General features: G+C 33.6%; 3 protein-coding genes across 5 annotated transcripts; 2 read left to right on the top strand and 1 right to left on the bottom strand.

Moving 5' to 3' along the window:
- Positions 1-14,758: 14,758 nt before the first annotated feature.
- On the top strand, positions 14,759-19,534 carry LOC108484721 (homeobox protein knotted-1-like 3). Of its 2 annotated transcripts, none has more exons than XM_017788622.2 (6): positions 14,759-15,736; positions 17,002-17,122; positions 17,369-17,562; positions 17,640-17,771; positions 18,834-18,970; positions 19,039-19,534. In XM_017788622.2, the coding sequence occupies exons 1-6, from the start codon at positions 15,032-15,034 to the stop codon at positions 19,055-19,057; spliced, it is 1,308 nt and encodes a 435-aa protein (XP_017644111.1). In that variant the 5' UTR covers positions 14,759-15,031; the 3' UTR covers positions 19,058-19,534. The 2 variants fall into 2 exon arrangements, with proteins under 2 accessions (XP_017644111.1, XP_017644112.1); XM_017788623.2 differs by having other exon boundaries at positions 14,768-15,736; positions 19,047-19,534.
- A 2,028-nt stretch (positions 19,535-21,562) lies between these two features.
- LOC108485600 (uncharacterized) lies at positions 21,563-22,543 on the bottom strand. Its single transcript, XM_017789458.2, has one exon. It carries the CDS (start codon positions 22,229-22,231, stop codon positions 21,782-21,784), a length of 450 nt encoding a protein of 149 aa, XP_017644947.1. The 5' UTR covers positions 22,232-22,543; the 3' UTR covers positions 21,563-21,781.
- A 12,521-nt stretch (positions 22,544-35,064) lies between these two features.
- Positions 35,065-41,056, top strand: LOC108484005 (uncharacterized). Of its 2 annotated transcripts, none has more exons than XM_017787601.2 (19): positions 35,065-35,315; positions 35,413-35,566; positions 35,672-35,888; positions 35,990-36,152; positions 36,470-36,606; positions 36,848-36,951; positions 37,051-37,146; positions 37,255-37,348; positions 37,448-37,568; positions 37,657-37,856; positions 37,981-38,072; positions 38,137-38,192; positions 38,339-38,428; positions 38,544-38,643; positions 39,261-39,362; positions 39,436-39,508; positions 39,788-39,951; positions 40,045-40,099; positions 40,223-41,056. In XM_017787601.2, the coding sequence occupies exons 2-19, from the start codon at positions 35,564-35,566 to the stop codon at positions 40,276-40,278; spliced, it is 1,923 nt and encodes a 640-aa protein (XP_017643090.1). In that variant the 5' UTR covers positions 35,065-35,315; positions 35,413-35,563; the 3' UTR covers positions 40,279-41,056. The 2 variants fall into 2 exon arrangements, with proteins under 2 accessions (XP_017643090.1, XP_017643089.1); XM_017787600.2 differs by having other exon boundaries at positions 35,071-35,315; positions 36,467-36,606.
- The last annotated feature ends 31,033 nt before the right edge of the window (positions 41,057-72,089 follow it).

Raw genomic sequence — 72,089 nt, forward strand, 5'->3', positions numbered from 1 at the left:
GCAAGGGCATACCTTTTATTCTTTACTGTGAATGCAATAAGTCCATAATCCACCTTTCATATCACCTCTTCCTTATTCATTAAGAATTCCATTCCATCAAACCACGTCATAAAAATCATTTATTTCTTTCAGGGTCTGCCATAAAGGCATTTCTTACAAAAGATTGCCATACGGGTCATTCTTTAAAATACACTATAAGGAGTTCCATTTCTTTTAGATCGTCACAAAAGTTTCTATTTTTTTCTGGCGCTTATGACAAAGATTCACTTAGACTCACACTAGGTGAGGTTTGCCCCTCATCTTTCTAGGTCGCACAAAAAACCCCGTTAGGTAATAACCTTCCTTCAGTTCTTTCCATATGATGTCATAACCCACCAAATATGATCTTACATGATATGGTGCCATGGTCATGGATTCTTCCTTTCAGAGATCGTATTTACAGTCCCAACGAACCCCTTTAGACGACTCTACAGAGACAAATACAGACTTACTTGACAAATTTTCATGTATTGATACCACTTTAGTACTTAGATCTTTGACCCGTTCTTATATACCAGACAGACAAACACATAACCCTTCTCATATATTTCAATCATATTTGTATAATCTTACTCTGATGTAAAGGTACTTGTTAATTATGGTATAACCAATCATACAAACCTCGCAACCATACATACCATAGAATACTTTATACATCGTATTTTTTAAGGTCAGCTTCATAGTCCATACGATATTACACGGAAGCATATAGAATATATTGTATACACACAAGAGTCAACTTTGGGGACTCACTTGATTTTCATCTTTTGCAACATCAAACTCTAAATCCAGACTTCCCTCGACCAATCAGCAGTACTTACTTCTACAAAATATAAAAATTCATCAAGAATTATTCATGTACCCTTTTTTCTGTCATCTCTAGCATCAAAATCCCCGAATAAGATCATATATCATCCATCTTACCAAGTTAAACGGATTTACTTTTTCACAATCATAGCATGTAGAGTCATAAATCTTACCTTGACATGGAGCACTCTCCGGTAGAGATCCAGATCTACAACTTATCTTAAATGGAAGAAGGGATTGCCCTAGGTTCTTTTAGATCTAAAAAGAAATACTTTTTGAATAATGAAGAAGAAAAACTCCCTTTTTTTCCTAACTTGATTATCTAGATATGAAACCTTTATCCCTATGGAATCTTGACCCGCGTCATAATCATATTCAATCTGTCATAGAAGTGGTTTACAGCTGCAGAGATATGTGTACGAAAATTCAACATTTTTATATAATAATATTTTTGGGTTCATTCTACCATTCGTTCCTAACCACCTGGTTAGAACGTAACCAATACCGTGACTAACCAAACTTGGTGTACAATACTTTACAGTGACAACCCAATTACCTGAAATTCCTTAATTCATTACCAAGATCCTTTTCTTAACAATTCATCCCTTCTAAGGTCAATCCCTCGCAATAATCCAATGCTTGCTACGCGCCTACTTTTATATGCCAAGAACACTAATTTGGAGGATAGTACTACGCCACTCAGAGTATTACTTAGTTTATCCACCAATTTTAGAACTTGGCACATTCGAGTGTTATAGAATGAAAACGGCTATAGTTATTAATGAGTTCTTTAATCACAACAATTGAGTCTACCTCGATTTACATTTTAGCTTTTCTTCAACGTTACAGTCACTCATCCCTTAAAAGTCTCATTGTCCCTAACTCTGTCATAGGTTATAGTAACAGGAAGGTCAAGAATATTACCTTTGTTGAAGATGGAGAAAAAGAAAAAGTTGATTATATTGGAAAGCTCATTTATTTTTCCTTATGATTATGGTCTCATGCTTATGTATGAGGTTTATAAAGCATCATCATCATGTGGCATTGTTCTTGAACTTATGACCGCATAACCACAGTCAACTTGGGCCAGAGTTATACTTGAACCCATGACTGCATAGCCACTATCAATTTGGAGCTGTAGTTATACTGCAACACATAACTGTATAACCACTGTAGACTTAGAGCCCAAGTTGCAATGCGATAGGCTTCTAAGGTGATAGTTTGATCTCCATAAAGTAGATGAAATGTGTGGCTCTTTGAGCGCTACCACTTCATCGTAAACTCAAATACGCCTTAAAACTATCAAAATGTCTCCATCAAACACAAATAAAAATAAATTTTTCCCTCCAAAATTTCAACACTCAAACAAAAAATAATAATTTAAAAGAGAATTTTTTATCTTTTAAAGGACAGTGGGCGAAGAGTTAATGAAGTAGGGGGAGAAAACCCCTTTTATATAGGCAACCGAGGGGAAAATAAAAAAAATAATATGGAATCCCATGATCGTCCGAGATTCTCAGGATGGAATATCTGAAAATTATCCCAGGATTCTTGGTTTTTGAGATTTTTTCACTGGTTTGGGTCAGTGTTGAAAATGTGAGGTAAGGTAGTAGGCGTTTTCAATTAAGAAGGCAACAAGGACAGTGAAAGCCTGCCCTATAGAATACGTTTTCATCTAAGGTAGTTGTCAGACAAGCTGTAAGCGTATCCTACAGGGCATGCTTTTGGTGTCCTTACTATCATCTCAATTGAAAATGCGTCATTCAAGATGCGTTTTCTTTCCTTAAATTTTTAACCCGAAGCCGTGAAAAAAATTCATAACCCTAACCCTAACCCTAGACCAAAGATTCTTGAGCTAGAGAATCCCCAATAACATTTAGACATCACATTCCATTTTTTAAAAAAAATACGCTTCTAACAAGAAGTGTCTGTTAAAAACTATTCAAACTTTTCAAAAAAATAATTCTTGTTAGAAGCATTTTCTATACTTATCATTTCTAATATTTTCTACCATTTTGAAGTTATGTTTGATATTTAAGGGTAGTACTTCCTATAAAATGAATACATTCTATGTATAGGTTTCATATTGAAATTTGCATAGGGAAAAGATTATTTATGTTAAAAATCTAAATTTCAAAAATCGAGCAAACAAAGTAAATTAGTTTGTGTCATTTTAATTTGGATAATGAGTACTCATTTTTCTATATAATATTTTGGTTTTAAACATGTAAAATAGGCTATTTGGTTGAAGATAATTAGACGAATTAGAGTTGTTACTTATTACGATGGTTAAATTTGTGACACCAAAATTAAGGTCATTTTTGCATCAATCCAATCTTCAGAATTGGCTTTCAAACAGAGCATAAAATTGCATGAGATTCGGTCAAAAATTAGGAGGAAAGTGGCAAGTTCAAGCTAGAGAATAATTTCGAGCTTGAAATATAGATATCTAATGTCACTAAACCCCGTTAGATATGATATATTTGAGCTCACAAGCAACATGGAGGTCGAGACGATGCTCGATTCGCATTACTCTAGTGGAAATGCTATACTAGAGTTATATGTCGACATCGATGAAGGTGTTTCGAGTTCAAAAATAAGCAGAAAATCCAACCACACAGTTGTGCGATGGGTTCACAGCATTGTTACAAAACTCCTATTCGAAAATATCGAAATCATGAATGGAAAGACATTCATCGGTTTCAGCCCTCATTTTTATAAAGAAATTTGCATAAGGAAAAGTTTGGTTATGTTAAAAATCTAAATTTCAAAAATCAACCTAAAAAAGTAAATAGTTAAAGTGTCGTTTTAATTTGGATAATGCGTAATCATTTTTTTAAATAATGTTTTGGTTTTAAATATGTGAAATAGGTTATTTGGATGAAACAGGTTAATTGGTTAATCGAACTTCGACCCCTCAGCACGACATTCTTTGAGTGATTTTGATTTCAACTTCTGAATGCCAATGTTCTATGTTGGAAACACTTATACAGGTATGCTATCAAGTTACACTGGTGGGCAATTCGCAAATGATTTTGGTTTTAACATAAGGTTTACAATAATGGATGATGTACTCCCTACAACCTGTACCAGCTAAAGGACATCCAACTCTGGACATACCACTAGGGTTAATAATAAACAATAAGCTGAGAACGAAAAGAATCTAATTCCTATAATGATCAAATCTGGGAGTCTAAGTCGAAGGGTTCGTAAATTGCATTATTTTTTGAACTAGATCTCGTTCCTACTGAATTAGAAGAGAGTGGTTTTAACGATGAAGATCTGGACAATGTTGAAGGAACTCAACCTGATTTTACACCATATACTTAACGTCGACCTCCATGTTGAAGGTTGGTTAGAATTTCCAAAACTTTCTTCTAGAAGATCAGGCCATGCAAGTTCTTCATTAAATATTGGTGATTTACAAGTTGGAATGGATTTTTCCTCAAAAAATGCTTTTATTGTTGCGGTTAAGAGATATCGCATAAAGTATGGGGTCAACATTCATTTTAAATCCCGATCAAAAAATTTGAGGCCAAATGTGCAATAGGTGACAACAGATGTCCATGCAAATTCATGGCATCTATGAGAAAAAAAGAGGGGTTCTAAAAATTAAGAAATATAATGTTCCACATGCTTGTGTTGTTATAGGTTACATCATATGATTATCTAAGATTGGATTCTGCCTTCTCTCTAACATTGTCTTACTCATTCTGAAATACTTGTGTTGTTGCATGTATGTCATAAGATCATCCCAAATTGGATTTTAACATAATCTCTGACATTATCTTACATATGGTGAAAGAGAGCCCTAAGATTTTCATGTCAGTTTTGATTATTAATATTTGTAGTTAGTACGATTACACCATGTCATACTACAAGACATGGGTTGCAAAACAGAAGGCTATGAAAAAAAATACAAAATGAATGGGATAAATCATATAGTGATTTGTAGCAAGGGTGTTAGGTACTGAATTAGTACATCCTAGGTACCATAACTGATCTACAAATAGAACTTGCGTATTATGACAATTGATTATTGGATATTCAAGCAATGCATTGTAACATTTCAGTTTTGTAAGTGATTGGTCCAAATTGGTAGCACATTCATGTATGAGAGATATGAGCATCGGTTGTTGTTGGTTGTTGCATAGGATGGTAATTGAAAATTTTTGTTAATAGCTTTCATAATAAGAGAAGGAGAACTCGTTGATGCTTGGGACTTCTTTTTTATTAACTTAAGAAAGCATGTTGTGTTGTAACATGATATATGCATAATTTTTTATAAGGGGCCTGGAATACATATTCCAATTGATTGGCATGGAAGCCTCTGGTACTGTGCACATCATAAGTATTGTATACAACAAATAGGGTCTAACTACATAGGCCAATATCATAAGGATGTTAAACGGCAACATGTTATTAACACGGGTATGTAGTAGCCACTATTTTCTATATCATTTTTAACATATATATTGTTTGCATTCATGGATATACTCTTTATTTTCTTTGACAGGGTACAAGCTCGTCTGACATCATTTTCATGAAATGTTGGAGAACTTATGGGCTATAAACAAAGACGATGCCCAGATAGAATACCCAATGAGCAATGGACTTAATCATATGATGGAGGTCTATGATATAAGCACTTGATAACAAACCTAGTATTCCATATTAAAGGGGACGTGTCATATGCCGATAACCACAGTGGTCAAATTAAATATGTTGGACAAATAAAGGGCGATCACGTTTGGTGCGAGGAGGTGATAAAAGAAATTAGAGAAAATGCAGAAAGAGAAACTCTATGTCTGCAGTGTATCACTTACATCCAAATTAAATATTTTGGGCTACAGATTTCCATAAACCCAATGAAGGTATTATCGAGGGACCGTACAGTGTATACCTAGGACGAAGGATTTACTACTGTGGAAGATTTCAAACACTTCATTTTCCATGCGCACATACAATTGTTACATGTGCCTCAGCACGACTAGATTGCATGAGATATGTTGACGAAGTGTACAAACTAAAACACATATATAAAGTATGGAAATTTGAATTCCCACTAGTCCAAAAAAAAAAGTATGTGTTTACTTATCTCGAGCGCTTCATTCGAGTTGGTATCGGATTTTACGTTGTGTCGCAAGCCAAAAGGTCGGTCGAATTCTACTCAGATACACGACAATATGGATATTAGGGAGATGATAGACCAACCTAGGCAGTTATTGTAGGAACCCAGGGCATAGTAAGCCAACATGTCCATTCTTAAGGGCAACATTAAGGAGAAGACCTAATTAAAACATTTATTCATTTCTTGATAGACATACTAAAAAAAAAACTAACAAATTATTTGTTCATTTTTTCATTTCTTCTAATTTTTAGTAAATTGTAAATATTGATATACTATTGATGTAAAATACAGAAAAATACAATATAAGAAATTTTTCTTATTTTTCATAGATTGTAAATAAGTATATATTATTTATATGAAATACATGAGAATACAATACAAATAATTTTAAATTTTTCTAGATTGTAAATAAATATATTATTGATGTAAAATACAATAAAATAAATTTTATGATATAATTAGAATAAGCACATTATGGATGGAAAATTTTAATACAATACAAATTAAAAGTTAACAAAGTAAATGATGATTTACATGACAAAAAAAATTTAAAATATTCATCGACATCATCAGCCTAAATGTGTGCCACAACCCAGTGAGCATTGGTTGCGAGGAGGATTTTTTCGTAGTTGGGGTTTCAGCTTCTCATCTTTTTTATCTTCATCTTCACTTCCACCTTCATCTTCATATTCATCTTCATTTCTTCCTTCATGCTAGAGTGTCGTGTCATCCTCGGTTCCTATTGGATATTGTCTATTGTAGTAACAGGTGGTTGCAAAGATGAGCCACCTCAGTAGAACAATAATGCTAAGGGTATTTGTGAAACTATCGATGGATAAGTGTATGGAATTGCATAACCGGATTACGGATAGAATGTTGAAATTATAAATGATGAATACATCAATGCTATTGTCCACATTAGCGTGTAATATGGTGATGGGGATTGAGGTGGTGCAAAAAATATACTTGGATAAGGTGTTGATGCATGGTATGATGGTGCATAATGTGGTGTTTGTGTAAAAAAAATAGGGATAGTGAAAACACCAAAATAATATGAACCTTACTGACCCGGAGGTAGTGTATACATCGGTGCCTCTTGTGGGGTTAAAGAAGATAATGACTCTATGTAGGCATGAACTCCCGATCACGGCCTCATGTAGGGTCATCTTGGCCTCCTACAACATCGTTGTCTACTCCTTTCCTCCTCCAATAATAACTTACTGTGATGTCTAGATCATGTCATGTAATCTAGAGAGGTCGCCAAATTCAGTGGGAGAATTGGTTCATGCATAGGTATGAAATTGTACTTATGTTACCAAATGTAGATATATTTGGTGTGAAATTTCAGCCAATCTTTAGCGGTTCTCCTCCGCAAGTCAATCTTGTGCAATTCTTTGAGCTCATTGGGTGACGATGGAATACTTTACCTAAACTCGAACTGACGCATCACTCGATTAGATCTGTGCTTCTTGATTGTCACAAAAACTAACAATGACACCTTAACGTGCCAGATATTGCAATTTGTTAAAAATTTGATCGGGGTGCATTCTTGAATTATTGAATCAGCATATGGCATCCATTCAAACTATAGTGTGAAATCATTAATTTTATTAAGTACCTAATATTAAATCTCAAATACTTATATAAATTGTGACAGCCTTAAAACGACCCTAGTCGGAATGTGGTTTCGGGACCACAAAACCGAGGCATAAAAATAATTTGATATTTATTTTGATGCCTATAATATGTGTTAACTCATGTGTGACATTTTGATGCTTTAATTTAGAGTTATAAATGTGAATTTCACTAGAAAGGACCTAGTAGAAAACTTTGAAAGTATGATGGGGAAATGTATGATGACTAATTAAAGCATGCATGCAAAACAATGGCCTTGCATGTCAAATACCCCCTTTTTACAAGTGATGGCCGGCCATGACAAGGGAGTATGGGCTAAACATGTCATGAAACATGTTTTGTTGGTGCATTAGGGGGAAACAATAAACAAATAAGCATGGGTAGTAAAGAAAAAAAAATGTGTGTGTGAGTGAAACCCCCATTGCCGTACATGGAAGAAAAGAAAAGAAAAAATTTTGCTCATCCATTTCATTCTCTCTTGACCGAAAATACTAGAGGGAAGGGAGGAATTTTGCTTCATGCTTGGGTTGGAAGAGGATTAGGAAGAGGTTTGGCTATATTTGCATCAAGATTAAGGTATGTTTGATGTTGTGCCATGAGATTCATGCATGTTTTGGTTGTTAACTTGATGTTCTTATTAGCCCATGGTTCAAATCTTTGTTATATCATGGGGATGGTAATTGGCCAAGGTGGATTTTGAGTTAATGCCATTGCATGTTAAATATGAAGCTTGATGATGATACATGTGATGGTGGATTGAGGACTCTTAGATTTTCTTTGAGCATTTTTGAATGATATACTAAGTTCTTTGTGTAATCATGACCAAAATTATGGTGTTGTGATGTATTCAGCCATGGTGCATCCCCAAGTGTGATTTATGCTCTTTGCATGGAGAGTAAGATTTGTGTTTCGAAATCATGTTCATGTTTAGTTACAATCAACTTGAGATTCGGCTCTAGCATACATATATGTATATATGTTTGAGCATGATGTATTGGTATGACGTATATACTATCTTAAGGTATATACTTACTTATGATGATGTTTTGGTTATGAAGGAAATGATAGATGTGTATTGAGTTACAATATGGAAAGGTATTAGTTAGTAAAATGTATGTTGTTTTGTGTGGTAATAAGTGCATAAATGGCCTCAACATGGACATGCATATTCGCCACATGAAGGGAAATTGGTGAGCATGTATTCGGTTAGAGGCAACCATATTGAAGCCTTATCTTGGCTTAGATTGTTGACTAAATGGGTAATAAGTGAGGATGGTTGCGAATATACAAACATACATATGCATGTGTAATTGAATTATGAATGTTTAGCGAGATGGTTAAACTAGTTGATTTATTGATTAAGCTCAAGGAGTTAAAGAAGGAGAATCAAGCAAGGGAAAGGCGAAGGTCATCGAGTAGCCGACTTGGACTATTTTACCCAACACAAGGTAAGTCATTAAGCATATATTTGATATTGCTTAAATGATTGTAATATCTATGCAATTGTGTTTAATGAGATGAAATATATACAAATGTATGTGTATGAAAAGATGATAATGTTGAGCGTAAAAGAGATAGTGAAATGTGTAGGAAGTTTGCTTGGCACTAAGTGTGCGAGAAATAGATGTGTACGGTGGCGAGATTGGCACTTGAGTGTGCGAGCTTGTAATGTACGGCACTAAGTGTGCGAGTTTGGACTATATGGCACTATGTGTGCGGGCTTGAATCATATGGCACTAAGTGTGCGTGATTGAGTATTAAGCACTATGTGTGCGAACTCTACACATATCTCCGATTGAACATTTATATGGAGGCGTGACTTTATCGAGATGAGTATGGACAGCGGAAAGAGTAAGTACCTTGAGTTTATGGCTAATAGATGCTATGTTCATGCTCGGGGTGGAGTTGGTAAGATTTAAATCTATGTGATGATTTCAATTGCATTCCCGTAAATAAGGTATCATGGAATAGATGAAAGTTCATTTGATTGCATGATTGTTGCGGAAACAAAATGATGTATGGAAATTGCTTCAAATATCCTATTGAACAGTATATGAAATGTAAATGTATGAGCTATTTTGTTTTGTTAAATTTTGGGTTGTAAACTTTAAGCCATGTGAAAATGGCCTATGTGGTCGTTTGAGTGGGATGCTAGAATCTATAGCCACGAGTCTTAGAAACCTTAATTTTGATAAGGTGGCCATAATTTGTGTCACGTATGATGGATGAGTAGTAAGGCTAAGGAAGGATTCATGAAATTGGCATACTCTACTGCAGTAACTGTTGCGGACAGCAGCAGTGATATGAGATCGAAAAATCACTAAAAATAGTAGAAGTGGAATTAATAGCTAAAAAAATTACGTACTCGAAGCTTGATGGGTCTATTTTCATATGGATGAAACAAAACGACCATATGAGCTGTATTTTAAGAGATATTAAAGTTCTTGTGAAACAGGGCCAGAACAGTTTCTGGATCCCCTGTTCCGACTTTGGAAAATCATTTTAAATTAACCAGAGATAATTAGGAGTCATGCCATATATGTGTAGATTCCTCTCTGAGTCTAGTTTCTATAGAAACAAACGGCATCAATATTGAAGCCCTGTACATGGAGATATCCAATTCGTAACGCACAAAGGTCAGTGTAGTCGATCCCTGCAACAGGAGAGACTTTAACTAATAAACTGTACTAATTGGCTTGACTAAAAATTCTAGAAAAAAATATGTAGATGGACATATGAGTCTAGTTTCAGGGAAAAATTACAAAACTGATTTTCGAGTTGTAAAACTCAAGATATGATTTTTGAAGCGACTAGTATACAGATTGGCAGCTTGTCTGGGAAATTCTCAATAAGTGGTTTGAAGTCTGTTAACACCTCGTGTTCGACTCCGGCGACGGTCTCGGGTTCGGGGTGTTACATAAATATTATATAATTGAAAAATTCAAAACTAACCTCGACTTTGGATCGTTGATCTAACAATAGCCGAATATCTTTGAGCTCCTCTGTTATACCCCAATGACTAGCCTGATTATTCCACCTATTCAAATAAATGTTATTTTAAATATATAATAATGAAAAAAATGTTATGATAATTATATTGTCAAAAGAATTTTTACCTCATTACGAGTGAAATTCATAAGGGGCGTTTACTCGGGGACGTAAAAATGGTAGTCGATACCATGCTCATAAATGAAGGAGTATGCAACCATCGATTTTAATTTTTTGTGGTTCTGTCACCTAACACATCTCTCGATACAATATCGTTATCACAATTGATCCCCAATTAAGTCGTCTCGTTTCTTTCAAGTCAATAAGTTGTAGTAGCCACCTTAAATGTACCAGATTTCAAGATTTATCTAGCATTAGAAACCCCCTAATTAACCTCATGATGAATGCTCGCAGGTATTGTTGTCTTTCAACGTCACTCGCCAAGTTGTCAATATAATTGAAATTGTCTTTTAACAATTTCATCTCTATTCGACTACCACGAAACTTGTCCGACACCTTGTCTAATAGTTGCTTGCAAATTGCGCTCCAATCGCCAACGCCCAATACCCTCATAACGACTGCCCCATCCACCAATAAGTCGAGTCGTAAAGTTATGTCCTCAAGTGTAATTGTACACTCACCCCAGAGAAGATGGAATGCATGTGTCTCGGGTCTCCATCCTTCCACCAAAGCATTGATAAGTGTTGGATCCAATTTAGTCCCTCCGAGTATACGAGACACGTGCAAGAATCCCTCATCTTGCAAATGTTGTTCAATAACACGCGGTGCCCTCACACTTAAATTGTGTATGTACATATGGAGAATTTGATTTTCGATCTGATTATATAAATATAAATAAATTATAAAATTAATAAAGTTAACAACTTAATAATTAAATTAAACAAAATTAAAAAAAATTCTTACCATTACAATTGGACGCCAGAAATGTGTTTGTCATCCAAAGGAATAAGTGGCATTGTCATTATAAAAATCACATAAAATCAAAGAAATTACGAAATATAAAAATAAAACAACAAGAATTTGAAAGAAATTGAATGAAAATTTGATAACTAAATAATTGAGAGAATAGATGAATTGAAAGAATAGGATTTGAATGCAAAAGAAAGAAAATGACTTGGATTTATATAGCAAATAAATTAGCCATTTGAAAAAAATTATCCATTAGATTTTTTTATCATTGGGAAAAGTTACCGTTGGACGAAAACACATCCAATCGATCTATTTCCCTAAATTTAGGAAAAATGGCCTACTTTGCTAAATGTTAAATCGGTAGTTTCTGTTATTTTCTGTTTTTCACTCCCTTTATATTTTCCCTTTTTTCAGTTTTAACAATAATGGTAAAAGTTGAAATCTCAAGACTTTGAGCATTCATATTTGAGTTTTATCATATGTAAATATTGTGTAAGAATTTTCTTTTAATTTATTTTGAGTTTAGGTCTCACCATGTGTGAATCCTTTTTATATTAATTTTGATCTATATTCGGATATATTTCGATTTTCATAGTTTATTGTACTTTGTGTTGAGTTTATTTTAGTTCTAATTGATCAAATATGTATTGTTTGTGGTTTGTATTGTACTTATGACTGTAGTTGTACTTGTAAACATTTCCAAGAAAAAAGTTCAAGAGATCAATTAAATATTAAGATAATTCATATATACACGGGCGGTAGAGTTTTTTTAACTCCACAAGTGAGATTAAGACGCAGACAAATGTCCTTAATTGATATTTAGAATAAGGAAATTCATTTGGTACACTACCAGTGCAACTTTTAGACTTCATAAGCGGGGTAAGCGAGTTGACAAGTGCCTTATAGTGGTATATTAAAATATTAAATATATATATATTAAGAAAAAAGCTACATAACAATTTTTAAGGTTGATTATGGAAAAAAAAAAGTATACTGTGGTGAAGTTTTTACACTCCAAGAAGTGTCTGGGAAATGTCTTACAATAGTATAGTATAATTTTTAAAAATAACTATTTTAAAAAAAGAAACACATGTCAATTTTTAGAGTTACTTGTGGAATAAAAAATACATTCTTGATGTATCAAATACTAATCCACATATAAATGGCACATGAGAGTTTTTAATCTCGTTTCTAAAACTAAAAAACTCCACAACCTATGTATCAAACAATATATTTTAAAACTATTCCAAATTTAATTTTAGTTCCTCTACAATGCTAAAATTTAGAATTTTGTATTTCTACTTTTATTCAATATAACTTGTATTTAATTATATTTATAATATTTAGGTAGTTCATATTGTTAACATTATCAATATTTTGTTGTACTGCTTATGTATAATGCTTAAAGGTATTTTTTAACGGTTAAAAATATGTTATTAGTCCTTGTAGTTCTACAAAATTTGTGATTTTTCCCTATACTTTTATAGTTAAAATTCAATCCTCCTACTTGTACAATTTGAGAATCCTAGTTCAATTATTATTATTGTTGATAGTTTCGTCAAAATTTGTTAATATGTTTATTTTTCGTCAATCATATATCACAACTTATTAGGGCAACGTAACTACTATGTCAAATTGACAAATTTTAACAAAGAATACTAACAAAATTAATGTTGGACTAACATATTTAAATTAGAAGAGTCAGACTTAATAACTTTTTAAATATAGGAATTAAATTTCAAATTTTATCAAAATATAGGAACTAATAACATATCTAAACGTATTTAAAAAATCAAAGTGAATAAACACAATCCAATAAAATTTACATAATAACAAAATGATTAAGGGTCTAATAATTTAAACAAGTATCAAAACATGTCAATTTGAATTACATTTTAAAAGTAGGAGGATCAAAACATCTAATTTGAATTATAGAAATTAAATTTTAAAATTTAAAACTTAATAAAAATATCAAAATCATGGTTTAATCTACCAGTTGAGCCTATGGTATAGTGACAAATGATTTGTTTTGAAATCAAACCTTAATTATCACCAAATCCTAGACACCCCTTCCCCTTCAATTATTAAAAAAAAAAAAACATTCAAAGTTACCTAAATGCTATAACTACTATGACATTTTTCTATGTGTTGGAGATTATAAAACATTTCCTAATAAAAGAAGAAATTTTGGCTTTCCAATTATTGACTCCAACCAATCTTTTATAAAAGGATAAAGTAACAAAATTTGATAACCTTTTTTTCTATATTCATCTTTAAATTTGGATTTTGCAAACTATAAAATTGAATGGCTTCATCACTAAATTTTTAAGTTGGTATTTTTTAGATTTTATATATTTTATTTAAAATTTCAATTGATGACATAGGACAATCTCAAAGTATCATATCGTCGTACTCTTAACTAAATTCAAGTTCATGGAACAAATTGAGAAAAGTTGTCTTCATGAAACAAATTGAGAAAAGTTGTCTAACTTTGAGACTAATGTAGTGCAAAATAAATTTTAAAACCAAGATGAAAAAAGATTACAAAATTTAGAGACTAAACATTACTTTATCCATTTTTTATAGTTATTTTGAATTATCCGTACATATATCCACTAACTTTAGAGACTAATTGTTGAACTTTTGGTTCAAAGTATTGTATATTGTGAATTTAATTTTTGTATTTTAATTTGATTAATTTTAGTTTTTGTAGGTTTTGAATTTATCAATTTTAGTCTTTATGTTTTTGAAATTTAAAATTTTAATCTTAATCCAAACGATAATAGTTAAATCTTAATGGTTAATTTCTGCCTTAATTTTGTGCAATGCGTAAGGTCGTATATTTAATCTATGTTCTTTAATTGAATTGATTTTAATCATCATATTTTTAAACTTTAAAATTTTCATTTTGACCCTTAAATTTATGAACTCATATATCTATCAGTAATATATGCAGAAAATAGAAAAATTTAATAAATTTAATTTGAAAATTACAAAGGTATGAAATTAAAGTAGAAGCTACACATATAACAAAATCTAACCTCAATATTACAACAACAGCAAAGAGTTTAATATTTAAATTAATGGGAACCCAACCTTAAAATTGTCACAAATCAACACAGGGACACTTTAGTTTTGGCCTTTAATGCATACAAAAAGTCTTGGTCCCTCTCACCTCCTTCCACCATTTTTCATAATATGAAATAAATAATAATAAATAAATAAATAAATAAAATAAGGAAAAAATGAAAAGAGTGGCCTTTCAGCTTTCACACCATTTTCATTATATGAGCAAGATTTCTTGACCTGAAAACAGCTTCTCCTTCAAAACTATACTTTTCCCATTCTCTCAAAACTCTCCCATCAAACACGTTTCTTACAGTAACTCAGTACTTGTAATAATTTCTTACCTTTTTCACTTATGCTTCAATAATACAAATTTCTCTATAAATACAACCATGAATTCATAATCATCCAGGCGCAGTCGATTTGGCTACATTCATGTCGTTTCACCACAACCACCTTTCCTCCCAAGACCTACCTCTCCATCCTCACTTCGCCGACCACCACCACCACCAACGACAACCGGCGCAATTTCCGGAAACCGGCGGTCCCAATTGGTTAAACACCGCCCTCCTCCGTTCGGAGCAGACTCAGCCACCACCGCAGCCCCACGGTGATCATTTTTCTGATCACCCGAGCTTCCTCAACCTTCATATTGCAGAAACTGTTTCAGACTCCAACGCCGCGGGTCACCAAGCTCCGAACCGGTGGCTATCGTGCTCGTCGTCTTCGCTTCTTCAACGCAACCACAGCGATGTCATCGAAGACGTGGCGGCCACCGCAGCAGCAGCAGCAGCAGCAGGAGGTGGTGGGGACTCCATGGTCGCCGTGGAATCTGGGGAATTGAAGAACAGCAACAGCGAGACCATGAACAAGAGCGAAGGCGTCGTGGTGCAAAGCGGAGGAGATGCGGCGGTGAATTGGCAAAATGCGAGGTGCAAGGCAGAGATATTAGCCCACCCTTTGTACGAGCAGCTACTGTCGGCCCACGTGTCGTGTCTTAGGATCGCCACGCCGGTGGACCAGCTCCCGAGGATCGACTCTCAGCTGGCTCAGTCGCAGCACGTGGTGGCCAAGTACTCCGCTCTCGGCGGCGCAGCCCAGGGCTTGGTTGCGGACGACAAAGAACTCGATCAGTTCATGGTAAGCTACTACTACACAAATTGCTAATTTATTCCCAGTGGCAAATGAAAAAAGAATTTAATTGCCTTTCTGGGTTATAAAAGTTATGAATTTTTTATTGCTCTTTTGGAAAACATTTGTTATTAATCACCCACTAGAATCAGGTTTTTTTTTTTTAAAATTGATGAGAATTTTAAGAGAAGATTTATTTTATCCTCTAATTTTATAAAATAAATTATTTTAGTTTTTTTCTCTTCTAATTCTTGAAATTACATTGCAATTAATTAATTTTTAAATTTTAAAATATATTTTATCATTATATTGAATTTTTAAAATTTTATATGGAATTAAATGGCGATATTTTAGACTTTTAATTTTTCTATTTATTTATTTTAGAATGATTTGATAAGTAATATAAATTTAAAATTTAAAATAAATAAAAGAATAAAATAAATTTATTATAAAATTATAAAATTAAATAAATCATTATACCTTTTAAAATTTTAAAAGTGAAATTAAGTTGCTTTTCACAACTTTCGGGGCCAGCCCTGAATGGAACATTTTTTAATTAATTGTTTTCTAATGTTGTCTTGAATTTTGTTGCTAAACTTGAGGATATTGGCGTTTTCATCACTCAATTTTGAGGATTAAAGTGAAGCGGCGTTTCCATTTATATTATTTTTTGGGTTAATTTCTCCAAACATCTAAAACTATAATTCAAATTTTAAATTAATTTCTAAATTTTAAAATGTTTTAATTGAATCCCTTAACTGTAAATGTCTTACCAATAAAATTTTTTTATCAATCTAACCATTAGTTTGGACGTCTAATGCTACCTCAAATATAATTTAGAATATAATCAGAACATATGGATTAAATTATAATTATGTATATAGGTTTAGGACGGAACACAAGAGCAGCCAAAAGGGGGCCCACAATTTGAGATTGTCATTCAACCCTTCAAATATTTTAAAAACTTTACTTAGACTTGTAAATTTTTTTAGTCCTACAAAAATTTTGAAAATTTTAATTAAATCCTTTAAAATTTTTGAAAATTGCCATTTTTTTTCAAATTTAAACTAGACCCCTCTTTATTTAATTTTTAAAAAATTCAGTAAACCCTAAAAATTTTGAAAAATTTTAATTAACCCCCGAAACTTAATGCAATATTCCACCACTATAGTATTTACAATCAGTTATAAATATGGGTGGCATTTAAGTCCAAAATGAAGTCATTAGAAAGGTTTGAAGAAAATAAAATTTGATGGTATTGCTTTCTAATGTAGACGCAATATGTTGTATTGCTATGTTCGTTTAAAGAACAATTGCAACAACATGTTCGGGTCCATGCAATGGAAGCAGTTATGGCATGCTGGGAAATTGAACAATCCTTACAGAGCTTAACAGGTATTTTTGTTTATAGCTGCCTTCAATTTCTTGCTTTATACTAATCCATTGGTATCCCATGCTTTCTCAAGGCGTAATCAAAGAGACATTGAAGCCCTTTTAAATTAAAGTTTTAGTTTTGGCCAACACCAATTTCTTTATTTCGCATGTATGTATATAAATACTCAATCCTCTAATATATAAACCTATAATCGGATCAATATCCGACACTTAGGAGTCGGAGTGACATAGTTGACACGTAAACAGGAGTTTCACCAGGGGAAGGTACGGGGGCAACAATGTCAGATGATGATGAAGACCAAGTGGAGAGTGATGCAAACTTGTTTGATGCAAGTTTCGACGGTCCTGATTCAATGGGATTTGGCCCTCTCATTCCGACGGAGACTGAAAGGTCTTTGATGGAGCGTGTGAGACGGGAACTCAAACACGAACTCAAACAGGTAATAAAATTTGATGATTTTTTTTTTTTTAAATGTCGCAATTCAATTGTGGCTTAATTTTTTTATACTTCTTACAGGGTTACAAAGAGAAGATTGTTGACATAAGGGAGGAAATTTTACGTAAGAGAAGGGCAGGAAAGCTTCCAGGGGATACGACGTCGGTTTTAAAAGCTTGGTGGCAGGCACATTCCAAGTGGCCATATCCTACTGTAAGTTCTACTTCTAGCTCAACCATCAACTGCATTCCAATACAATATCAAAGATTTTTTTAAAAAAAATTATCTAAAAAAGGTCTAGATTGATTACATAACAATTAAAAGGGATTAAAATTGTTATTAGTCCACTTAACTAAGAAAGGCCAAGGACCTTGTTGTCAACTAAGATGACAAAAAAATGATGATCAAATATCAAGTTTAAGATGATGGCATTTTAAAATATTGTTGTTATACAATTATAATAAAATATATCATAATTTAATTTGAAGTTCGACTCAGAATCTAACTAAAAAATTCTCTCTTATATATATTTTTAATGACCCTCTTTAGGGGGACAGCACTCCAAACACTCCATTTTATTATTTTCTTCCTCTTGTTTCTTCATCACTGACACCTTTCTCCTCTTTCTCCACATCTGTTGATACCGTATATCAACAACTCTAGTCTTAGAACCGATGTTACTATTCTAGAACGGTCATCCTTATAAAATTTGAAGATTTATTTCTTATATTTTAATTTGTGATGACATGGTCTCTACTATTATGTTTTAATTTAATTCACTAACATCCTCAATGGCTTATGTGGATTTTTAAATTAAAAAATTAAAATATTGAGGTTGAATTAGAATTATTTTTAAAATGATAAATTAGTTAAAATAACTATAGCGGTAATCATAATTTCACATAGGAATTTAAGATTTACTTATTTTTACTACATATCAAGCTATTAACAAGATTTTAAAGGTGTTGGTAGTTAGGATTAAAGCATAATTTAATAATAATAGAAGAATTAAATTATGTGAAGTTAAATCTCTAAATTGAATTTATTATTGAGATAAAACTGAATTTAACCACTTTATAATCGCCTTATAATTTCTATTAAAGATTAATATAATTCTGTTGGGTGTGGTGGTAAGATATACATTACACCTTCGAAAAGAAAACTCTAATTCCAACCTTAAAAATGACATTGTTGAGAGGATAATTTGAACCTTAAAAAAATAATTTTCATGCACAGTAATTAATATTAATCTAACAAAAAAAATAATAATTTCAGGAGGAAGATAAGGCAAGGTTGGTTCAAGAAACAGGGTTACAATTAAAACAGATAAACAATTGGTTCATCAATCAAAGGAAGCGAAACTGGCACACTAATCCATCTACTTCTACCGCCTTGAAGACCAAACGTAAAAGGTATATACACATATTATTCCATGTCTCTTTTTTTTAACATGTACCAAGTTTACCAACCTTAATTTCAGTATTGCAGGTGAAAACTGAAATTAAAAAAAGAAACACACAATATGGCGATCGTCTCCGACGGGATAGCAAATCACCGACACGACAAAACCAAACATACTACATAGAAAGCCAAACATACGAATGTGGTGGCCATGCAATAGTTTTAGGGATTATATTATTGCAACTTTACTGGGGAGAAAGGAAAGGGTTAATTTGTATTGTTAGATTATGAATTTTGGTTACTTTTATCTGGGTCCCTGTGAATAAGGGTAGTAAGTAGCGAGTGTACAGTGTAATAAAGTTGGCATAATTTATATTCCTTTTAACAGTCATGGTAGATCATTTCAGCATTTCTAATGTAGATGTTGAATTTGCCACAATGTTAACATATGAAGCACTCATATTTGATAGCATGTGTGTGAAAAGCCTTCTTTTAAGGCTTTTTTTTTTTCTTACCCTTTCAATGTTGTGCCTTCATAATAATAATGATAACAATAGAGTGCTTTTCTAATTAAATCTTAATGTTTTTTGTTTAAAAAATTGGACGTCAAATTTTTAGTTAACATTAATTAGGAAGTCCATCCCTAAACCTCTTTATCCCTTCCTCTTATTGAAAAAAAGAAAGTCATGCATCTTAAAAATAGGGGAAGACCTGCCTAAGTCTCAATGAGAATTACAGCGAAATCTAAGCTAGAATAATAGATAGCATTGTGGAGAGGGGTCATGGCCGGGCAGCCCATCCCATCCACTCTGGATCCGATTAAGATTTATATACAGCCTGGCTCCAATTCATAAAAATATATTTATATTCATATCTATATTTTTTTATAATTAAATTTAAATATAAAAATTATTTCTTTTGAAATAGGATATGCACTCTACAAGTCCTCCTGGGTTGGGTCGGATCCATACAATGAATCCATACTAGAATTTTAAGTTTGAGAATAACTCGGGTCGAAAAATAGGCTTACTTTTATTCAACCCGAGCCAATTTAAAAAAGATAAATCTAGGCTCAGCCCGGCCTAACCATATTTGAATTTTTAGATTATTTTTATTTAAAATTAATTTTTTTAAAAATATAATGCACTAAAATATATTGAAATAAAAGTTTTCTAACATATTAAAAATATTTATATTATAAAACACTACTATAAATATAATAAATATTTTATTGTATTAAATATAAATTTTGCTTAAGTTTTTTTTAAGTTTTAAATAATGAATTTAATTATTATTAGGTTAATTGTTTAATATAAATATAAATATAATTAATATAGTATTTTTATAACATAATATATTTAAGCTCGATAAAATTAAGCTCAGGCTAAATAAATCTTGCCCAAGATGCAACTAGTATAAAAAACATGTCTTAAATTTAATTCAATCCTTTTTTTAAGCTTAATAATTTGTTAAAACCTTTTTATTTTTTGAGTAAATCTTTGAGTGTTATCAGATAATCCGAGGTATGAAACTTCGCTGTCCCTAGAATAGGTGAAAAATCTTCAACGTTGCATTATTTTGTTGATTGGAGTAGGTGGGTGGGACTTTTGAAATATGGATGTCCACTCTAATTTGACCTTTTATGGAAGTTTGGACTTTGGAGATCCCCAAAATCTCCTTTGTCTGTTTTCAAAAAGCGTACCTAACTGTAATGGGCAATTGGAATAGAATTAAATCAGTCTAATTTTATTTTTAGTCCTTCTATTATAATTAAATTTAAGACTTAATCTCATTTTTAATTTGATGTAGTTTAGTTTTTCTAAAATTAAAATTTTGATTTTTAATTTGTTACTAAGGCTTTGTTCACCTTTTAGCTTTAGTAGTTTTAAATTTTTTAATTTATCTCCAATAAAAGAGTAGGAGTCACGTTGAATAAATTTATAAATATTAAGGGCTACATTTATTATTATACATTATATATGAACACCAAATTTTAATAGAGGGACTGTTTTGCTCACTTATCTAATGTAGAAGGGTTAATTTGCTAATTTTTTTAGTAGAAGGGATAATATGCAATTCAAGAATAGTACATGGAATTTTATGGTATTTTTATTAGTACTATATCGATAATTGTGTTAGTAGTTGATAAAAATTAAATTAAACCAAAAATTATATGTACACACAAAATAGAAGTTCATATATAATAATGCACGTTGAACCAAAATTCATTTAAAATTTTACATTTTACCCTTCTTTTATAAGAAAAAACTTATTGAACTCGTAAAATTTTAATGGCACATATAATAACCTACATGACAATTCACATATACTTAATAAAAATTTTATAAAAATTTTAAAAGAATTATCCACATCAACAATAAAATAAACATAAATTGTAACATGATATACACAAGATACCATCTCAACACCGTTTAAGTTTTTAATAGTCCAATAAGTTTTTTTTTTTTTAACAAAAAGTAATATAACTGACAATTGAAGATCGAGGAATAAAGTAATTTTAAAAGAGCAAAAAAAAAAAAAAAGGGGTTAAAAACCAATGTGATAAAAGAATAGGAGGTAAGATTGAAATTATGCCAAACAGGTAACTACACCAAAACAAACCGATTTTCATTAACATTTATCATTGGCCGTATATGAAGACACTGTAAACACATATGACGATTATGAACAATGTACAAAAAGAATGGTCTTACTCAACAATTCAGGGCAAATAAACTTATAAACCAATGTAATGGTAAAATTTCTTTTGGACCCCCTCAAAAAAATTATATTAAATTTAAGCCCCCAACCTCTCTCTCTCTCTACCCTTTGTTGATCCCACATGGAGCTGCAAATCTAGCAGAGAAATCAAGGAAAGCAGCATCAGCTTCTCTATGGATCCCTTCATCGAAATTGAGTTCATAGCTCTGAATATCATACTGCATCTTCATCGTCGACCTCCTTTTTTTGTTGGCTCCATAAACGCTGAACCTTCGTATGAAATTCTTCCACTTGGGCCCTGCCAATACCTCCGATACCTCTTTCAGTTCCTTGGCTTTCCTCTTCAACCAGCTTTCTTTTGCCTCTTCTTGTTGCAGCAAGTACCCCTGCCCTTCGAGCCGGAACCGCCACCGGAAAAGCCCCTGGAAACAACCGCAGCCGAAGGACGAATCCGGGTCTTCGAAATCTTGGGAGTAGTCTTCGTTTCCGTCGTTTCTTAATGGCCAGGTTTCTTTGGCGTGGATTGGTTTTTCTTGTGGTGCGGCGGCCATGGGAGGATGTAAAATGAAGAATGATTTTTGAGAGCAAGGAGGAATGCAGGTATTATAAAAGAAACATCCAAAGCCACAAAAACCGGCATTTGCCGTCCAATTTACAGCTCACTTGCTTTTAAGCCAATGTGGATCCAGCTGCTACTTGACCGTTAAAAGGGGCCAGAGCCTAATCTTTTTTCTAATTTGCCCATATGTCAATTAATTTCTTGTTGTTGGGATGCTCTAACTGCCATTTGCATATTAAATCAACTTTAAAAATTTTGTATTCTCTGTCATAACATCCTTTGCTTTTGGAATCAGACTATGGTGATGGATGGATATTTTAGATTGAAAATCGATTTATATAGAAAAAAAATTAATTTATAAGTGAATAGTTAAATCAATAGAAAAACAAAATATGAGATTACAACCAATTGAACCCGTTTATAATTTTTAATTTTTTATTATTATTTATTAAAAATAAAAATTGATAATCTGACTAGTTTGACTATTAATATAGTTTTTGAAACATTTATGCCAACCACTCACCTACTATTTTCCTTTTTTCGTATCTTAAAACTTGGCTTTTTTATAAAAATAATTTAAATAATTTAATTAATTATCAAAATGACTTACTTTTTTAATTAAGTACAAGAATGACCTGAAATCTACAGTAAATGTTGGTGGAACCAAACGTCGTGAGGAGCATAAAAAAATTAATTTTTTGATGGAGCCATATAGAATAGCGCCACCTGTATAAATACTAGGGAAATATTAAAATTTCTAAAAATATGGGAGACTTAAAAAAAATTAACCATTTTCTGGTGGAACCAATTAATATGGCACCACTAGATTCCCTACCTGCCGTGTCATTTTTTTTACTTTTTGACTTTTTTATGTTTATTTATTTATTATTATTAACTTTAAAAATTTAAAATATTTTATTAATATATATATTTTTCTAAATTTTAATTTTATATTTTTAAATTACTTTTAAAATTTTAAATATTATTTTTAAATATTAAATATATTTTTAATAATATAAAATATTTAAATATTTTAAACTTTCAAATTTGTTATTAATTTTATAATATTTTAAATATTATTTAATTTATTTTATAATATTTTATATTATGATTTTTAAATTATTTTAAAGATATAAAATGAAATATTAAAATTTCTGAAAATATGAAGGACTTAAAAGAAATTAACCATTTTATGGTGGAGCCAATTAAATTCGCACCACCAGATTCCCTACCTGCCATGTCAGTTTCTTTTTTTTTACTTTTTTACTTTTTGACTTTTTTCTTATGTTTTGTTTTTTATGTTTATTTTATTTATTTATTTATTTATTATTATTAACTTTAAAAATTTAGAATATTTTATTAATATATATTTTCTAAATTTTAAATATATTTTTGAAATTACTTTTTAAATTTTAAATATTATTTTTAAATATTAAATATATTTTTAATAATATAAAATATTTAGATATTTTAAACTTTCAAATTTGTTATTATTTTTATAATATTTTAAATATTATTTAATTTAATTTATAATATTTTAAATTATAATTTTAAATTATTTTTAAAGATATGAAGGACTTTTAAAAGAAATTAACCATTTTCTAGTCGAGCCAATTAAATTGGCTCCACCAGATTCCTTACTGCTGCTACTTTGTTTTTTTTTTTTTACTTTTTCACTTTCGTTTCATTTTTTTTATGTTTTGTCTTTTATCTTTATTTATTTTATTTTATTTTATTTATTTTTTATGATTAATTTTAAAAACTTGAAATATATTCAAACGTTTTTTTAAATTTTAAAGATAATTTAAAATCATAATTTAAAATATTATAAAACAAATTAAATAATATTTAAAATATTATAAAATTAATAATACATTTAAAAGGTCATATATTTAAAATATTTAAATATTTTATATTATTAAAATATATATTTAATATTTAAAAATAAAATTAAAAATATTAAAAATAATATTTCAAATTTATAAAAATAATTTCAAATATATATTTAAAATTTAAAAATATATATTATAAAATATTTCAAATATACATTTCAAGATTTTTAAAATTAATCATAAAAATAAATAAATAAATAAAGATAAAAGACAAAACATAAAAAAGAAAAAAGAAACATTTTTAAATTAAATTTTAAATATATTTTTATAAATTATTAATTTTAAAATTAATAAAGATATTCAAACGTTTTTTAAATTAAATTTAAAATTTTAAGAATTAATATTTAATATTTTATTTGGTGGAGCCATTCTTTATGGCTCCACCTCTTGGTTCTCTACTATATATAGAATAGTGAAATTGTTGTGTTTAGTAGGAGAGTTCAAAAAATCTATCCAATATGAATAATGAGGTGTTTTTGGTGTATGTTCTTTTTTATGGTGAAATTATAGAAGGTGTTGTTGGTTGTGAATTTCGAGGTCGGCAAAGAGTAAGTTTGCGATTCAAAAAAAATGTGAAGCTAGCAGAAATGAAAAGGAAGATTAGTACGAAAATAGCTATACGTTGTGGAAGGGCGATGTCCAAATTATTTTACAAGTTTCCAATCTCTACAGATTCGTTCAAATTTTGTGAAATGCAGCTATTAGATGATGATGACTTGGGCACTATGATGGAAATATGGTGGTAGACTGGGAGTGAGAACCCTCAACCAGTTGAATTATTTGTCGAGTTAGCAGACTTAGAGCCTGTTGAGAATGTTAGTCCAATAAGTCAACATTGCGAATTTGACTTTGATTTTAATGTTGGATGGACAGACCAATTAGAATGTGAAGGGACATCGCAAATACCCAAAAGTCCTAATTGTAACAGTCCCTAACCCCAAACCGTCACCAGAAGAAGGTTATGGAGCATTACCGGAGTTTACAGAATAATTACACACGATTCCATTATTTTCTTATGTTTATGTCAAAGCTGTCTTATTGAGCAGCAGTCACTAAAATATTTATAACTGGAGCTACAAAACTCCAAATTAAGTTCCATTAATTTTTCTTAAAACTAGACTCATATATCTTTCTACCATAAAATTTTCAGAATTTTTTATTTAGCCAATTAGTACAGTTTGTTCCTCAAAGTTACCCCTAGTCTGCTGTTTGACAGCTTCGACCTTTCTTTACTAAAATTTAATTATCTCATAGCATAGGACTCGGATGATGTTCCCGTTTATTTCTCTTGAAAATAGACTCATTAAATATTCTAAGCATATAAATTATAGCCCATAATTATTTTTATACAATTTTTAATTATTTTCCCAATTTAGAATAAGGAATTCCAAAATCAATCTGACATTGTCTCACAAAAATTTAAATTCATACCAAATTAGTCAAATCTTATCTTATACCATAACCAAACCTAAATTTATTTATTTCATCCTTACATTTACAATTTCAAAATGACACACACATAAGACATCCTAGGTACATGCCATTACCCATAATTAACACACTTTACCTCAATGAATTCGGGATCGGCCTGGGATGCTGATTCAACGTTCTATCTTTACTTAACCTGCGCACGGAAACAAATCATACGCTGAGTATGGTATACTCAGTGGTATTTCTATAATCCGAACACTTGATAATATAACAATTAAACTTAAAATCACAATAACAAATATAACTATTCATTTATTTATTTATAGATAAGTTTCATTTACTTACCATAAAAATTCTATACAAGCCATATAACAAACACAACAACATATTTGCTCAATTCTTTTCATTTGCTTACCGTATAAATTCTTTACAATATATTCACAATTCACTTGTATTCACACTTTACTTCTTAACAATATACCATTTTAATTCATTCTAACATCGATCATCATCCATTTGAACTTCACTTATTTCATGATCCTTTTGGTTCATGTTTTCAATCTCATATCTCAATTTCAATTCTCAATTCAATTTCTCATTTCATTCCAATAGCTCAATCAATCAAATTCACTCGATTTATCTTTTCACTTATTTACCCCTATTAACAAGACTCGGACTCTGATAGATACGCGAATTCCTCCCAAACACACCAGAATATCCAACCCAAACACACCCGGAATATTATAAATCCTCCATAATACACCAGTATATCATATCCTCCCAAACACACCAATATGACATTAAATGCCTCTTCGGATAAATCGAAGTATATAACAACAGAAACATCTTCTCGGCCAAACTACAAATCTCCTCATCACTTCACAAATCCAATGGCATGCCATTTGTATCCAATCTGGTCCGATACTGTTAATAGGGTATTTGATTCACTTTCTCAATTTAATAAATCTTTCATCAATATACCATTCTAATAATCACATATATTCACACATTTTCACAATATCATACATTTTCATTCAATTCAACAAATATATTTCAATTAGTCACATTAATTCATAATTCAATACAACTCAATTCACTTTTCAATGTCAAATATTCAATTATCACAAATCTCATATATTCATATCAATTCCATCATATTTCCAATCAATATAATTTTTCAATATAACATTCATTCAATATTCAAATTTTTACATAAATCATATATATATTATATATTTCAATCAATATAAATTCAATCAAAATGATTTCAATCAATATAAATTTGATAAATTCATCACATACCAAAATCAATCCATATCAATTGTAAAACATCATAATTCTAACACTAACAATTTTCATATGTATATAAATATAACAAATAATGACTGAGTTCGGAATATAGAAATACAAACCGATTTTCCCGAGCTAACTCCTCAACGATCTTTTCTTTTCCTTTAGATGCCGATGCCTCGTTTTCCTTGTTAGCAAATTAACTTGGAACCTTTAAAACCTTATTGTTCCCTTTTTCTTTTCTTCCTTTCTCCCTTCTCTGTTTCGTCCCCTGCTATTCTCATTTCTTTCATTCTTTTTATTCTTTTGTTTCTTTTATATATATATAATGACAATAATAACTATATTAAAAATCTATTTAATAACAAATATTTATTTAACACTTGTACCAATCATTTTTATACACTTATTTTCTTTTCTTTTATATATATATATTTAATAATTTAATAATACACTTATATAATAAGTAAACATATATTAATTTTACAAATGTATGTATACTAATATTACACATGTCATTATACATACCATACATTTGTCATTCTTTTCTTTATTTATCAAACAAAAATCTCATTATTTAATTATTTAATTAATAAATATCTTTTATTCTAAAATCGGTAAATATACAATTATATTCCAAGTGTTCAAATACATATATTACATTTGTACAATTTTATCATCATACATTTGTCTTTATTTCAATTTATTTTATAATACAATAATTTAATATCAATTAAATAACAATAACCATAATAATAAATTAATTAATTAATATAAGAAAATCCTATACTCTTCCATCTTTTGCCGCCTAAATTCATACATTAGGCATAATTGCCTATTTGGTCCTTTTTATTTATTTTTAATCTACAATTCAACTTTCATCATTTATTCAATTAAGTCATTTTTCTAATTACTCTTAATTAAGCTAAATTTACTTAATTAAAACTCTAATTAACCACTCGATTAACTTCATAAATATTTTTAATAAATATTTTCTAATCTATTTTTCTGAAACAATGACCCGAAAATACACTTTTCTAATAACCTTAAAGTTCGGGTCGTTACACTAATTATGGTCGGAGTTCGTATAACAACCCCACCTTCGGTCTCCGTCTACAAATACATCCGGAGGTGATAATAAGCATAGAGGCAATTGTTAGAGAAATGACCAATAATGATGAAGATTCTGATCAAGACGTTGAAGATTTTAGTGACCCCGATGTTGATGAGGTTCCGGACGATATCGATGATAAAGGACCGGAGGAGGTTGAAAATGTTCACGGCCCTTCATTCAGTAACCCGAGTCGTGGAATTATTTTACGAAATGAACCTGGGGGCCACATGTTGAACATAGATCCAGATGCAGCGCATGCGTCTGAGTTTCCTGAGTACGCCAATATAATACCTGTTCATAGATTGGCGGTAAATTCACAGTTTGAGGAGTTGTTCGTTAGGCAACAGTTCGAGAACAAGGCGGACTGTGTGTTTGCCATCAAACAATACAGCATGAAGTTGTCGATTGATTACAAGGTTATATGTTGGGGAATGTTAGATAGTCGGCGATGGGTGTGGTTGGCGAGTTCGAGCTGCATTTATACAAAGGACTTAACAGTGACAAATACGAAAATTAAAAGGGCGTCATACATGTACTGTCGCACGTATGTCTCAAAACCACTAGAAATTAGATGCCAAAAGTATTTGCAACTGCATCATGCCACTAGTGAAAGATAGCCCAATCATTCCTGTGTCAATATTGATTGCAGACATGCAAGCTCGATTTCAGTACAAAGTGTCGTACAGGAAAGCGTGGTGGGTGAAACAAATAGCTATGCAACAATTGTACGGCGACTGGGATGAGTCATACAATGAACTTCAGGGTTGGATTTCAGCGATGGTGGAGTACATCCCAGGAACTTTCGTGGACTTGCAAATGTTGCCTTATAGAGGCCCTAATGGAGAATTGGAACTGGGGAGAAGAGTTTTTCGTCGATTGTTTTGGATTTTCGATCCATGTGTTAGGGCCTTTCCCTATTGCAAACCGCTAGTGCAAGTTGATGGAACATGGCTTTATGGAAAATATATGCAGATACTTCTGATTACTGTTGCACAAGACGGTAACGGAAATGTACTACCGATCGCTTTTGCTGTCGTGGAGTCCGAGAACTTCAAATCGTAGGAGTATTTCATTCAAAACTTGCGGAGACATGTTGTCAGGGAAGACAACATTTGCATTATCTCTGACAGATCAAAGGGTCTTGTTGCTGCGATTCGACAATCGGAGGTTCCGTGGAGGTCCGTCTATTGTATTCGTCACATCGCTGTCAACTTCCACAATGAGTACAAGAACAAAGACTGGCACAAAAAAATTGTAAACATGGGTAAAAATATCATATTTAAATTCGTATTTGTAATTATTTTGAGTCCATTTCCTAATTCAGATGATAACACATTTTTATGGGAATACATACGTAGGATAAGAGCTGGAAGCACACCGTTTCAGACATAAGTTAGCGAGGTTAGAGACTGATATGGAGGGGTCCAATCCTTCTCTCAGACAGTGGTTGGGTAGCATGGAGTCGTGGCAATAGGCTCAATGTTTTGACGAGGGGTACCGGTATGGTCAAATGACAACTAACCTCGTTAAGGCCATTAACTCCGTCTTGAGGTGTACGCGTCACTTACCAATTTCAGCGATTTTTTCAGCCACATTTTATAGGCTAGCAAACTTAATGCCAAAAATGGGGTTGAAACAAGCAAAATAGTTGGAGCCAGGACATGTGTATGTTGAAAAAATTAGGGATGCCATGAAAGAGAACGCTCAAAGGGCTAGGTCGATGAATGCAGAACTATATTCCCGAAATTTAGAAACTTTTCGAGTGATAGAGTATATCAGTCGTTGGTCGGGGATCCCACCACGGTCCTACGGAGTTGATCTCTGAAATAGGTGTGTGAGTGTGGGATGTTCCAAACACTACGGTATCTGTGTGCACATGTTGTTGCAGCGTGTGCTACCTATAGTTTGAATGTCGAACAATATATCGACGATGTCTACACACTTGAACGTACGTTGCGTATTTGGGGTAACGAGTTCCCCGTATTAAGGGATGTCTCGACATGGCAGTGCTCGATAACTCCTTAAAATTTGCTCTCAACCATTTCAATATCAAGCATGTGAAATTCTACTCTCCATCATTAGGGGATCGTCCAAGCAATTTGTGGTATTGTACTGAAGGTTCGAACACTTTGCTTCGACCCGTGACCATAACACCCTCAACTCGTAACCCAAGTTGCATAGCGACGTCTTCCAATGTGATAGTGCACTCCCCGCACGGCATAATGAAGGTGTGGGTATCTGTACACCACCGTTCAACCAAGGCAGATATTAAGTCCGCCCTCAGGTCAAACCTCCGGATTAATACGACGTCCCCAAATCTCGCCATCTGTAAGTATGGCATGATCCGCTCGTCCGGAGCATACTTGGGAAAATGAAACCGCGACCTCAAAACTCGATAACCATCCTGTATGGTAAATTTTTATAAAAATATGATAAATCAATTATCTATATAATTTAAATATAAAATTATATATTGAAGACTAAAATTGAAATGTTGAGAAAACAAAATATCACACTTATACTATATCAACGTAGCCATTCTAAGTATTTTTTATTTAAGTTAAATTAAATAAGTAATAATATATTAATAATAGAATGAAGATTTATCAGAAAATATTAATAATAGCACGTATAAATCAAATTGATTATTATGTCCAAATCATAGTTAAGCATTAAAACTAAAATGGTACATAAAAATAATAATAATATCCTAAAAACTATAGGTTGTATGGGTAAATATAAAATAAAAAGACTTATTTTTATTGAATTGATATCTATAATAACATATAGAGTTTTACATATAATATAAATTAGGCATATTTAAACTCGAAAATTTATCTTACATACGAGAACTTTTATAAAAAAATTAATTTTTTATAAATACTAAAGAAATACTTAATTTTTTTAATATGTTCAAAATTTTAATATATTTAAATATATCCAGTTATTAAAAATTTAAAATTGGTTATACTCAACATTTTCTTTTAACATATTTAAAATTTTAATATATTTAAATTTTTTACGTTTTTAAAATTTTAAATATATTAAAAATCATTTTCTCTTTTCCTATTAAAATTATATTAAATATATTAACATTTTAAAATATATTTTTAAAAATATATTGAATATATTAAAATTTTAAAATTGGTTATACTTAACATTTTTAATATATTTAATTTTTAAAACTATATTAAATATATTAAAATTTTAAAATTGGTTATGCTTAACATTTTTTAATATATTTAATTTCTTTAAGTTTTAAAATTTTTAAATATATTAAGAAAATCTTTTTGGCTTTACCTATTAAAATATATATTAAGTACATAAATTTATGAATGTGTACTAAAATTTAAAATTAATATATAAATTCATAAATGTGTATTAAAATTAAAAATTATAACCAACACATAGATGTTTATTAATTTCATGCAAGAAAATAGTTAAAAGGGATAATAATAACTAAATAGAGATCAGTTCTATGCAATCAAAATACGTTGAGCAAAGTAGTGCTTAGTAAGAAAAAGAGAGAGACTAAAACGATTTTTTTATTTAATTCATAACTAATTTTATTGTTTCGTTGATCATCGATAAAGTGTGATCCGTATCTCCGAAGACATTTTGATATCTGCATAATATAAAAAATAAATACAATATAATTAATTATTTTATTACAATAACTATAAAATATAAAAAATTTGAAGTAACTTACCTTTTTTATTCCACTCTTTTCGTTCTTTGAAGGGGACTAATCCCCTTATATAACATTGCTTTATTTTTAATTAATATTTAACTTTATGTCTAGTCACATCATTGACATGATGTAATTTTATAATATGTATTTTTAATTTTAAATTTTTAATATATATTTTAAATAAATTTAGTTTTTCAATAAATAAATCTTTTTTAACAAATATATTTTTTATTTTTAATTAATTCGAATTTCACTTTTTAAATAAAATATTGTTTTTAATTTTAAATAAAATTTAAAAATGATTTGAATATCTTGGCTTTTTTTATAAAAATAACACAAAATTTAATTCATTATCAAAATAATCTATTTTTTTTAATTAAACACAAAATGACCTAAAATCTATAGTAAAATTTGGTTGAGCCAAATTAGAAAAATAGGATATTTTGATAATTAATTAAATTTTTAGGTTACTTTTTAAAAAGCGAATATCTTTAAAAATAATTTAAAAATCATAATTTAAAATATTATAAAACAAATTAAATAATATTTAAAAGGGTTTTTACCAAAAATATAAAAATAAAATAAAATACCAAAATCGGTTGTTTCAAAAATTAAGTACCAAAATGGTACATTTGTCTTGGTGGAGGGTGGTGCATAGGCGGCACCACCCTGAATTTCTGACCCAAAACAGTAAAAAAATAAAAAAAAATAATTATTTAAAAGATTTAGGGACCTGTTATGTAATTTTTCTATTTTTGAATGGCTGCTCAAAAGGAAGGGCAAGGGTGCCCCTGGCAGTGTGGCGGCACCAAAATTTAGATTTGGATAATTTCATTTTAAGCCCTACTTATTTATTATTTTCTTTTATTCCCTTCAACTCACTATATTGTGTTTAAACAAACCATTAACCTATTTTTGGAAAATAATATGTTATTTGGAAAATAACTATTATTGTAATGAAATACATGTTTTATTAGGTATAAGTATTTAAATTTTTGTTTTTGTAATGTGATACATGCATATATATATATATATATATATATATATATATATATATATATATATATAGAATCATATTAGTGAATTGCTAATACATACTTCATCCGGATAAAGTATGCATTATTAAAATTAAATTAAAATATTAAATAAGAAATAAAATTATAAAACAATATGTTATTTGGAAAATAACTATTATTGTAATAAGATACATGTTTTATTAGGTATAAGTATTTAAATTTTTGTTTTGTAATATGATACATGTGTAAATATCTATATATATATATATAATCATATTAGTGAATCTGCTAATACATACTTCATTCGGATAAAATATGCATTATTAAAATTAATAGTTTGTTTAAACACAATATAGTGAGTTGAAGGGTAATAAAAATAAAAAAATAAAAAGGCTTAAAATGAAATTATCTAATTAAAGTTTGGTGCCACCACATCATGAGGCAGCACTTGCTCTTCCTTTTCAAAGAACCATTCAAAATGGAAAAATTTCATAATAGGTCCCTAAATCTTTTAAATCATTATTTTCTATTTTTTACTGTTTTGGGTCGAAATAATATTTAAAATATTATAAAACTAATAACAAATTTGAAAGTTTAAAATATTTAAATATTTTATATTATTAAAAATATATTTAATATTTAAAATTTAAAAATTAATTTTAAAATATATATTTAAAATTTAGAAAATATATATATTAATAATATATTATAAATTTTTAAATTTAATAATAAATAAATAAATAAAATAAATAAATAAATAAATAAACATAAAAAACAAAACATAAAAAAGTCAAAAAAAAAAAGGAAACTGACATGACAGATAGGAATCTGGTGGCGCCATATTAATTGGCTCCACCAGAAAATGGTTAATTTTTTTTTAAGTCTTCCCATATTTTCAGAAATTTTAGTATTTTCCTAGTATTTATACAGGTGGCGCCATTCTACATGGCTTCAACAAAAAAATAATTTTTTTATACTCCCTGCTGATGTGGCATGTTGGTGGCACCAAATCATTTGGCTCCACCTACTTTTAACATAAATTTCAGGTCATTCTTGTACTTAATTAAAAAAGTGGTTCATTTTGATAATTAATTAAATTATTTAAATTATTTTTATAAAAAAGCCTAAAACTTTTGATATTCGAAAATCATTTTAAATTTCAATTAAATTTGGTATGGACTTTAACATTATTTTTTTCCGTCTAATAATATATGAACTGGAGACCTTGCTAGAAGGAAATCGAATATCCAATGTAACCACTCACCAACTGTTGTTGCAAATCATTGGTTTTGTGTATTATATGGTTTGTTTGTTTGCATCAACTGAATAATTAATTTAATATTAAATTTATCATTTACATGTTCTATTATACAAAAATATTTAGGAGAAAATGTTGATTGAATTTTAATTTAATTAGTATTATTGTTGTTGTAATAAGATAGACATTGTAAGTTAGAGAGATTTATGAATAATTTAGAAATTAATATATAGATCCAGGGAAAAAAATTCTAATTTTTTTTCTCCTTTTCCTTAAAGTTGTTTATTTCTTCTTTTTTTGTTTTGCCTAGCAACAATGTCAACTTTTGGGCTAGTTAGCACACGTCTTTTTCTCCCTCCCACAAATCTTTTTTTTTTCTCATTCACTTGGTATGTTTTCTCTCTTTTTAGTTTGCATATATATTTTGCGAGTATCTTTGCCATCTTTACAAATAGTGATGGATAGATGATGGTGTTTATTGTTACTAAAACTCCACTGTCCACTAGCAATTTCTCTGCCATCGACTTCTTAGTCTGTTTCTTTTTTTAGAGTATTTCAGAATAATCTACACCAGTCTTTAAGTTTTATATATTTTTTATTTGTTTTATATTGTTTAATAAATTTTCATTTTTTTGAAGTTTTTGTCGATTGTTATAGCACGTTTTTTGGTGTTGCTTGTGTATAAAGTCTTATTTATGAATTTAGTCTTACTTTTGCAAGTGATTTTAAGGATAATTTTGCACGTTTTTCAAAAAAATATATACTTATCGCTTTAGACTATTCGAGGCTAATTTTCTTATTGTATTAAATAATTGCAATTACTTTAGATATATTGAACTTAAGTTGTTACAAAGTGAATTGTCAATGTACTATAATGTTTTATTGATGCTGAAATATTTGTTGGGTTGATGGAGCTCGTACTTTACTGCCTATGATGAATGTTTTTTTTTCAATTTGTATAATCCCATTTATAGAATAAATTAATGAATTTTCTTTTAATATATATATATATATATATATATATAAAATATTTGGAGAATATTCATTTCGTGAATGGAACTAATGACCTCAGCCATGTGTTTAATGTATTATTGCAGAACATTGTAAGTAGGAAGTAATCAACGGGTTAAGACCCCGGTGATGATTTTGGATTTTTATCCCAAATTAGCTAGGTTGACTCAGTAGACATGGTCCTAATATCCCAATTGTAAAGAACAAAATGATTTTTAGCTTGCTTTGAATTTCATCTAATTTTTATGTTTCCTGCTTCATTTCCGTTTTCAACTTAATTTTATTTCTACTCAATTCAAAAATTTTAATTGAAAATTTATCCGTCTTGATCTCAAAATTATTTGAATAATTTCATATTAAAATTGAAATTAGGGTGAGTTGGAATCCAAGCTGATTGTTTTCTCAGAACAAATTAAATTAAATCCTGTAAATTCCAATAATCGGATTTTCTTTTCTGGTCCATTAATTAGGCCCAATTGAGTATGTAAGGTCGAAAAACCTTGCCATGGCGCCATACTAGACGCCTCTGGACACTCCCTCAAACATATTTCCACTAGGGTCAAGTCAATAGGAACCAAAACCCACCCAAAATCTCTGCACTGCCATCCTTCCTTAGCTTCCATGGTAAACCTTCTCATTCCCTCTTCCTTTCTTTCTTACACTAATTCCTTCAGCTCTCTCCATTCTATCTGCCATATGTATAATGTTTGTTCTTTCTTTTTTTGATAGGAGGAGCCACAATTGCTGCTGCAGCAGCAGGAAGAAGAACAATCACAATCAGTATCTCTTCAAGATTGCTTGAAGTTACTAAAAGGCGAGCGAGACGAGCAACGCCTCGCTGGCTTGCTTCTCGTCACCAAATCCTGCAAAAGCGACGATCTCGTTTCCATTAGGGCTATCTACGACGCCGTTGGACCTCACTTCTTGGACCGTCTCTTAAGGACCGGTATTAATTCATACTCCTTTTTTTTAAAAAAAAATATGATTTTGCAATTCTTTTTTTTTTTTTATGCTTAAATATAGTTTTGTTTTTTGGTTTAAAAAAAGGGTTGGGTAAAGGTGTAGTGAGCAGTGGTAGTGGTGAAAACCGGGATGCGTATTTGCAGCTGTCAGTGACGGTTCTGTCTGCGTTTTGTCGAGTTTCTGAGATTGCTTCTTCGAAAGAAATGGTTTCCAAGGTTCCAATGATTTTTGAAGTAATGTCAATGAAGTAAGCTTTTTATCCATACTCCTCTTTGTTTCAAATTCATGAATTTAGAAATGTGCAGTGCATGATATGAAATTTTAGCTTTTTAACCATGTTACTCGGATTCGGATGTAAGCGGTATGTCTTCAACACAAGTATAGATAGATTTCTCAAAGTTTTTCAATTTATTTGGTGGATCTTTGGAGGTTATATCTTTGTTTCTGTATGTCACACACTAGTATCTGATGCATAGCTTTTTAATGTTTTACAACAAAACTTATGGTCCATTGCTGTGTTGTTAGTCTCTGTAACTAAGGTTTTTTTTTTTTTTTTGAAAGCAGATCAGGCATGCCTGTGCTTGAAGAATGCTATGAATTTTTATACTTGGTGTCAACCGCTTCTGAGGATGGACTTACAGCAGTGTATGAATCCGGAGGGATAAAATTACTTGCTCATCAAATGTCCGCTCTGCCAGATGGTAGCTTATCTTACACTATAACAAATTTCTAGAATTTGGCACTTCCGGGGCCTTATATTATACAGTCTTCATTATAGTTATAGCTGGTAGCTTTCAGTCTGGAGAGAATTTGTTGTTTTCTATTCTGTATTTGTGCCTAACTTTTTAGGGACCTAACTTATTTAGTTACATGGTGTTATGGATTTGCAATTTGAATTCTACTGTCTATGCAGAGAAGTGATTATATGTGAACTTGCTGCAGGGTCTCGTTTGATGGAACTTGCCACGAAGCTTGTCCAATTGATGCTAAAGAAGCTGTCACAAGGCATCGTTGAGAACGACCATCTCTCGGAGCTGTCAGTCATTGTGAGTCTAGATTTTTTCTAGCCATTAAGCTTTTGTTTTCAATGTTTAGTTCACAATGGTTAAATTTTGATCATTTAAACCATTTCTCTTGCAATTTAGGTGACCAAAATAGCAAGACAGTTTGCTCTCCTACAAAATGCCTTGAAGTTTGAAGCACTTCACTTATTGTCTGCCATCTTCTCTTCAGAATACTCGGTACGCCTCCCCCCCACTGTTTTCTTTCTAGGAAGTTATGCTTTGGATCTCCAATTGTTAGGAATCATCTTAACTTTGACTGGTAATATTTTCACTCGATACGTTTAGACACTCCTTCACGATGCTCTCCGTGTTATTCAAAACGAAAACTGGTCAAACCATATGCGTGATGGTGTTGCGACAATTTTACAGAACCGTGTAGGTATGTTGAACTGAATTTGTTCAATCTTCCTTTCCAATCAAAACTAAGTTTTAATTAGTGAAACTTACTGGTGATAATGTTTTTGATATTTTATTGCAGCACCTGCTGAAAAATTTGAGGCCCTTATCCTAGCTGAATCCATGGTAACTATAAAGGGTGAGGGTTGGCTGATTGGTCAAATAAACTTGCCTAATGTACAGGATCCTATTCCAGCTGACAGGTAAGGAGTGCTTGTTGAATTCTTTTGGCTCTTGTAAAGCTACCATAATTGGGTGGGATGGTTCATTGTTTGTAGATTTATTTCTCAGGTGTCTATTGCTTGTCTTAGAGTCATCACGGGTTGAAGTTGCTGTTTTGCTGAATGAGCTAGCCTACTCGAAATATGAAGCTTCTAAGAGTTCTTCATCAACAGCTGAAACAATAATCTCAAAGCAACAGAAAGTGACTGTTGTCTTTTCATTGGTGGAGAAGATAATAAAGTTGATATCAAACATTGGTGAAACTGAAGGTATGTTGCTTTTGCTACCTTGCGAAAATTTTGTTCAGTTTGTTGCACTGGAGTTCCTTATTTTCTAGTATGCATATTGGAAGCTGTTTATTTAAGAATTTTAACAAAGAAACTCAAATTACAGGGCACCTTCTCGATGAAAATACTTTCATAAAGGCGATCAATGGGCTTAATGAGACAATTGGTGTGGTTCTAGAGTATCTGCAAGATGCAAAGGTATGGTTAGAAATATGATCATAATATTTCTTTACCTCTTTTATTTACTGTTAAAATTTTGCAGGAACATGGGCAAAAAGTAGGAAATGATCTTCTTGCTTCAGTACGTCTTGTTGGGAGGTATTTTTGATGCCATCTCATTCAAAGTATTTGTGTCATTTCCTTTTTATATATCCAGGCACACATATACATTGTCAAGCATTGGATTTGATCTTTTGCACCTACGGTGGAATGTTTTGTTGAGCTGATGTTTGTGTTTGTTTTAGCTATCTTGCAGAAGCACCTGTTGCATGCGAAGATAAAATCACGGAACTTTTGGGATATATGCTTTCAGTTGAAGGTGAACATGAATCAAGGTATGACAACTTAACTTTGCAGTTCTCTAATGATTTGATACCCATGTCTTTTGTTTGATTTCTGTAGTTCTTGACCAACTTTGCTGAACATTTTCGCTAATTAACTTTGATACAGCCCATTTTACTCTGTATGCTTTCTGCTCCCAATGTTGTGTCAAAAGACTATGAAAATTGAAGGATGCAAACTTCTGGCTTCTTCCGGAGGTTATAAAGCTGTAAGTATATCTTAATTAAAAGTCTCATTCTTGTTAATATCTAATACCAATTCAACTGCCAATAAGGCCTTGGCTCAACGGCAAGTTCGAGGCCCCAAGTTTGAGCCTAACCTTATAGAAATGTGAGGGATCTCTCCCAAATTTATTCTGGTTGGTTGGTTAGTTTAAATTGAGTTGGTTGTTAGTTTTTCAGTTCAGTGCTTGTAATGATTAATTCTATTTGAACTATTGTAACTTAAAAAAAAAAACCAATTAAACTTTAAGGTGTATTAGTGAATATGTCAAGCCTATCTTTCTGATATACATGCGCATCTGTATATACATTTAAAATATGTGTACCTCTTTGGCTATTTCTACTCTTTTCAAGAACCATTAACTAGGTGCTCTCTTGGAAGTGACATTTTAAATTGTGATTTCTACATGTACAATAATCCCCTTACTTTAGTTAACATTAAGCTGTTACCAATCCATTAAAAACATGCTTTAGATGTCTGTGTTACCATATGCAATTCATAGCACCATGTACTAGTCAATATATTACGAGCACGTTACAATTTGTGGAGGGTTCTAACTTTGTCATTTCATAGTGTGAACTGAAAATATTGGTACTGTTGCAGGTGGTGGACTGCCTCATGAAGTTGATTGAGCAAAACAGAAATGGGGTCGAGAATAATGGTTGCATTTTCTTGGCGTGTGATACAATTATGAATCTTTTAAAGGTGGTGGTTATCATATTTGGTCATAAGATACTACATTTATGAAATATCCTGACTCCCATTCTTTAATCAACAGATGGAGCAAATTACCTTTTCAGAAGATGAATCAACATTTATTAGTCTCTTGAAAGCATTGGCACTTTGGACAGGTACTATTTTAGTCATCAGATAGAACTGCCTCATTTGAACTGTCTTCGACATCTTCAATAAAATACTACAGGAAGTGATAACTGATAAATAAATTGGACTACATTGTCTACTGCTTGTGTAGTGACGTTCATGCAATTGTGTTATCTTATCTTTAAATTTCAGTGTAGAATTTTCATGGAATAACATTTGCTGTTACTCCATGTAACTTATGCTCTAAATTTCCCTCTGCCTCCGAAGTCCGGATGATGATTTGAAGCGATTCCTGAATTTGTTTGCAGAGAAAACTAATGACCAATCTTTTATTATGATGGCTTCAAGCATTTGCACTTTGATATTTGACATGACATCCGAAAATGCTCTTTTGAATCATCCTAGTTTTAGTAGCAGCTGTCTTGATAGCCTGTCACGGCTCATTGCAAGAAGTTTGGCTTCATGGGGACAGGTAAAAGCTGATGCTATGTTCATCCATGCGGGTTTATTTGCTGATTTGTTTCACAAGTCTTGGAACTTATATTTAGATGTCTCATTATTGTAGGATATGTCTGATGCTGCTAAAGCAGATATGGATCTTCTAGAGATTGTTACTGCAGGTTTGCCTCAGTTTAGGGCTTCCAAAATTAAGGAGATTTTTAAAAAAGATTATAAACATTGCAATTATTTTAAGATCGTCTTCGAATTGGCTTTATGTGTGCTATGTTTTGATTGCAATGCAGGATATTCTCGATGGGCTGATCGGTTCCCTCAAATACAAAAAGCAGTTGGGAGATAATCAATGTAACTACTTAGTTTCCTTGAAGGTAATATATTATACTGGTAATTTTCTTTTTAATGAAGAACCCTCCGATTGTTAAACCTGTCAATTGTGTCTTGAACCCGAATAAGCCTACCCAAATAACACATTTGAATCAACTTGATTTGATCATAAAAAACCAACCTAAACTCAAAAATGACCCAGACCATAAATGACTAGAACCGGAATAACCCAAATCTAAAATGTGCCGAACAAGTAACCTGTAACCTGTAGTGATCTGAAACCGAGATGATCCTACTTTTAAACTTGAACGTCCAGGACCCAAAATGACCCTTGAAATTGTGATTCAGGAATTTAGTTATGTAACTTGTAGTTCTCACTGATAATTCTCGGGTATATGGTTGAATTGTGTGTCCATGCACCTCTGGTGACATGACCGGCGAGGATGGATTGAATAACACAGCAAAGGAAACCTATAACTTTATCTTCTTACCTCGAGCCAGCTTATCGACGTGTTTGAAAAAAACACAGCAAGGCCAACGGAACATGGAGTGTAATAATGGGGAATGCGTTTGAAAACGCACATGATTTGACTCTAATTTCCTGTTTTACATATACTAGAAATTAAGGTAGAATTGTAACATATTTAACAAATGCGTGCACGGATGGTTGGGTCAGATGACAGTTTGATTTTTGTAGTTTTCAAGTTTTAGAAGCCACATTTCACCCACTAACCTTGAATCATTCAAAAGTGATGTTTTTAAAGTTTAGTAATGCTAGGTATGGTTGGTTGAAAGGTATCTCCATCATCATGTCTAGTCTTACCCTGTTAGGGAAGTTACCTCACCTATGACAAAAGATACATTCATAATCATCAATGTCGCTTGTCATCCACTTATATTACATCATATAAATGACTTGGCCAATAGAATTATTGAATGATAAGTCCAATCACAAGAGGACTTCTTTTTGTCCCTTAGGGTGAGCTGTGACCCCCGTCTCATGCAATTTAATTCGATTTTTAAACCCGTTTAACTTAGAGGTTAGTGGCTGAATTATGAATTCTAGTTTGGACCGGTCACTTCAATCTGATTGTGGTCACCATGAAAATCATTGAATAATTAGATTTTCTAACTGTTTTTTTGGTAACACATCTGTAATAATTATTTTCTTTTATAATGGGGTTTTTTATAAAAAAATAATATAAAAAAATTAAATACAAAATGATATAATATACAAATTAATTAAAAAAAGTTGATTTTTACACAAAAATAGGCTGCCAAGCTCTCAGGTGATATCGCCTTAAAATTTTTTCCCCATCATGAGAAAAAATTAATATTTTAAATGGTGTCACTTGGCATAGTTTGAGTATGAGTTTTTAAAGAATATATATATATTTGGAAATTATACACAACCATAAATACACAACGAAAAAAAATATTTTCTTTTGTGGTGTCAAGTCTCGGTGGCACCTAAGGGTGTTCAAATGGTTAACCGTTTAGTTGATCGAACCGAACTAGTATTTTTGAAAATTATACACAACCATAAATATACAATGAAAAAAAATATTTTCTTTTGTGGTGTCAAGTCACTTGACACATCGGTGGCACCTAAGGGTGTTCAAATGGTTAACCGTTTAGTTGATCGAATCGAATTAATATTAATCGAATTAATTGAATTTTTTAATCCTCTAATAGTTAACTGAACTGAAATTTTTCAAAAAAATTTAACTGAATCGAAATTTATATGTTTTTGTTTTTTGGTTAAAACAATTATAAAATATATAATATAAATAAATTGATAATATTCATTTGACCAAATTAATCGAATTAAAATACATATAACTTGCATTATTAATTATTAAGTTTAGTTAATTACTCGATTTCAAACTGAATGTACCGATACTCGAACTTCCAAAAAATCATTAATCGACCTCCAATCGAATTAGATCGGTTCGGTAGGTTAATTTGATTTTAACCGAAATTTGAACACCCCTAGTGGCACTGATCTTTTTTTAAAAAAAGTGGCAGAAAAAAATTGAAAAAGTGAAAAAAAAAGTTGGCATTGTGGTATCGCTTGACAGGTTGACGGCACCAGTTTGAAATTTTAAAACATTTGGCTGTTGTTAAAAAATAAGCTAAAATAATTTTTTTATGGGTACCATGTAATACCCTATACCCAGCCTAGTCGCCAGACCTGAGTTATAGAATACTACAATAGTAAATCAAAATATTGACAAGCGATTTATTCGACAATACTTAATAATTAATAAATACAAGTTAATTCCATGTTAAACATGGATTATAATCAAAATCGAGCCTTAACTAGGCTTACAAAAGCCTTTGAACAAGTTCGGAACTAAATCGGGACCTGTAACACTTACATCTCATTTCTGTCACTGGAATAGGGTTACAGCACATTAGACTTCTCATAACAATTGGCATCCAAATATCAAATAAATTCCATTAATAAGGATATGTTCAAAAAGAAATAAAACATTCATGTACAGGTTTTAAATTGAGCCTTCGAGGCCTTAAAAATAGTTTACGAATAATTAGGGACCAAATCAGATCAAATTAGGACATTTCAAGCAAAACTAAAAGTTTTTCACCTAGAGGGGTCACATGGCTATATGGTTCTCCCACACGCCCATTTGCTCAACTGTGTGCCTGCTCGTGTAACTCATTGACTTGGGCTATACACCCGTGTCTCAGCCCGTGTGTCAAGCTATGTGAACCCTGCACCTAAAACTGCTGTGTGTGACACAAAGCCGTGTGCACTATTAATTGACCTAAAAGTTGCCTTTTCTATACCCAAATGCTTGTGTTTCTAAACATATCCAAAGTACATGCATACTAACCTTTAAAGTACATTCAAATATGCTCAAAACATGGCAAAGCAATTAGTCTAAGTATCAAACCAATGTGTCATCAATGACACCACAACTCAACACCTAGACAATTCTTTACTTTAAATTGACATACAAGTCACAAATGCACATCCAAGGTCTTGCTTCCACAACCAAAATGCCTTACTCATTTCATACTCAAACTATACCAATTTCCAACTCATTCAACACACTTGTACATGCTACAACATGACTCATGTTATCAAACATGTACTTAGCTTAGACCACAAAACTCCAAGCAACTAAGTTATACAATAATTTACACATAATCAGTCACAAAACATATTTAATAGCCCTATCACATGCCATATAAGCCAAGTTGTTTCAAAATCTACCAAAGGGTCCTTGAGATAGTTTGATGCTATAGCTTGATCCAGTTTCCTGCCCCAAAACGAAATCTACAAAACACAGAATAAAACAGGGTAAACTTAATGAAAGCTTAGTAAGTTCACCAAATTAACGATAAATTTTACCAACAAACTTAACAGTTCAATTATAATAAATAACAACGTAATCCCTGTCAAACATAGCTCACAACGGGTGAGTATTATACCGTACCATAACTTAAATTCTTCCGATTTCGATAAGGCATGATCACATTTCAGTAAGCACAAAATCTTGCTTGTTTGAGCTAGTTACAAAGTCTTGATCGGTTCACAGGGCTACTCACACAAGCTGACGAGAATTCGCAACGTATACAGGATCTCAGCCATCGTAATGATCCATTTCATCATAACAGAGTATTCAATCATTTTACCAGTTCACGACGCTGCTCACACAAGCTGTCGGGAATCTGCAACATATGCAGGATCTCAACCATCGGAACGATCTATATCATCGATTATTCAGCAACTGCAAAAGTATAGGGACTATTCAGCAACTTCTTTATACCTCGATTTTCAATCCATTCTTGATCTAAAATATAAATTTCATTCAATTAACAAAATCCAACAATAAAATTAAATCTTTTTATGCATTTAAGTCATTTTTGACATTTTTACAAAATTGTTCCAAACATTTTACTTTTATGCAATTTAATCTTGAAGCCCCAAACATGCAAATTAACCATTTTTACCTTAAACCCAGTACAACCAAAACATTAATGGTCTCCTAACAGCCCCTATCTCCAATTATTTCACACCAAGTCCTTGTACTTTTACTATTTTCACATTTTAGTCATTAAACATTAAAATTAACAAAAACTACTTTACAAAATAGTCTTATTTAGCAACCAAGATTAATATTTTACCATAAAACTTCAAGAAAAACTCAAATTCATTAATAGCACATTTGAAAGTTTTACAAATTAGTCCCTGAGTTAGGTAGATTAAACTAATATGAGCTCAAAAACATAAAAATTACTAAAAATGGATATCAAATATGTACCTAATAGAGAACCCTAGCTAGCTGAAGATTGATCTCCCTTTAACAATGCTGTTTCGGCCTTTGGAAGAAGAAAACAATGAAACTTTCCTAGCCAATTTTGCTTTTAATTCATTTAAATTTTATTTATTTACTTAATTACTATTTTACCCTTAATTAGTTCATGAAATTTTAGCTAAAAGAAAGCCAAAACCGTCCACTATGGTTAATGGTGGTTTATTTACCATCCAAACCCCTTTAATTTACCCCTGTAACTAATAAATCCATATTTTCCATTTTACAATTTAGTCATTTTTACTTAATTAACCATCCAAACGTTAAAATTTTCAAACTAAATTTTAATACGACAGTAACACCTCTTGCCCGTAACCGACACCGGAATAGGGTACGAGGCATTACTGGACTTACATTGAATCATTCAGTCACATTCCACAACAAAAACTTGCATACAATTTAAAATTTTTATACATACATCCACATTGTCCCTTATAAGGTTCTATGGTACCTTAAAACATGCTTAAAAGGGGTTCAGGACTAAACTGATAACTCGAGAAAATTTTACAAAACTTAGAAAATTTTCCTCATTGCATGGGTCATACAGCCGTGTGCCAAACCCGTGTCACTTACACGGTCAAGAGACCGGCCGTATCTCAGGCCGTGTGGATACAAGACATACATACTAACTTTCTCACACGGCCAGACCACACGCCCGTGTGTCTAGCCCGTGTGCCTTGCACACGCCCGTGTTCAGGTCGTGTGCTCGGCCGTGCCAAAACTAGCTTGTATTCTGTTTGTGACGTCAGCAATCAAATAAGGGGCACACGGCCAAGGCACACACCCATGTCCTCAGTCCATGTGGCAAATAAAATTCGAAAATTAAGGTGCAGACTTCACACAGTCAGGGCACACACCCATGGTGCAGGCTGTGTGTCACACACAGCCTAGACACACGCCCGTGTGGACAACTCAAGGTTATTTTCCAAGCCTATTTGCCACCTTCAATTTATACACACAAGAACATATTCACTAGCCATTAACATGGCACATTTCAAAACATGAAATGGCTATCAAACAACCTCATTCAAGTCTAAATCATGACATTCCTATCATCAACTAAAATATGCTTCATGACCTACTAAATCAACAACTAAATCACTTACCAAAATAAACCATCACCTTGTCATTATATATGCATCACATAACATGTGCCAAACTCACTATTTAAAGCCAATCAAAATGACCACAAACACACTTCATTTACAAGCCAAAATATACCATTATGACACTAGCCTATACATGCCATATACCAATATATACATAACTTAAAAAGTACCAAAATATTGATTGATAGTGTGATGACGCTTCCAGACGATCCTTGAATCCGAATTAGCTTCGAGAATCAATAAAACAGTGAAAAATAAACACAGTAAGCTTTATAAGCTTAGTAAGCCATATACAAATAAATCATCTCATGCATCAATATCAATTTCATCATTTTAGCAAGTTATACATAAGCACATATAAATGCAAAAACAAATTTACAAACCTACTTCATGATAAACACATTCAGTTCTATAATTAAATCCATCCAATATTTTCCGTTTCAATACTCAAATGAGTCTCGTATGTACCTGAGTCACTTGATTCACTTACATTTTCTTTCCTGAATTACTTTGCCCGTTGAACCGTTTAGAATCGTTAAGGATACTCGGTAATCACTTATAGCTCGTACAATGCCATATCCTTGATATGGTCTTACATGTTAACACGTATCAATGCCACTGTCCCACACAGGGTCTTACACGAAGTCAATTAATGATGCCGATGTCCCACACATGGTCTTAAATGTAATCGTAATACAATGCCACTGTCCCATACAGGGTCTTGCATGTAATCACATCTCAATATCTAATGTTATGACATTTGTATCCTATACTATTCCTAAGGTTCGTACGGGGCTTTCGGATATCGCAACTTTGTCGATTCTTGCTCATATACAATTATTAAACATTCATGGCAATTCAATGACAAAATAACATAAGTATTTCAATGTAACGATATTTATTTTCATATGAACTTACCTCATACGGAATGAACGGAAACGAACGTCTATTCAACTACTTTTGATTTCCCTCAATATAATTCCGTTTTCTTTGGTTCTTGATCTAATTACAATCAAAATTAACTTATTTAATCACTTATTCATTCAAATTCACTCAAGAACACATTAATGGGCATTTTTCACTTTAGCCCCTAAAGTTTTACATTTCTTACAATTTAGTCCTTATTTCACAAAACACAAAATATTCAAAATTCATTTTAATCCTAGCTTAGTCGATTTTTATATAGCTTCATAGCAGCCCAATAATCACATTTATTTCACATTTCAACCACACATTTTCTACATTTCTCAATTTAATCCCTAATAGGTATTTTTACCAAAAGTCACTTAACAAAACTTGTATATTAAACACCAAGCTTTTATTTTTCATCTTTAAACATTCAAGAACACAAACATTCATCAATGGCATTTCAAAAAATCATGGACACCCTCAAAAATTAAGACATGGGCTAGCTAGATTACAAAGCAATGATCACAAAAATGTAAAAATCATAAAAAACCGAACTCAATTCATACCTAAATTTGATCATGCAAGTGCTGAAATTTTAAATACTTCAAATGCTTATTTTCTCTTCAATATTCGGCAGAAAACAACACAAAATGGGCTAAATTTTGTTTTTGTTTTATTTTATTAACTTTAATGCACAATTGACCTTTTTACCCTTGACATATAACACCAAATTTCACCAACTAATGTCCATCAATATCCACCATTAAATCTAATGCTATAATTGATATGCAAGGACCTTCACTTTAACAGCCAAGGTCAAATAGCACCTTTTGCAAATAGCATGCAACTTTTACATTTTATGCGATTAGGTCCTTTTTCGTAATTAAGCATTTAAACGTTAAAATTATCTCACGAAACTTTCACACATAGCAATTAACATGTTATAAACACCAAAAATAATATTAAAATAATTTTCCAACCTTGGATTTTTGGTCCCGAAACCACTATTCTGACTAGGGTCTAAACCGAGCTGTTACAACTCTCCCCCTTTAGGGATTTTCGTCCCTGAAAATCTTACCATTGAAAAGGCTCGGGTATTGTTTTCTCATAGAATCCTTGGGTTCCCACGTAGCTTCTTCGACCCCGAGTCAATGCCATAAGACTTTCACTAATGAAATTTTCTTATTTCTTAGTTCTTTGATCTCACTAGCTAGAATTCGAATCGGTTCCTCACTATACGACATATCTGACTAAATTTCAACTTCTGTCGGGGAAATAACATGTGATGGGTCAAACCGGTATCGTCGAAGCATTGATACTTGAAACACATTATGTATTTTCTCTAACTCAGACGGTAAAGATAACCGGTAAGCCACTGGCTCGATTCGTTCAATAACCTCATACGACCCGATAAATCTCAGGCTTAATTTCCCTTTCTGACCAAATCTCAATATCTTTTTCCACGGTGACACTTTTAAAAACACTTTATCCTCGATCTGAAACTTAATGTCTTTCCGTTTCAAATCTGCATACGATTTCTGACGATCTGACGCGACTTTCGAACTTTCACGGATTACTTTCACTTTTTCTTTAGTCTCTCGGATCATATCAACCCCGTGAATCTTATTCTTACTGGTCCAATACAATAGAGTTCGGTATTTATGACCATATAAAGCTTCGTACGGTGCCATATTAATACCAGACTGAAATCTGTTGTTGTAAGCAAGTTCAATCAATGACATACTTTTCCCACGCACTTTCAAACTCAAGAACGCAACAATGTAACATATTTTTGAGTGTCTGAATAACTCTCTCAGATTGGCCATCCGTATGTGGGTGAAATGCCGTGCTGAAATGTAACTTTGTACCCAATGCATCTTGCAACTTTTACCAAAACTGTGACGTGAACCTCAGATCTCTATCCGAAACAATAGAAATAGATACCCCGTGCAATTTCACTATCTCGGAAATATACAGCTCAGCAAGCTTATCAAGAGAGAAATCCATATGTACTGGGATGAAATGAGCTTCTTTCATCAATCGATCCACAACAACCCATATTGCATCATTCTTTCTCGAAGATAGGGGCAAACCCATCACAAAATCTATGGTCACTCTATCCCATTTCCACTCGGGAATCATTATTGGTTGCAACAATCCCGACAGTACTTGATGCTCGGCTTTAACTTGTTGACAAATCAAACACTTCAAAACAAACTCTGAAATATCACGTTTCATTCCATGCCACCAATAAAGCTGCTTCAAATCATTATACATTTTTGTGCTACCCAGATGAACAGATAAACGACTATTGTGTGCTTCATTCAAAATTACTTGTATCAACTCTAAATTTCTCGAAACACAAATTCGGCCTCTAAATCTCAAACAGTTATCTGAATCAACTTGAAACTCTGAATTAGGGTTTGAATTACATTGAGCTCGTCTGGCTAACATCTCATTATTAACTTTCTGAACTTCACAAATTTGTTGTAAAAACAACAGTCTAGCTTTCAACTCATCTATGATCGAACCATCCTCGAATAAAGTCAACTGAGTATTCATGCACGCAAGGCAAACAAAGATTTCTGACTTAATGCATCCGCCATGACATTTGCTTTTCCCGGATGATAATCAATTACTAGCTCGTAATATTTTAACAATTCAAGCCATCTCCGTTGTTGCAAATTCAAATATTTTAACAATTCAAGCCATCTCCGGATGATCTGTATAAACATGAAATTTTTCACCGAACAAATAATGACGCCAAATCTTTAATGCAAACACAATAGCTGCCAATTCTAAATCATGCGTCGGATAATTATTTTCATGTGGCTTCAACTGTCTCGAGGCATAAGCTATGGCTTTGCCTTCTTGCATCAATACGCAACCCAAACCATTTAATGATGCATCACTATAAATCACGAATTCTTTACCCGTTTATGGCTGAACTAACACTAGAGCTTCGGTCAAAAGAGCTTTCAACTGCTCAAAACTTTTTTGACACTTCTCAGACCATTCAAATTTCACATCTTTTTGAAGCAATCTCGTTAATAGAGTCATAATCATCGAAAAGCCTTTCACAATCTGTCTACAATAACCGGGGGGTCCCAAAAAATTGTGAACTTCTGAAACATTTCTCGGAGGCTTCCAATCCATTATTGCCGAAATCTTATTTAAATCAACCCAAATACTCGATGCTGACACAACATGTCCCAGAAATCCATCCTCGTACAACCAGAATTCACATTTACTGAATTTTGCATACAACTGCTTATCACGTAGGGTCTGTAACACTATTCTCAAATGCTCGACATGCTCAGTTTCATTTTTTGAATAAATCAAAATATCATCTATGAACACAACAAAAAATCGATCTAAATACGGTCTGAAGATCCGATTCATCAAATCCATAAATATAGCAGGTGCATTCGTTAATCCAAAAGGCATAACCAAAAATTCATAGTGACCATACCTCATTTTGAATGTAGTTTTCGGCACATCAGAGTCTTTAACTCTCAACTGATAATTACCCGATCTCAAATCTATCTTTGAAAACACTGTAGCCCCTTTCAATTGATTAAACAAATCATCTATTCTGGGCAAAGGGTACTTATTCTTGATAGTTACTTTGTTGAACTGTTGATAGGCTATACACATTCTCATCGTGCCATCTTTCTTTTTTACAAACAACACTGGAGCACCCCAAGGCAAGAAACTTGGACGTGCAAGTCCTCTATCGATCAATTCTTGCAACTGAGATTTTAATTCTTTTAATTCTATCGGAGTCATTCTGTAAGGAGCTATCGTTATAGGCGTAGTTCCCGGCACTAACTCAATGCCAAACTCAACCTCATGAATTGGTGGTAATCCCGGTAACTCTTCTGGAAGCATATCCAAATACTCACACAAAATTGACACTGATTCAATATTCTTTTCAGCCACTTTCGTATCAAGTACATAAGCAAAATAAGCTTCACAACCTTTTTTACGTATTTTTGAGCTAGTATCGATGAAATCACTGATGGTAAACCATTCAAATCATCTGACTCAATTTGGATAATCTCATTATACTGACATCTCAAATCAAGCGTTTTACGTGTGTAGTTTACAACAGCATCATGCAGTGTCAGCCAATCCATACCCAAAATTATATCAAATTCATCAAATGGTAACAACATCAGATCAGCTGGAAAACAACAACCTCTAATCATCAATGGACAATTCTTGCACACTTTATCAACCAACACACACTTGTCTAAAGGGTTAGATACTATAATTACGATTTCAGTAGACTCTACAGGCAAAGTCTTGCTGGATACTAAATTCACACACACATACGAATAAGTTGATCCAGGATCTATTAATGCAATAACTTTAGTATCATAAAGAGTAAAAGTACTGGTAATAACGTATGGCGCTACTGCATTCTCCCGTGTACGGATAGCATAAGCCCGGGCCGGTGCTCTAGCCTCTGACCTTACAGCAGAATCTTTAGTTGCTTTTTGGCTACCACTCATATTTCTCGGGTTTCTGGGTGGTCTTCCTCTAGACGTAGTGTTACTCAGCCTCGCACTCTGGACATTATCTGTTTCAGCCAACTGGGGGCAACTTTAATAAAATGCTCCAACGAACCACATTTAAAACAAGCCCATTTTTTAAACCTACAATCACCGAAATGTCTATTTCCACAATATCCGCACTCAGATCGGTTCTGTCTCACACTGCCAACACTAACAACTGATGTAGCTTGAGCCCTAGAACCCGCTGGTTGCTTTCCACGATCTCTGTTTGATTGTCCCACTGATACATTGGAACGATTAAAAGAATATCGAAATTTCTTCGTTGCAGACTGGTGTAACTTACTAGTTGATCTTTTTCTTGAATCTCTTGCTTCAAAATCAGCTTTTCGTTTATCTTTGCTATAACCCTCGGCTTTGCAAGCCCTCTCGACTAAGACAACAAATTCATTAATTTCTAAGATTCTAATTAACAACTTTATATCTTCAATTAGTCCATTCACGAATCGTTTGCACATGATTTCCTCAGTGGACACATATTCTAAGGCGTACTTGCTTAATCGTACGAATTCTCTTTCATACTCAACAACAGTCATCCGACCTTGTTTCAACTCTAAAAACTCTTTATGTTTTTCATCAAAGAATAACTGACTTATATACTTTTTACGGAACTCCGATTAAAACAATTCCCATGTGACTTGTTCTCTCGGTACTACTGATATCAAGGTCTTCCACCAATGATAAGCATTATCTCTTAGTAAAGAAACCACACACTTGATACATTTATCGGGAATACAGGATAGTTCCTCAAATACACGAATTGTATTCTCGAGCCAGAACTCAGCTCTCTCAGCATCATCATCAACTGTCGCTCGAAACTTTACGAATTCTATCAACTGGTGGTTTACTCAACCTTATCGGATCTACCACTTGTGGTGCAACCGGGACTTGTTGGGGAATAGGCGAGGGTGGAAGTTGTTGAGCGGCCAAATTCGTTCGAACGAATTTTGCAAACCACTCATTCAGAGTTTGGAAGAAGGCTTGCTTCGCTTCTCCCTCGAAACTACTCATCGTTGGCCTAGAATCGACCGACGCTACTCCTCGGCCTAGAGGAGGCTCGTTACTTTCAAAATCATTAGCTACCACTCGTTCGGAATCCATTTACTATATAAAAACACATTTTAATCATTCAGAATCATCACACTATCACAGTTTGTATAAATGGCATGTATAGCTAGACTCACGTACGCGAGGTTAGTCTAAGAATTGACTAAACCATAGCTTTGATACCACTAGATGTAACACTCTTTACCCCTAACAGACACCGGAACAAGGTACGAGGCATTACCAGACTTACATCGAATCATTCAGTCACATTTCACAACAAAAACTTGCATACAATTTAAAACTTTTATACATACATCCACATTGTCCCTTATAAGGTTCTATGGTAACTTAAAACATGCTTAAAAAGGATTCGGGACTAAACCGATAACTCGAGAAAACTTTACAAAACTTAGAAAATTTTTCCTCATTGCATGGGTCACACGTCCGTGTGCCCAACCTGTGTCACTCAAACGGTCAAGAGACACGCTCATTGTAACACCCCAAACCCGAGACCATCGCCGGTGTCGGACCCGAGGGGTTAACAAGCCAAGTTCACATGTTTTTGCCCACCAATTTGACATTTCCAGTCAGGCTGGAAAACTGCGTCACTGTCGCCTTAAAAATCATATCTCGAGTTTCAAAACTCGGAAACTGGTTTCGTAAATTTTCCATGAATTTAGACTCATATATCCATCCATGGTTTTATTTCTAGGATTTTTGGTCGGGCCAATTGGTACAGTTTATTAGTTAAAGTTACCCATGTTACAGGGATTGACTGCTCTGACCTTCGCGCGGTATAACTTGAATATCTCTCTGTACAGGGCTTTAATGCTGGTGTCGTTTGTTTCTAATGAAACTAGACTCAAAATGGAATCTGTACATATAAGGTATGTCTCCTAATTCTTTTGGATAATTTATAGTGAATTTTAAAGTTGAGACAGGGAACCCAGAAACCATTCTGGCCCTGTCTCACAATAGCTTTAATATCTCTTAACCCGTAACTCCTATGACCATTTCGTTTCTTCCATATGAAAATAGACTCATCAAGGTTCATTTACATAGCTTATTCACTATTTAATTCCATTCCTATGGATTTTGGTGATTTTTCACATTCACGCCACTGCAGCTGGCAGCATCTGTTTTTAAGGTAGGACTTACCTATTTGGTAGTCTCCATGATTCAACTAGTCTTGCCATACATAGGTTCATATATGATCATTTTAACCATGCCAATGGCTGATCATATGGCCAACATTCCCATTTCCAAGCCATAGCCACATCATGACACCAAATATATACATACAACCCACAATTAGTCTAAGTTCATGCTTCCCTTTTCGAGCCATTTTCGCATGGCCGTACATACTTACATTACAACATATTTAACAAACAAGGGGTAGTCCTATACATGCCATCTCAAGTTCAACCAAAATTTATACCAAAATGGAGGCTTGATAGTGTGGATGACTTGACTTCAACGATCCCAAATCCGATTGCCTCGGCGAAATCTAGAAAAGCGAGAGCCAAAGCAACGGGTAAGCATTTTTTATGCTTAGTAAGTATCAAGGAATATAATCAACTCTAATTACAGCAATACATTCACATAGCCAAATGCATCATTTCATTTGTACACATTCCTACTTCACACTTCATCATTATATAATTTCACAAGGTATCAATCAATTCAATAACTGAAATTCATTAGTCGATTGAGCGAATGTTGCTCAAACATGTCGACTTTCCAATACACATATAACGTACCTTATCCTTTGGGCTTTTCGAGTGTGCTAATTGAATTCATTACAGCAACCAACACTCACCTCCAGCCCAAGATTCTTCGGAATATAACCGGATATAATCACGTGCACAAATGCCTTGGTCTTAGCCCGGATTAAATGTCTCGCACGAATGCCTTGGTCTTAGCCGGATGTAGCCACTAGCGAATTGCCTTCGGTCTTAACCGGATATAATTTCAGCATAATTGTCTTGATTTAGCCGGATATCATTCAATTTCCCATGAACACATACATCAATTATCATTGGACATACATAATTCATTTTCGTTACTAAGGCTCAAACGCAATTATAGTCACAAGCATATTCGCCTTCGGGACTTAGCCGGGTAGAATTCAAATACTCATGCATACACAATCAATAATCAATACACATCCATACTTTATTTCACACAATTCAAGTACGGTCACTTCTTGAGGACTTACCTCGGATGTTGTCGAACGGCTTTTTCGCTATTCGATCACCTTTTCCTTCCCTTGTCCAATTGTGGTCTTCTAAGCTCTTGAGCTAATTCAAACAAATTCAATTTATTAAAACCTCATTGTGCTAGCTTTTGGCGAATATGACAAGGAGTTTAAATGGTCATATGGCCACCCTTTAGCTTGAATACACAATGGTCATGCACATTTTATACTACATCAAGCAATTCAATACAATTTATTCGAGCATCAAGGAAATGCTAAGGCCTTCAATAGGCTACCCAAGGCCGAATATTCATGTACATGTTGAGGTCAATTTTGCACTTAATACCTCACAAAAACAGCATGCAATTTACTAATTAATGCTTTGCACATTGTGGCCCAAAACTTATAATATAGCATCAAGCACCTACATGTGTGCTAGGCCGAATTGTGCTTGCAATTTCACAAGCATTCTTCCACATCTTCTTCTTTAAACCAATATATTCATCACTTAGTTCATAACCAAAACATAATGTGCAATCATATATATGCATATATGAGCATGGCAATTTCAAGGTGTCCATAGCCATCCAAAACACAAATTTTAACTAACATGCAAGAAGCATGAATCATGCTCAAGAATGCATCATGGCGAATATGATAATCATGCTTCTTTTCAACTTCAATCATGATAAAACAAAAAAGAAAGCTCAAAATCTTACTCATGAGTAGACAATCCATCATTGCATGCATCATCATCAAGTTTCACACTTAGCATGCAATGGCTTTATCACCATAACAACTTTGGCCAAATGCCATTTCCATGGCATAACAAAGATTTGAGCCATGGCTAACATGCACATCAAATTAGCAACCAAAACATGCATGAAACTCCCAACACAACCTCATACATACCTTACTCTTGATGCAAATTTAGCCAAATCACCTTCTAGATCTCTTCTAAACAAAGGAAATGAAGCAAAAATCCCTTCTTCCTCTTAGTATTTTTGGCCAAAAAGGAGAGGACAAGGATGAACAATTTTTTTTGTTTTCTCTTCTTGGTTGCACGGCAATGGGGGGGGAATGCTACTCTCTCATACACATTTTTTTTTTCATTCTTTTCTTACCCATGCTTATTTGTTTATTATTTCTCCCTAATGCCCAACAAAACATGTTTCATGACATGTTTAGCCCATATCTCTTTGTCATGGCCGGCCATCACTTGTAAAAAGGGGAATTTGACATGCAAGTCCATTATTTTGCATGCATGCTTTAATTAGTCATCACACATTTCCCTATCGTACTTTCAAAGTTCACTACTAAGTCCTTTCTAGTGGAATTCACCTTTATAACACTAAATCAATCATCATAAAATGTCATACATGAGCACACACATATTATAGGCATCAAAATAAATTTTAATTATTTTTATGCCTCGGTTTTGTGGTCCCGAAACCACATTCCGACTAGGGTCAATTTTGGCTGTCACAACTCTCCCCACTTAAGAAATTTTGTCCCCGAAAATCTTACCGTAAATAGGTTTGGATATCGCTCTTTCATAGAGTTCTCGGTCTCCCAAGTAGCTTCTTCTATCCCGTGCTTGAGCCATAACACTTTCACTAGTGGAACCCGCTTGTTTCGCAACTCTTTCACTTCCGTGATAGGATACGAATCGGTTCTTCCTCATAACTCATATTGGCTTGAATTTCAATTTCGATGGACTAATCACGTGCGATGGATCGGATCTATAGCGTCAAGCATCGAAACATGAAAGACATCGTGAACCTTTTTGAGTTCGGGGCAAAATCAAACGATATGCCTTTGGACCGACTCGCTCGATATCTCATATGGTCCAATGAACCTCGGGCTCAACTTGCCCTTACTACCGAACACAGTATCTTTTTCCAAGGCGATACCTTGAGAAACACTTTATCACCCACGATACTCGACATCCTTACGCTTCAGATCCGCGTCGACGACTCGACGATCGGAGGCTATCTTGAGACTTTCACGGATTACTTTCACTTCGCTCAACATCCCTAATCAAATCCACCCGTAAATCTTGCTTTCACCGAGCTCGGTCCAAAACAATGGCGTCACGGCATTTACGACCGTATAAGGCCTCATAGGGTGCCATCTTAATACTTGATTGAAAGTTGTTGTTGTAAGCGAATTCAATTAACGGCAAATACCGTTCCCATGAACCACTAAACTCGAGGACGCAACATCTTAACATATCCTCAAGTATCCGAATTATCCGCCGGATTGACCATCGGTTTGGGGTGAAAAGCGGTCTTTGAAATGCAACTTGGTACCCAAAGCTTCTTGCAACTTTTTCCAAAATCGCGAGGTAAATCTCGGATCTCTATCCGACACGATAGAAATAGGCACCCGTGTAATTTCACAATGAGAAACGTACAATTCCGCTAATTTGTCCATTGAAAATCCAGACGACGGGGACAAAGTGGGCCGACTTAGTCAATCGATCTACCACGACCTAAACCGCATCCTTCTTACTCACGACAATGGCGGTCGGATACAAAGTCCATTGTGACTCGATCCCATTTCCACTCGGGTATCGTGATTGGTCAAGTAATCTCAAGGCACCGATGTTCCGCTTTCACTTGTTGACATATTAAACATCTCAAACAAAGTCGGAGATGTCTCGCTTCATACCATGCCACCAAAACCGACGTTTCAAATCATTGTACATCTTCGTACTCCCGGGTGGATTGCCATTCGGCTACAATGGGCTTCATTCGAATTATCAAAATGAGTTCAATTCTTTGGGACACATGACGACTTTTGAACCTCAAACAATCGTCATCGTCGATTTGAAACTCCGAGTCCTTGTTCGAACACACGCAGCCCGTTTTGTAACCAACTCGTCATCGACTTTTCGAGCTTCTCGAATTTGGTGTGTCAATAATGGTTTGGCTTTCAATTCACCACTAACACACTGTCGGATCGGATAGACAAGTGCACATTCATCGTCGTAATGTGAATAACGATTTACGACTCAAGGCATCCGCAACCACATTCGCCTTTCCCGGGTGATAGTCAATGATCACTCATAATCCTTTAACAGCTCGAGCCAACGTCTTTGTCGCAGATTTAAGTCTCTTTGGGTCATCAAATACTTGAGACTTTTGTGATCCGAGTATACATGGCACCTTTCACCAAATAAGTAATGTCGCCAAATCTTTAAGGTGAATACGATGGCGGCCAATTCGAGATCATGAGTCGGATAATTTTTCTCATGTGGCTTTAATTGCCTCGACGATAGGCCACAACTCGACCTTCTTGCATTAATATGCAACCTAACCCAAGTAGAGAGGCGTCGCTATAGATGACAAACTCTTTGCGGACTCGGGTTGCACTAGAATTGGGGCTTCATCAAATAAGTTTTCAGTTGATCGAAACTTTTTGGCATTTCTCCGTCCATTCGAACTTAACGTCCTTTTGGAGTAACCGTCATCGGCGTGGCTATCGTTGAGAAGCCTTTTACAAATCGTCGGTAATAACCAAGCAAGCCCCAAAAAGCTTGAACCTCGGTAATATTTCTGAGGCTTCCAATTTAGTATGGCCGACATTTTATTGGTCGACTCGAATACCCGATCTGAATACCACATGACCCAAGAAGCTAACCTCTCTTAACCGAACTCACACTTGCTGAACTTAGCATATAATTGCTTGTCCCGTAAAATTTGCAAAGACTAACCGCGGTGTTCAAAGATGTTCGGTCTCATTTCTTGAATAGACCAAGATGTCATCAATGAACACGACTACGAATCGATCCAAATATGGTCTAAAGATCCGATTCATTAAATCCATAAATACCGCAGGGCATTAGTGAGCCCAAACGGCATCACTAGGAACTCATAGTGACCATATCTCGCTCAAGGCGGTCTTGGGCACGTCGAATCTCGGATTCGCAATTGATAGTAGCCCGATCTCAAATCTATTTTCGAGAACACCGAGGCTCCCTTGATTGATCGAACAAGTCATCAATACGTGGCAACGGATATTTGTTCTTTATCGTCGCTTTATTGTCGACGATAGTCGATGCACAATCGCATGGTTCTATCCTTCTTCTTCACGAACAACACCGCGCACCCCAAGGTGAAAAACTCAAGCGAGCAAAACCTCTATCCACTAATTCTTGCAACCGAGCTTTCAACTCCTTTAATTCCGTTGGTGCCATACGACACGGAGCTATCGAAATTGAGTGGTACCGGTACCAATTCGATGCCAAATTCTATTTCCGAGCGGTGGTAAACCCGCAATTCTTTGGGAAAACATTGGTATTCACAAACCACGGAGCACAGATTCGGGTTTCTTCTCGATTCCTTGTCATCGAGTACGACGCAAGGTACGCTTCGCACCCTTTTCTTACATATTTACGGGCCAACATCGGCGATATTACGGTGGCAACCCTTTAAGTCCGTGGACTCAACCCGAATTATTTCATTATTCGCGCACCTCAAATCGATAGTCTTGCTCTTGCAATTTACAACCGCATCGTGCATGGTCAACCAATCCAAACCAAGAATAACATCGAACTCATCGAAGCGGCAAAAGCATTAAGTCCGCGGAAAACAAGAACCTCGGAACACTAGGGACTTTTCTTGCACACTTTGTTAACAAGCACGTAATGACCCAAGGGTTTGACACCGAATTACAAACTCGAGAGACTCAATAGGCAAAGTCTTCTTGGATGCTAAGGTTTCACATATATATGAATGAGTAGAACCGGGGTCAATCAAAGCAATCACATTTGTATTGAAAAGAGTGAAAGTACCGGTAATAACATCCGAGAGGCGGCATCCTCGGCGTGCGGCGTATGGCATAAGTCCTAGCAGAGCACGAGCCTCGGATCGATGGTAGTATCTCGATCCTCTCGACCGCCAACGACATTGCCCATATTTCTAGGTGGCTTACCTCGGCGATGGTAGCACCCGGGTTTGCACTCGACTTACATTCATTCATGCATCCTCGGGCAATCCTTCATAAAGTGGTCGGCCGATCCACACTTATAGCAGAGCGATCACGAAACCAACAGCTCCCGAATGCCATTTGCCACAATGTGGACACTCCGCCCTCTCTCGGCGATCATTTCCACCATGGCGATCGAAGTGACTCGTGTGGTCACAGGGGTCGATCGCGTCCTCGTCTAGAAAAGCCCAAACGCCTCTAGACCGGCTCGCATCATCTCGAAATCTCTTCGATGCTTGTTGAAGAGACTTTCCGAGGACCTCTTTCGAATTCTCCAATCCCAGATCAGCTTTTTGTTTCTCCTTTCTAAGCTCTTGACTTTACAAGCTCGCTCAACAAGTACTACGAACTCTCGTATCTCGAGAATGCCAACAAACATCCTTATATCATCATTCAGCCCATCCTCGGCGTTTACACATAATAGCTTCGGACGAAATGCATTCTCGCGTCTGGCTAAGCCTCACAAACTTTCGTTCGTAGTCGATAACGGACATAGAACCTTGCTTAAGATCAAGAAATTCCTCCGCTTTTGGTCGATGAATCTCGATCGATATACTTTTTTGAACTCGGTTTGAAAGAATTCCCAAGTCACTTGCTCTCTAGGCACCACAAGTCGAGTACTCCACCAATAGTAGGCGGACTCGTAGCAAGGAGATGGTACACTTTAAGCACTCATCGGTGTACAGGATAGCTCATCAAGCACCGGATAGTGTTATCTAACCAAAATTCAGCTCGCTTCGGCATCATCATCATCCGTAGCCTTAAATTCAGTGGCCCCATGTTTTGAATCCTATCGATCGGGGCTTACTTGACCTTATTTGGTCATCACGGAGGTATTGTAGGTCTTGGGGTTGCATTTGTCGGGAATGGAGGTTGTGGAACAGTAGTGTTGGTTCGAATGTATTGATTAAACCATTCGTTCATCACACTATAAAAGGCTTGCCTAGCCTCGTCATTAGGATTGTTGGCCATAGGTTGAGAGTCCGCCGCGCTGTCCCCTTGCGCGGGCAGGCGCCACACTCTCCACATCATCAGCTATCGCTTTCGGTTGGGATCGGGATCCATTGCTACAACAAACACAAAGTCGAATTGTCGAATCATCACACTATCGATTCATCATTTAATGGCATGTATAGCTAGACCCCAAACACATCACGGTAGTCCTAGAATCGACTAAACCGTGGCTCTGATACCAATAAAATTGTAACACCCCAAACCCGAGACCATCGCCGGTGTCGGACCCGAGGGGTTAACAAGCCAAGTTCACATGTTTTTGCCCACCAATTTGACATTTCCAGTCAGGCTGGAAAACTGCGTCACTGTCGCCTTAAAAATCATATCTCGAGTTTCAAAACTCGGAAACTGGTTTCGTAAATTTTCCATGAATTTAGACTCATATATCCATCCATGGTTTTATTTCTAGGATTTTTGGTCGGGCCAATTGGTACAGTTTATTAGTTAAAGTTACCCATGTTACAGGGATCGACTGCTCTGACCTTCGCGCGGTATAACTTGAATATCTCTCTGTACAGGGCTTTAATGCTGGTGTCGTTTGTTTCTAATGAAACTAGACTCAAAATGGAATCTGTACATATAAGGTATGTCTCCTAATTCTTTTTGGATAATTTATAGTGAATTTTAAAGTTGCGACAGGGAACCCAGAAACCATTCTGGCCCTGTCTCACAATAGCTTTAATATCTCTTAACCCGTAACTCCTATGACCATTTCGTTTCTTCCATATGAAAATAGACTCATCAAGGTTCATTTACATAGCTTATTCACTATTTAATTCCATTCCTATGGATTTTGGTGATTTTCACATTCACGCCACTGCAGCTGGCAGCATCTGTTTTAAGGTAGGACTTACCTATTTGGTAGTCTCCATGATTCAACTAGTCTTGCCATACATAGGTTCATATATGATCATTTTAACCATGCCAATGGCTGATCATATGGCCAACATTCCCATTTCCAAGCCATAGCCACATCATGACACCAAATATATACATACAACCCACAATTAGTCTAAGTTCATGCTTCCTTTTCGAGCCATTTTCGCATGGCCGTACATACTTACATTACAACATATTTAACAAACAAGGGTAGTCCTATACATGCCATCTCAAGTTCAACCAAAATTTATACCAAAATGGAGGCTTGATAGTGTGGATGACTTCGACTTCAACGATCCCAAATCCGATTGCCTCGAGCGAAATCTAGAAAACTGAGAGCCAAAGCAACGGGGTAAGCATTTTTTTATGCTTAGTAAGTCTCAAGGAATATAATCAACTCTAATTACAGCAATACATTCACATAGCCAAATGCATCATTTCATTTGTACACATTCCTACTTCACACTTCATCATTATATAATTTCACAAGGTATCAATCAATTCAATAACTGAAATTCATTAGTCGATTGAGCGAATGTTGCTCAAACATGTCGACTTTCCAATACACATATAACGTACCTTATCCTTTGGGCTTTTCGAGTGTGCTAATTGAATTCATTACAGCAACCAACACTCACCTCCAGCCCAAGATTCTTCGGAATATAACCGGATATAATCACGTGCACAAATGCCTTCGGGTCTTAGCCCGGATTAAATGTCTCGCACGAATGCCTTCGGGTCTTAGCCCGGATGTAGCCACTAGCGCAATTGCCTTCGGGTCTTAACCCGGATATAATTTCCAGCATAATTGTCTTCGGGATTTAGCCCGGATATCATTCAATTTCCCATGAACACATACATCAATTATCATTGGACATACATAATTCATTTTCGTTACTAAGGCTCAAACGCAATTATAGTCACAAGCATATTCGCCTTCGGGACTTAGCCGGGTAGAATTCAAATACTCATGCATACACAATCAATAATCAATACACATCCATACTTTATTTCACACAATTCAAGTACGGTCACTTCTTGAGGACTTACCTCGGATGTTGTCGAACGGCTTTTTCTGCTATTCGATCACCTTTTCCTTCCCTTGTCCAATTGTGGTCTTCTAAGCTCTTGAGCTAATTCAAACAAATTCAATTTATTAAAACCTCATTGTGCTAGCTTTTGGCGAATATGACAAGGAGTTTAAATGGTCATATGGCCACCCTTTAGCTTGAATACACAATGGTCATGCACATTTTATACTACATCAAGCAATTCAATACAATTTATTCGAGCATCAAGGAAATGCTAAGGCCTTCAATAGGCTACCCAAGGCCGAATATTCATGTACATGTTGAGGTCAATTTTGCACTTAATACCTCACAAAAACAGCATGCAATTTACTAATTAATGCTTTGCACATTGTGGCCCAAAACTTATAATATAGCATCAAGCACCTACATGTGTGCTAGGCCGAATTGTGCTTGCAATTTCACAAGCATTCTTCCACATCTTCTTCTTTAAACCAATATATTCATCACTTAGTTCATAACCAAAACATAATGTGCAATCATATATATGCATATATGAGCATGGCAATTTCAAGGTGTCCATAGCCATCCAAAACACAAATTTTAACTAACATGCAAGAAGCATGAATCATGCTCAAGAATGCATCATGGCGAATATGACAATCATGCTTCTTTTCAACTTCAATCATGATAAAACAAAAAGAAAGCTCAAAATCTTACTCATGAGTAGACAATCCATCATTGCATGCATCATCATCAAGTTTCACACTTAGCATGCAATGGCTTTATCACCATAACAACTTTGGCCAAATGCCATTTCCATGGCATAACAAAGATTTGAGCCATGGCTAACATGCACATCAAATTAGCAACCAAAACATGCATGAAACTCCCAACACAACCTCATACATACCTTACTCTTGATGCAAATTTAGCCAAATCACCTTCTAGATCTCTTCTAAACAAAGGAAATGAAGCAAAATCCTTCTTCCTCTTAGTATTTTTGGCCAAAAGGAGAGGACAAGGATGAACAATTTTTTGTTTTCTCTTCTTGGTTGCACAAGCAATGGGGGGAATGCTACTCTCACACACATTTTTTTTTTCATTCTTTTCTTACCCATGCTTATTTGTTTATTATTTCTCCCTAATGCCCAACAAAACATGTTTCATGACATGTTTAGCCCATATCTCTTTGTCATGGCCGGCCATCACTTGTAAAAAGGGGAATTTGACATGCAAGTCCATTATTTTGCATGCATGCTTTAATTAGTCATCACACATTTCCCTATCGTACTTTCAAAGTTCACTACTAAGTCCTTTCTAGTGGAATTCACCTTTATAACACTAAATCAATCATCATAAAATGTCATACATGAGCACACACATATTATAGGCATCAAAATAAATTTTTAATTATTTTTATGCCTCGATTTTGTGGTCCCGAAACCACATTCCGACTAGGGTCAATTTTGGGCTGTCACACTCATGTCTCATGTCATGTAGATACAAGGCATACATACTGACTTCCTCACACGGCCAGACCACACGCCCGTGTGTTCAGGCCGTGTTCCTTGCAGGCATACGCCCGTGTTCAGGCCGTGTGCTCGGTCGTGCTAAAACTAGCTTGTATTCTGTTTGTGACGTCAGCAATCAAATAAGGGGAACACGGCCAAGGCACACATCCGTGTGGCAAATAAAATTCCAAAATTAAGGTATAAAATTCCAAAATTAAGGTGCAGACTTCACATGGTCAGAGCACACACCCATGGTGCAGGCCGTGTGTGTGTGTCTACTCGTGTAGACAACTCAAGGCTATTTTCTAAGCCAACTTGCCACTTTCAATTTATACACACAAGCACATATTCACTAGCCATTAACATGGCACATTTCAAAACATGAAATGGCTATCAAACAACCTCATTTAAGTCTAAATCATGACATTCCTATCATCAATTAAAACATGCTTCATGACCTACTAAATCAACAACTAAATCACTTACCAAAATAAACCATCACCTAGACATTATATATGCATCACATAACATGCGCCAAACTCACCATTTAAAGCCAATCAAAATGACCACAAACACACTTCATTTACAAGCCAAAATATACCATTATGACGCTAGCCTAAACATGCCATATAACAATATATACATAACTTAAGAAGTATTAAAATATTGATTGATAGTGTGATGACGCTTCCAGACGGTCCTTGAATCCGAATTAGCTTCGAGAATCTGTAAAATAGTGAAAAATAAACATAGCAAGCTTTATAAGCTTAGTAAGCCATATACAAATAAATCATCTCATGCATCAATATCATTTTCATCATTTTATCAAGTTATACATAAGCACATATAAATGCATAAACAAATTCACAAACCTACTTCATGATAAACACATTCAATTCTATAGTTAAATCCATCTAATATTTTCCGTTTCAATACTCAAATGAGTCTCGTATGTACCTGAGTCACTTGATTCACTTACGCTTTCTTTCCCAAATTAATTTTTTCCGTTGAACCTTTTGGAATCGTTAAGGATACTCGGTAATCACTTATAGCTTGTACAATGCCATATCCTTGATATGGTTTTGCATGTTAACACTTATTGATGCCACTGTCCCACACAGGGTCTTACACGAAGTCGATTAACGATGTCGATGTCCCACACATGGTCTTACACGTAATCATAATACAATGCCACTGTCCCACACAAGGTCTTACATGTAATCACATCTCAATACCTAATGTCATGACATTTGTATCCTATACTATTCCTAAGGTTTGTACGGGGCTTTCGGATATCGCAACTTTGTCGATTCTTGCTCATATACAATTATTCAACATTTATGGCAATTCAATGACAAAATAACATAAGCATTTCAATGTAACGATATTTATTTGCATATGAACTTACCTCGTACGGAATGAACGGGAACGAATGGCTATTCAACTACTTTTGATTTCCCCCGATCTAATTTTGTTTTCTTTAGTTCTTGATCTAATTACAATCAAAATTAACTTATTTAATCACTTATTCATTCAAATTCACTCAAGAACACATTAATGGGAATTTTTCACTTTAGCCCCTAAAGTTTTACATTTCTTACAATTTAGTCCTTATTTCACAAAACACAAAATATTCAAAATTCACTTTTATCCTAGCTTAGCCGATTTTCATATAGCTTCATAGCAGACCAATAATCACATTTATTTCAAATTTTAACCACACATTTTCTACATTTCTCAATTTAATCCCTAATAGACATTTTTACCAAAAGTCACTTAACAAAACTTGTATATTAAACACCAAGCTTTCATTTTTCATCATTAAACATTCAAGAACACAAACATTCATCAATGGCATTTCACAAAATCATGGACACCCTAAAAAATTAAGACATGGGCTAGCTAGATTACAAAGCAACGATCACAAAAACGTAAAAATTATAAAAAAACCAAACTCAATTCATACCTCAATTTGATCATGCAAGTGCTGAAATTTTAAATACTTCAAATGCTTATTTTCTCTTCAATATTCGGCAGAAAATAATACAAAATGGCCTAAATTTTGTTTTTGTTTTATTTTATTAACTTTAATGCACAATTGACCTTTTTACCCTTGACATATAACACCAAATTTCACCAACTAATATCCATCAATGTCCACCATTAAATTTAATGGTATAATTGACATGCAAGGACCACCACTTTAACAGCCAAGGTCAAATAGAACCTTTTGCAAATAGCATGCAACTTTCACATTTTATGCGATTAGGTCATTTTTCGTAATTAAGCATTTAAACGTTAAAATTATCTCACGAAACTTTCACACATAGCAATTAACATGTTCTAAACATAGAAAATAATATTAAAATAATTTTTTAACCTTGAATTTGTGGTCCCGAAACCACTATTCCGACTAGGGTCTAAATTGGGCTGTTAGAATGACACTAATGACCTCGTAAATATTTACGACCTGAAACATTAGAGTTGTGGCCCCGAAACCACCATTTCCGATCATATTGAAAAAAAAACTAATTAGTAAATCCTTATTTAATTAGGATTTAATTGTAATTTACCACAATCTAAAGAATTACTCATCATTTCTATTATTAGGTCATTTAAGGAGGGTCCAATTACACAATTAGTCCTTCAATTATATTAAATTTCAATTAAACAAACTTATTTTCAATTTAGCCTTAAACTAATTAGGACTAAATGAATAAAGAACCCAAAAGTTAGTGGAATGATTGACATCCACCACTGCTTGGACTTTTTGACCATGGTTTAATCACCATTTTGGTCCATTTACTATTTTAAATTTATAACAATTAACTTTTACCTCTTTTTCAATTTAATCCTTTTACCTTAATTAAGTAATAAATCATCAAAATTTTTGGACCAAACTTCAATTCACATATAATACAACTCTATAATATTCAATAAAAATATTTACGATCTAAAATTAAGAAAACGAGGCCCCAATACCTCATTTTTAACAACCACTTGACTTTTGGACTAATCCACTCATACTAACTATTAATTCAATTAATTAAAATTCCTCAAATGAAAATTCAATATAAAAATTATTATAGACTCGTATAATTTAAATACTAGTTATACGAACTTTCTCGTCAGTTTTGTAGTCCCAAAATCACTGTTTTTGACACCACCAAAAATTAAGCTGTTACATACCACTTAACAGTGTGGCGACACCAAACCCTTATATAAACCCCTTTCTTGGCCAAAAAAACAAAAATTTGGTTGTTTATGAGTTCCAAATAAAACGAGAGAGAAAAAGAGTTGTTAGAAATCAAGATTGCAGATCAATAATATTTGTTTTCTATTTTAGAATTCAAGTTTTTTTTTTTTAAACTTCAAAATTCAAGTTTGAATTGATAATGTTAGTTTGTAATTATTTTTATGTATTTTTATTTTATTTTACTATTATGTATGATTATGTGGCTATATATTGATAACTAATAGTATGAGATGCAAGTTATATTATATGATAAAAAGTTATTTTATTGCTTTAAAATGGTATAAAGTTGTTTTAATAGGAACTAATATATATATTTTAATTTATTTTACATATTTAGAATCGAAGATGAATAACTAATTCTTCGTACACGTCCATTTTGATGGGGGTAAGTTTTCAAACAAAAGTTGGTTGTATATTTGAATCATGCCATCAAATAGCAATAAGGTTTAACAAGAGTGTAAAATTTGATGAAATCAAACAAAAGATTAGTGCGAAAACCGCTCGACGTTGTGGGAGAAGGATGTCTATATTATTCTACAAATTTTCAGTTTCGTCAAGTCCATGCTAATATAGGGAGATGGAACTTGTAGAGGATGATAATGTGGAGATTATGATCGCATTGTATTGCTCGCCTGGTAATGTTGAGCAGGTTAAGTTATTCGTTAAGTTAGCAGATGTTGAACTCGTACAAAGAGGTTATGAAAGCGTTTGTCGATAAACAATCTTCTGTACACGTGTTTGACTTTGATATGAATGTTAAGTGGGAAGAACCATGCGATTATGGAGTGACATCAACATAGGGTGGCAATCAACATAGTGTTCATATTGTGTACAATTACCCTAATCCAAGTCCTCATTTACAAATACATCCATTAGTGATTGGTACCAATGTAGATGGTGAAGAAGGTGTAACATCCCTAACCTATAATCGTCGGCAGAATAGGGTTAAGGAGCATTACCAGAATTTACAGATCAAATATAGACATTTCATATCAGAACTCAAATCATATTCAATCATATTGTCGCTTATATGAGCCCTCGAGGCCCAAAATACGCATTAGAAACAAGTCGGGACTAAACTGGGTACTTAGATAATTTTTCGCAAAATGTCAAAATTTTACCAAGATGCAAGGACACATGCCTGTGTGGTCAGACCAGGCCCTATGGCTCACACGGTCAAGAGACACGCCCATATCTCATGCCGTGTGGGCATTCAAATTAGGGGCACACAACTGTGTCCCAGCCCATGTCCAAATTAAGGTGCTTGCTGACTTGGGTCACACAGCCAAGCCACACGCCCGTGTGCTAGGCCGTGTGAAATTTTTTGGGTATTCTGTTTTACAATTTTAAAGATGCAGGGGATACACGACCAAACCACATGCCCGTACATGAGGCCGTATGTGACACACGCTTGTGTCTTTGCCCATATGGACGAAAATAGGTCATTTCCAAGGCCACTTTTCTCACCCAAATTTATCTTTCACCTACATGAACAGTTTAACACATTCACAAGACAATATAAGGCATTTAAATCAATCCAAAATGAAGTTTTAAACAAGTCATATTATCACATATACTTTAGCATTCAAATTCTACCATGATGATAAAAAATACATATTTACTTACTTATACCAAATATACTATCTTAACTCATTCATCAACATGCCTATATGCTATCCATCATTCAACCACACCAAATATATATCAAGCATGATAAGACCACACATATATATACATCAAAATATGTCCAACACAAGCCATTCCAATGTCTAGTCACAACCAAACACATTCATACCATCATTGGCCAAATTTAGCCTATACATGCCATTATAACCCAAAATTTAACTTGTTACATATACCGAACTGAGTTGATGGTGTGAGATATCTCCGCCAAGCTTCCAACCCAATCAGCTTCCGAAGTACTATAAAACAGAGGAAATAAAACAAAGTAAGCATTTAATGCTTAGTAAGTTTGTATAACAGAAAATTAATTTACCATTCATTTACATTTAAGGTAAGCATACAAAAAATACATCCAAAGGAAATTGGCTAGTAGCTTAAACACATAACTTCATAAAAAATGTTAGTTATTTATTTCACATGAATATCAAGAAACATCTATGAGCTCATCAAATATCAAATTTCCATGTATTTCGAGTATATACGGATAATGATTCATTTCGAATTCATATATTTTCTCATGTCAAGATTTTGCCTGTTGAATCATTTGAAATGTCGATGGATACATGGGTAGTACACAAAAAGTGAACAAATCTGTAATTTGTCAATTCATATTCAGGATTGCTCATACGAGCACATAAACGAGAAGCTCTTTTGAGCCATATAACAGGAAGCTCACGTGAGCCATGTAACGAGAAGCTCTGGAGAGCCATTAACGAGAAGCTCATACGAGCCAATATCGGGAAGTTCAAGCAAGCCAATATCGGGAAGCTCTAGAGAGCCATTAATCGGGAAGCTCATGAAAAAGCCTTTAATCAAAAAGCTCCAAAGAGCCATATATCGGGACGCTCGTAAGAGCTGCGGTGTGTCTACAACACATATAGGATCACAACCAATCGGGATATTCTGAAGAGCTATTAATGGGAAGCTTGCAAAAACTATATACTAGGAAGCTCATGAGAGCTAATAATGAGACGCTCTTTTGAGCTGTTGTGTGTCCGCAACACATGCAAGTCCACAACCAATTCGGGAATCCTATTTCCATCGAATTTCACGTATTCAAACGGGACTTAATACTTGTCGATCATCGTTGGATATATAATTAATTTCATACATGGAAATTACACAAGTCACATACACAACATTCAATTCAAACATATAAATATACAATTTAGTTACACAAACTTACCTCGACAAGTGTTCGTGTAAGCAAAATCTACTAATCCAATACTTTTTCTTTTCCTCGATCTAACTCCGTATTCGGTTTATCTGGATCTATATGAATGAATTTAACATCAATTTAATACAATTCATACTCAATTCAATCCAATACATATCTTTGGAAAAATTAACATTTTGCCCTTATACTTTTAACTAATTATGATTTTGTCCCTAGGTTCGGAAAATGAAATTCATGCAATTTAATCCTTATTCTAAGCCTAGCCAATTTTTACATATAACATTAGTAGCCCATGTATTTCACAAAATTTAGAAATTTTCCATGAATTTTACATCTTTTCAATTTAGTCCCTAAACCATAATTGCATCAAATTTCTCTTTACAAAAGTTGTTTATTATCAACTACCTTTCATTTTCTATCATAAAACTTCATAATTCATGTATCCTCATCCATGGAAAAACCCTAACACTTTGATAACTTTACAAATTAATCCCCGAGATAGCTAGATTAAGTTATTATGATATTGGAAATATAAAAATTATTAAAAACGGGGCAAGAAAACATACCTTATTAAGCCAAATATGTTTTGCTAGAACTTGAAACCATAGTTAGGGTTTCCATGTCTTTTATTTTTGGAAAGATGATAATATGATGATATTTTGTTTTATTTTATTATTTATCATCTTTTATTTTTTCACTTTCCAATTTAGTCATTTTCTTTAATGAATTTTCCAATGATGACTAATAATGTTTATCTACTAACTCCATTAAATGGTTTATTTGCCATATAAGGACCTCAAATTTTGAATTCCATAGCTATTTGATACCTATAGCTACTAGAACTTAACTTTTGCATTTTATGCAATTTGCTCATTTCCATCTAATTAGACATGTCACCGATAAAATTTCTTTATGAAATTTTCATACAATATTTCAATCATAATGCAGACCATAAAATAATATTAAAATAATTTTTCTTCCGAACTCATATTTGTGGTCCCGAGACCACTATTCCGATTTCATTGAAAATGGGCTGTTACAGAAGGACCTTATAATGATGGTGATTCTGATCACCAAGGTGAAGATTTTAGTGATCCTGATCTCAATGAGGTCCCGAATGATATTGATGATAAAGGTATAGGAGATGATGATAATGCATATGCCTATTCGCTTGGAAACTCGACTTGTAACATTATTATAGAGAATGATTTTTCAGCCTATGTGTTGAGCGTAGATCCCGATGCTATGCATGTATCTAAGTTTCCTGAGTACCCAAATATAATACCTTCTCACAGGTTGACCCCAGATTCTGAATTAGAAGAGTTGGTTGTAGGTCAACAATTCTCAAACAAGGAGGAATGTATATTTTCCATAAAGAAGTATAACGTGAAAGTGTCAGTAGAATACAAAGTTGTTGTATTTAAACTGACATTATATAGTGGGGAAAGTTGGAGGTTTACAGAAAGTTATGAGCTGCATTGATGTAGAGGTAGCAATTGTAGGATATTTGAAAATATGTAAGGCCTCACACATGCACTGTTTCACATATGACGCAAGATCATGGGAAACTTGGTGAAAGGCATGCTTACCATTTCTGTATCGGTCCTAATTGTTGGCATGTAATCTCAATTTCAGTACAAGGTACCATATAAGAAAGCATGGTAGGCTAAACATATGGCGATGGAATAATTTTACGAAAATTGTGATGCTTCATACAATGAAATTCATGGGTCGTTAGCCGTGATACAAGAGTATGTGCCAAGGGCTATGGTTGACTGGCAAAATGTGCCAAGGGCTATGGTTGACTTGCAAACACTGCCTATTTACAGACTGAATAACTAACTAAATCTAAGGAAAATAATTTTCCACCGCTTGTTCTAGACATTCAATCCATGTGTTAGGGCCTTTCCCCACTTTAAGTCACTTGTGCAAGTTGATAGAACCTAGTTGTATAGGAAATATACACAAATCCTCCTTATTGTGACTGCACAAGATGGTAACGGAACGTACTACCGATAGCCTTCATCATTGTGAAGGTTGAGAACATGGAATCATGGCAATTTTTCTTGACGAACTTGCGGAGGCATTGTAACACTCTGATA

This window comes from Gossypium arboreum, chromosome 6 (assembly GCF_025698485.1).
Source record: "Gossypium arboreum isolate Shixiya-1 chromosome 6, ASM2569848v2, whole genome shotgun sequence".
Taxonomy (NCBI): domain Eukaryota; kingdom Viridiplantae; phylum Streptophyta; class Magnoliopsida; order Malvales; family Malvaceae; genus Gossypium; species Gossypium arboreum.

What these genes read in the sequence shown, in the direction of transcription:
- LOC108484721 (XM_017788622.2), top strand. Translation starts at nt 15,032, where the DNA reads ATGTCGTTTCACCACAACCACCTTTCCTCCCAAGACCTACCTCTCCAT. An exon ending in TCAAACACGAACTCAAACAG is followed by an intron (nt 17,563 to 17,639) that starts GTAATAAAATTT and finishes TACTTCTTACAG; the next exon opens with GGTTACAAAGAGAAGATTGT. An exon ending in CCAAGTGGCCATATCCTACT is followed by an intron (nt 17,772 to 18,833) that starts GTAAGTTCTACT and finishes TAATAATTTCAG; the next exon opens with GAGGAAGATAAGGCAAGGTT.
- LOC108485600 (XM_017789458.2), bottom strand. Translation starts at nt 22,231, where the DNA reads ATGGCCGCCGCACCACAAGAAAAACCAATCCACGCCAAAGAAACCTGG.
- LOC108484005 (XM_017787600.2), top strand. An exon ending in TTTGAAGTAATGTCAATGAA is followed by an intron (nt 36,153 to 36,466) that starts GTAAGCTTTTTA and finishes TTTTTTTGAAAG; the next exon opens with CAGATCAGGCATGCCTGTGC. An exon ending in AATTTTACAGAACCGTGTAG is followed by an intron (nt 37,349 to 37,447) that starts GTATGTTGAACT and finishes ATTTTATTGCAG; the next exon opens with CACCTGCTGAAAAATTTGAG.